Below are 72,089 nucleotides of genomic sequence, written 5' to 3' on the forward strand. Positions count from 1 at the left end.
CACAAGGATGGCTCTGGCTAGGGGAGGACTTTACACAGCCTAGTCTCACTTAAATGCCATTTACCCCCAAGTCATGACGTCACCTTTTCCAAGAAGGAAGGACAAACAGCAAGTACAGAGAAAGAAAACAGGAGGTTCCAGGACAGAGCCCTGTGGGCCATGTACGCTTAGTGCACAGAAGAGAAGAAACCTACACTGACAGTGAGCAGGGGATGACAATCCGAGATGAAAACATGTAGGATGAAGGGGAGCTAACAGTCATCAAATGTTAACAATAACGCAGGGGTGGCAGAGGACACACTGGAATGGGAAGCCACAGAAGGACTGCTGTTGAGTCATTTCAGTCACGTCTGACTCTCTGTGACCCCAATGGGGTTTTCTTGGCAGAGATACTAGAGTGATTTGCCATTTCCTTCTCTAGCTGATTTTACAGATGAGGAAACTGAGGCAAACAGAGTGAAGTGACTTGCCCAGGGTCACACAGCTAGGAAATGTCTGAGGCCAGATTTGAACCCAGGACAAGGAGTCTTCCTGACTCCAGGCCTGGCATTCTACCCACTGTGCCACCTAAGAGAAGGATAAGGACCATGGAAAGAAAAGGTGGGGGTGATGAGGTACGGGAATTAAGGGAAACAGGGGCAGCTAGGTGGCTCAGTAGACAGAACACTGGGCCTGGAGTCAGAGAGACCAGAATTCAAATCTGACCTCAGACAATTAGTAGCTGTGTGACCCTGGACAAGTCACTTAATCCCTCCCTACATAAAACTGGAGAATGAAATGGCAAACTGCTTCAGTATCTTTGTCAAGAAAACCCTATGGAGAGCTGATCCACAAAGAGTCGGGCATGACTGAACGTCTAAACAATAAAGGGAAAGCGCTTGTGCCTCAGCTGACTCTGACTAAACCACAGGAATAAGGAGAGTGAGAAGCCATAAGATGGAGGAAGAACCAGCTGAAGGGGGTCCCTACTCTCCAGTGGGGGAGAGCAGGGCTAATGATGTCAGCTTCCATGCCTTGTCACTTGAAACATCAGTGAAGGCCACCTGGCATTCTGACCCAGTGAGTGACCAGCTCCCCCAAAACTAAACTGAGTTCACCCTCAGTGCCAGCTCCAAACGGCACACCCAGAAGATACTGCACATGTGAAATCTCTCTGATGTGGGGATCTAAGGACTTGCGCTGCCTCTCACTCCCTAAGGTTTGGAATCTTCATAGTCCTATGGATTTGAGAAACAGCAACTCCAATAGGATTTCAGAAAATCACTTTGTACTGAAGTATGAAGTCAAGGAAGACTTCCTGGAAGAGTCTGGATTTGAGGTGGGGCTTGATAGCTGGTAGGGCTTAGGGAGGTGTGGGAAGGATGGGTGGATAGGGAAAGGAGGGGAGAGCAGGTTATTCCAGGTGGGTGGAACTGAATGAATAAAAGCCTGAAACACGGTGTGAGGAAACAGTCCTTGGAGCCAGATTTTGAAGGAGCTCGAATGCCAGGCCATGCATTTCAGACTTTATTCTGTAGGCAATCAGGAGCTACCAAAAGTTTTGGAGCAAAGAAATGACATAAGGAAAGCAGTATTTTAGAGAGAGGAATCTGAGAAGACCACTCAGGATAAATTGGAAGAGGTAGAGACTAGAAGCAAGGAAATCTATTTTTTAAAGAGACTTGAAATTAACTTTTTTTTGAGAACTTTTAAAGCATTTTGAAACACCCCTTGGAAGTATTTGGAGATTGGCTACTGATCTGACCAAAAAGGAAGGCGGTGTAACATCCTTGTGAAATGTCTAAGTGCCAACCTATAAGTAAGAGCTGAGTAGATATTAAGATCTAGAAAGATGGAACCTTTCACTACTGACTGCAACACGTTCATTAGCTGCCTGTTTTTCCCTTGCTCTTTACTTAGCTGTCTTTTTAAAAAGCCTTCAGGCAAGGGCATTAGAGCTTTGATTTCGCTTACATACTGACATTACACAGACCCCTCAGCACCTCAAATCTCGACAATCATCAAACTGTAGATATGTCCCATGCTCACAGAGATCACATACCATCCCCAAATCACCTATCTGCAAATGCTTTTCTTACAAAATATGAATATTTAGGGACATCTAGGTGGCGCAGTGCCTAGAGCACCAGCCCTGGAGTCAGGAGAACCCGAGTTCAAATCCAGCTTCAGACATTTACTAGCTGTGTGACCCTGGGCAAGTCACTTAACTCTGCTTCAAAAAAACCCAACAAAAACATATTAATACTTGAATACATCACAAATATAAATGTAGAGTTGCAAGGACCCCCCAGGAGATCCATGGCTAAATTTGCCAGGGTCTCTCAGTGAACTTGAATGGGAAAACAATTTATATCTTTATTTTTACTAACGTCTAAGTAGAATTTAGTATTTCCTTCAACGATTTAAAAGCATGACTTTGGGAAGGGGGCCCCAGGTTTCACCAGACAGCCTTAGGGGTCTATGATAGAGAAAAGGCAAAGAGCAAAAAGAAAATTCTGGCAGCTTCATGGGGCAAAGCCCACTAACTTGAAAGGTCTCAATAAATATTCGCCAGCAGACTGACATGCGGTTCTCTTTCGTTTCTCAGGAGCTGCTTTCTAGCATGCTGTGCAAGCTGTTGGCTTGATTTGTATTTGGTTTTATTTTACATCTGGCCATCTAGTCCAACCCTCTGATTCCACAGATGAAGTAACTGAGGCCCAGAAAGGGTCAATGCACTGCCCAAGGTCACGCAGGTTTTCTGCCCCGAGCACCAGTGTTCTTTCCACTGGACCAAAGTGGCCACCAATGGAATACACAGTCTATCCAATTGTTCTTTCTATATTACAAGCCCACCTCCTTTGCCATTCATACACCTCTGGGCCAACATCTTTTAGACAGCTTTTCGTATATAAATCTTTGGTAGTGCATTTCTCCTACCCTTTGGGTGGCCTGCAGCTTAAATTCTTCAGAGAACATGTTATTCCATAATTTGCTGCCATATAGCATCACCAAAAAAAAATTCTGGTTTTAAAAAAAATAAGCCTTTGTTTCAGACAGAAGTTTTGAGTCATTAAAAGCATTGTGAAATTTCCCAAATGGAATCCAGCCCACTCTCTTCCTCCTACTTAATTCTGGGCCCAGCTCGCTGTCCATTGGCAGTGTCTATCCAAGGCACACAATGCATATATGTATATATGACACATGACACACACAGATATGTGCACAACACGTTCTATGTTGTGCTGCATGATGTATCACATGTGCCTATGTTATGTGCAATCTATTATGTATAAATATACATACTGCTCTATTAACTCTTCATTTGTCCATCCAACTGTACAGCAAAGTGTGGATTGCAGGCTTTCTTCAACCAATTGGTTTTCCCAGTGTTGAAAGGTAAACTGAACCTTTAAAAAAGGATATAAAAATATTTTATTGATGCTTTTGTAAGTAGTATGTCACTTCTCAATATTCCTCCCCTCCACCCCATGGAACTTTCCATTATAACAAAGAAATATAGTTTAGCTAAATGAATTCATTGGTTGCATCTTATAATATATGTCTCATTCTGTACTTACAGTTCACCACCCCTCGGCCAAAATGAGGAAAGAATGTTTCACCCCAAGTCCTCTGAAGTTGAAATTGGTCTCTGCCATAATCAGAGTTCTTATGTCTTTCAATATTTTCCTTTACATTACTGAAGAAAATGCATAAATTGTTTTCTGGGTTCTGCTTACTTTGCATCAAAGTTCATACAAGTCATCCAAGTTTCTCTGAATTCTTTATATTTGCTATTTCTAATGGCACAATAATATTCTACTATGTTCATACACTATAAATTATTAAGTGATTATGGATTTCATTTAGGAAGTTCTGCAATGTTCTGAGGCTTGATGCAAATTAACATTTCTTTTTGCACTTTGTGCTAGACATATCAGAGAGTTGTAGAACAAAGTTAACTTTGATGCTGCATCTTTCAAGGAATCTCATGTGAATTTAACCTATGCATGGTGTATATGTGTGTATTTGTGTGTGTGTGTGTGTATCTTCTTGGAGGATAGCCTTTAAGACAGCATTTTATGATACTGAAAAACTTTTTTTTAATAGTCAACAAAGAAAAATCACAGTGGAAGCTCTGATTCTTTGCATCTTTCAACTGGGTGACTGCTAAGATGTAGTACATTGTAGAATATATTTGCAAAAGTCTGCTTGTTTTCTTCTCAAACCTTCATTGAGGATGCCAGTGATTACATGCATAGATTTCTCCTAAAGATTTAGTAGAAATGGGAAATTGCAGGTATATGGGTTGGTATGTATTATTTTCTCAATCGTCTGTTTCTGGTAGTAACCTGTAGTAACCTGTAGTAACCTGTAGTAAATCTGGCAGTAAAATCTGTCATCTGTCCTTGGCATTTACTATGCTCTCCTCTCTTTCAGCCATCTTCAATCCCTCTGTGGCCTCCAAACCATGTTACCTCCAGGATGGAATTTCTCTATCTATACCAGGCCTAGTCTCCTCTCATCCATATTTTCTTTGATGTTATTCTGACTTTCCCATACAGAACATCAGGGATTGTGATATCCAAATGTGAGGACCATGCTGGTTTTGAAGGGGAAAAGAATTCTAGCAATCTGAGCCTATCTTTTTCATTATTCCTATGCTTGCTATACTCCAGTTTTACCCACGAAAGCTCTCAGGATGCTGGATCCAATGAGTAGTCATCAATAGGCTGACTTGGAAGAGTGTTCTAGTGGTGTGCCCCGGGCACTGTTTCTGGCCTTCGACTATTCAGCAGTTTATTAGTTATTTGGATGAAGGCACAGATGGAATGCTTAGCAAATTTTGTTAACACATTGGAGGAAAAAGTCAGGATACAAATAAATCTCAACAGGCTAGCATGATGGGTCAAATCGATGAAGATGAAATTTAATAGGTGTAAGTGCAAAATCCTACTCTTGGGTTCAAAGAATCAACTACAAAAATACAGGATGAAGATGGCGTGGCTAGACAACATCGCATGTGAAAACCTTAGGAGGGCATTAGGGGCTATAAATTCCACATGAGTCAAAAGCGAATGAGTTTTGGCTTCAATAAGAGGGGAGGTAGCGATTATCCTGTTGCCCGCTATCTTGATCAGATTACATATGAAGTATGATATTCAGTTTTGGATTTCCCATTTTAGGAAGCATATTGATAAACCAGAGAGCATCCAGAAGGGGGCAAATCAAAAGGCGAGAAGCCTAGGGGTTATGCCCAACAAGGACAGGATGAAGGAACAGGGCATGTGGATGCTGGAGGAGATTTAAAAAGCCTTAACAGTCTTTAAGTGCATCAAGGGTCGCCATGTGGAAAACATATTACATTTGATCTGCTTGGGCTCTGAGGTCAGAAGCAGGAGTAATGGGAGGAAGCGGCAGAGGGGTAGATTTAGATTAGCTGCAAGGAAAAACTCCCTGAAACCTACCAAGCAGAATGGGCCATCTCTGGGGGTGGCAGGTTCCCCCTTAGGAGAGGCTGGGTGTCTGCTTGTCAGAGATGGGACCCAGGGGACTCTTGTTCAGGCACAGACTCAATGCAGGCCCCTTCCAACTCTCAGATGCCGTGGGCATGCTGATGCTACACTGACAACAACATCATGGAATTTCAGCTAGAGACCACGTAGTCCAACCTTCTCAACTTCCAGCTCGGCCAGGGGAAGTGATTTGTTCAAAGTTAGACAGTAAGTCAATGCCCTGTCCTAGTTACAAATACAAACACGGCCAACATTTATTAAGCAACTACGCTACACAGTGTGCTATGTCCTGAGAGATCTAGAAATCTTAGTGAAGACTCAATCCCTGTTCTTAAGAACTTTCAAATCCAAGAGGGGGACAAAGTACCAACACAACCAAATATGATACCTGATACTTCAAAATCGAGTTAGAAAATCAAAAGTCAACATGAGGTCCAAGTGAGGAGGTACTTAACAACTAGGGGCTCAGGGAAGGTTTACAGAAGAAATTCCCGATTAGTTACAATTATATCGATTCCATCCTGCCAATCATTTCCTCGGCCAGCGTCGGGGCTATGACCTTCATACTCCAGACAGGAATATGGAAAGGATCTACTTACATGAGAAACCCTTAAGAAACCTGTTCTCCCTGAGATAATCTTGGCTCAACTATCACGCTCCAGCTGTGAGTTCCCTGATTTATGGCGACAAAACTGCACAAAGATCCCTTTCACTACCAATGCAACTCAAAGCATTGTCTTGCACTGGATATTAAATGTGGATGTGCTCATATGACAGGTTGGATGATATTAACAGCTGACATTTATATAGCATTTTAAGATCTGCGAAGCACCTGGCACAGTGCCTGTCCCCAAGGAGACACTTAATAAACACTTGCTAATTAACTGAATGACTGTAGAACCTAGGAGTGAGGCAAGCATTACAGAGATTATTATCTCCATTTTACATATGAGGAAACTGAGGCCCAGAGCAGATAAGTGACTTGGCCAGGATCACATGGCCAGGCAGTGTCTGAGGTAGTATTCAGACTCATGTCTTCCAGAATCTAACCACAACACTTTATCAACTCTGCCTCTACTATCTTAGTCCTGTGGAGACTTGATCTTTGCCACAAAACCTGTTTGCCTGGCTCATTTCTTTCAGAGACAAGGGAGGAAATTTTGCGTTATTCTGGTGACTTTGTGCTCCTAAGAAAAGGGATGAGAGTAGTGGTAAAGAGAACTAGCTCCTAAGTGAGGAAATCTCTTCACCAATGCAGCTCAGTACCACCTCTGCGATTTATAGTCTTCAGAGAGCTGCCTAGAGCCCAGTGAAGTAATCTGACTTGCCCAGGATCACACAGCCAGTAACTGTCAGAGGCAGGACTTGTGTGTGTTGAAGGCCAGCTCTATGACCACCACTATGCCAAATTGCCTTCTTTGGGCTGCTAGTATATGTCACATTATTATTCCATAGACAGGCAACAAGTCCCTTAGAGATATACATGCTATGTTACTTTACACTATTATAGCATTTACTTGTATACGAAATATTTTCTAGTTATCTTGTCTGTGTCAAACTGGGTAGAGATTGGGGTCCCCATTTTTTAACAGGTGAAGAAATAGGCTCGGAGGGAGGAGCTGAATTGCCAAATTCACACAGCTAGTAAGTGGTAGCAGCCAGAACTAGAATTCGGGCCTTCTGCCTCTCTAGCCCAGGGTTCTTTCCATTATACAAAAATGCAGGAAATTTAACATTAATGCATTGAAAATTTGAGATAGAAAAGACTGCCAAGTCTAAAGAACACATACATCACAAGTACCAAACCTGAACCAAAAGGGAGCATTTTGACATTAGAATTCTAGTTATGATTACTAAAGTACAACTTCCTGCTTTAGGAAAAACAAAAAGAAAACAAAACCCAAGACTTCCAAGGGTGTCATACATTCTTGCAAAAACAAAACTGGAGATGACCGAAATGCTGAGATTTTAAAATTAGTGTGAAAATTCAATGCTGAATTTCACTCAAAAGGTTAAAACTTAAGGCTAAATGTCTTCTTAGCTGGTTAAAGACTGGTTCAACTATAAACATAAAAACCCATCAGAGGCATTTTTCCCAAAGCCAAACACAGATGGATTTTCCCATTCCTCCTTTTGAACCTTTATTTCTGGTAGGCATGTTTGTGAGCTAACAGGTGGTGAAGTGAATGCTACCCTCACTGCACATGTGTGGATCTGATAATTTAATGGTATTTTCCCATTTCTGGAAGAATTCCTCAAAACTGAAATGATGCAACTTTCTTAGAAAAGTTATGACAACTGAGGCCTGAAATCAGGCTTTCTAGGCCCAGAATAATATTGTCTAGAGCTGGAAGAGACCTCAGAGATCAGTCTCAAGGGTTCAGAAGTAATCAACAACTGTGGTCAGAGAAGGCTTTGCTTTATAATAACAGTTGGCATTTATTTAATGTTTTAAGGTCTGCAGAGTGCTTTCCATAAAGCGTTTTAATTTAATCCTCTTGTGTGGATCCCGTAAGTTAGGGAGATGCTGCACGCATAGGTCTCCCCATTTTACAGATGAGGAAACTGGAGCTGAGAGAGATTAAGGGATTGCTTGGGTTAGGTAGCCAGTAAGGGTCTGAGTGGGATTCAAACTCTGACAGAGAGGAGATAGATTCCAGATGCAGAGTGATACATACATTTTGGACATGGCTAACACAAGGATTTGTTTTGCTTGACTAAGCATATTTGTTACTAAGCCTTTGCTTTTTTAAAAAATTTTTAATGGGGGGGGAGCTGGGAGAAGAGGGAGGAAAAAAAACCAGAGGACTGAAAAAAAGAATATAATTTTTTTAAAAAATTAAGATTCCCAGACAGCACAATGAACCATACTTACTCCCTCACAACAAAGAGTTACGATGATTTCTAGGGCAAAATATTTAGACCATGTCAGATGTGGTCACTTCTGATTGGGGGGGGGTGGTAATGCTTAACTGTTTTTCTTTACCATAAAGAGGTTTAGTCTGGAGGGGCATGTGTGAAATTACTGTGAGGTACAGTCAACCAATCTCAGTAAGACAGAAATAAAGAAAAGATCTCAAAGAGTAAATGAAAAAGGAGGGTGCCAATTAACATGTTGAATTTGAAATGCGTACATGAAGTCCAAGAAGATATGTGCAGCGAGCAGGTGGTGATACAGGCTTGGCACTGCGGAGAAAGATTTGGGCTGCTTCTATCGATTTGAGGGTCATGTGCAGAGATTATAATTGAATCCATGGAAACTGATGAGATCACCCAGAGAACGAAGCAAAGAGGTTTCAAGAGGACAAAACCATGGGGGATAGCTCTGGTATGAAGGCAGCCATGGAGAACAATAAGCAAAGGAAGAGATGGTCAGACAAGCCAGGCCCAAGAGCAGAGCATATCCAGGACAAGGGACTGCCTGAGAGCATCCAATGCTTCGGGGAATGGCCTAAGTTCATGGATTTGGGAAGAGGTCTTTGGGAACCTCGAATTGAATGTGCATTAAATTCAATGGAATGGCAGAAATTGGTGGAAAAGGAGGGGAAGGATGAAGGACAGTCTTTTATTTTTTTTTTGCATAGTTACAGGCTAATTATATTTACATGAACCTCAGTTTATTTTTAGCACCAGCAGGCTCCACCCACTACCTTCTCTCTCTACTAGGCTGCCTCCTTGAGACATTCTCCAGCTGCTGGCCATAGCAGCAGCCTAACTTCCCAAAGGGCAGGGTGGGGACCTAGCCACAGTACCCTCCCCACTTCTTTGTCCTGCCTATTTCAGGCATGGAGTCCTGCAGTACATCTACTACCCCTTCAGGCAGAATCAGAAATGAAATAAAAATATTAAGAACGAAGGGGGAACGGAGCCATGTCAATACTGTACTAGTTTAAGGTACAGTGTAAGTTCCAAGAAAAACCTTATCCTTATTCTGCCACCTTTAACAACATACAAAGCCGAAGAGATGTGCCACGCAGTGTGTCGGGGCAAAGCTTTCTGTGAAGGGGGTGATGGGACATGAAAAAACCAGAGGATCAGAAGGATGGCTAAAGTGAAAACAAACAAACCGCAAGTTCTTAGTCAATGTTAGAGGAAAATTTTCTTCTTTGGATTGTCTGCATGCACGAATAGTTTTATGTATGTATATATATATGTGTGTGTGTGTGTGTACACACACACACACATATATACACATATGTATGTATATATGATACATACAGATATTTACATATATATACACATATGTGCATGTATATATATTCTGAGTTTTATATATATTATATGTATATTTATTCTGAGTTAAGGGTAAGTGATGGTTCTAGATGATTCCTCTGGCCCCAGAAATTCGTTTTTGTTTAGTTCAATTCCACAAGCATTATTAACGGCCTTTGATGTGATTATTGATAAGCACTGTGTTAAGGAGTTGGTGATATAAAACCAAATAAAAACAGTCCCTGCTCTCAATAAGCATATATTTTACTGCGGAAAAGGAGAATAAACACAAGGTACACAGAGAAGTCAAATCAAAGTCCATAGAAAGTCCAAACAAATGCAGGGGACTCGCTACAAACTGGAATTGGGGTTCTGAGAAAGCTTCATGTTAGGAGGGGGCCATGAACTGAGCCTCCAACAGAGGCTGGAATCCCAGAAGGTGAAGAGGGGAGCATTTCAAGCACAGGGATGACAATAAGTCCCATTTTGCCAGAATGGAGAAGGGAGAGGAATAATATGAAATAAATCTGGAATGATGGGTAGGAGACAGATTGTGAAGAGCTTTAAGCACAGAACAAAGAGGAGTGTGTAATTTTTCCTCCAGAGGCAATTCTTGCATCTTTGAGAAGCTCTGATTCCAGGAGGTTTTTAGTTGCATTTGGACTGCAGATTTGGGAATTTAAAAGTTTGGGGTTTGTTTTTGAATGTGCAGAGCTGCCAGAAAGAAACTGCTGTGTGGGTGGCAGACTCATCCTCTGCTTCCAGTATAACCAGAGTCATTACAATATTTAATAGGGACTACTACCTAGGTAATCAGTAGTCACCATCTCCTCCTAGCCTCCTCCAAGCTTCCTATAGTTAGTTCCACAGTGTATCATTTTCTCCAGGGAGACCGAACTTCCTGGGGTGCTTTTGAATAACAGCAGATGATTATTTTCTTAATCATGTACTTCCCTATTGTTTTTTAATAATAATTCCTTTATCTAAATTAATAACAATTCACATTTCCATAGTACCTTAAAGGCTTACCAAAGACTTCCCCTATAGCACGCCTGGGTTGTAAAGTGTGCAAGTCTTATTATCCCCATGTCACAGATGAGGAAAGTAAGGCTCAAAGAGGGGAAAGTGACTTGCCCAGGGGTAACACAGCTATGAAGTGTCTGAGGCAGGATTCTGCCCCAGATTTCACTGCTCTAAGCCCAGTGCTCTTTATATCAAGCAGCAGCAAATGAAATCTAGAGTAACATCTGTAAATACACCCATTTTCAAATGGAGATCCAGGATCATGTATACATAAAATATCACATTATGAATAAAACTGAGAAAGCTGGAAAAGACCTCAGATCTAGCCACCAAAAGCAAAATCTGAAGCCAGATCGTCCACCCCTATCATCAATACTCTTTCCATGGTACTACACCAGTACTGATGTTCCTAAGTTGCTTAAATTACCACTGCCGCTGAACCCCAAAATTCACACCAGTAAGCAGGATGAAAGGGAGGCAGGTTTAGTAATCAGCTTTTTAGGATGGGCCAGAAGCCCCTCTAGCTTCCACCTGTTCACACCAACAATGTTCCATGAAATCAGCATTTCAGAGTCCAGTTGGTGGAAGGTATTTAGAAATCTGGGAAGTGAAGAGGCTGACATTCCAATGAGGAGGGAAATAACTCTTAGCTGTATCATAATTTAGAATGGTCTTTGGTATTCACTGGCTTAGATATTTGATATTTTAAGATATTGTGAGCAGTGGTCCGGTGCAGTATAATGCACAGAATTACAGCTTTGGAGTCAAAGAAGACTGGGTTCACTTCTGGCCCATAAGCATTACATGACCATTAGGAAATGACTGAACTCAGGGAGTTGCTGATCTGCAGCAATGGAATGAGTTTCCATGCCAGGAGCTTCCCAAAATAAGGAAAATCCAGTTCTGGATTCTTTATAGTTCCACATATTTCCAGGATGTTCCAAGGTCTTAGTGCAGTGGTAAGCTTTAATAGTTTATGACTATTATACATATCTGCAGATGGACATGCTGAAATACATGGTAATACTGTACACATATGCAATAAAATACTGAAAATGATGCCAATTATTCTAATCCCCATTGGAATGATAAAAAATTACAATCTAAATGAGCCCTCAAGTTAAAATTTTCAGAAAGAAGTCATTTCCCCTTTGTGAACTACCGAGGCAGCGCACACCCATAGTGGAAAGGCCCCTTCCTTTCCTGGAATGCTTGGGTAAGATCTGTACCTTCCATTCTTCTACACGTGCATTATTAAGTCATTTGGAAATTTCAATGATCATACTGAAAACAATGCTCCAGATGCCCAGGGCCACTTACTTGCCAGGCAGCTCTTTCCACCATCCTCACAGAACCAACGGCGATGAAGAATTAGACTTTCACAGAAACGCAGGTCACGACCAGCTGAACTAGAAAAGCTTTTAGGCAAGCTGGGAATGAAAACAACTGCTCCCTGGGTCCGAAACATTACTTGCTATCAACCTGGAGTTGTAGTTAGGAGGTTCCCAACCAGGACTTTCAAATCATGACCTTCAAACTTCTTTCTGATCACAGCATGGGTGGAGTAATACCATCAGCCTAAAGGCAATCCATATTTGAGCCCTCACCTGCTGTCTGCACTGCTGGTATCCATATTAGGACCTGTTCCAGTTGTCCCAAATGCCTGCTGGACTTTGGGGTCAGAGGCTTTGGGATCTCATATCACAATCATTGGGATTTCAGAGCTGGAAGGGACCCAATCCCCTCATTTTATACACAAAGAAACTGAGGGCCAGAGAAGGAAAGGCATTTGCCTAAGGTCACACAGGCAGAAAAGGAGAATTGGGATTTGAAGGCAGGTCCTTTGACTCCGAGTTCAGGGCTCTTTTTCCATTATACCAGCTGCTAAATACGATGAAATTTAAAGCAATTCAACGAAGTTCAAACTAAATGAAAAGTAGAAGAGAAAACTATATCCCTAGCATGTAGCACAATGTCCCTGCATATCGCAGGCATTCGATAGATGTTAAATTACTGGAATAAAGTGCAATACAGAAATTTTTAAAAAGCAAATCATGTGACAACTTGGGAATTTTGTTTTCCTCAACGCCACAGAATCTGAGTTAGAAAGGACCTCAGAGGCATCTAGCCCAAGCTGTACCTGAAGAAAAATTCCCTCTACAAATCCCTGCCAAGAAGTCATCCAGCCTTCTTCAAACACTCCGAGGGAGAAAAATCCACTACTTTCTGATCACATTCCACTCTGAATACCGCTGATTGTTAGGAAGTTCTTCCTTACATCAAGACTAAACTTTCCTCTTTACAATCTAATGATCCTAGTCTTCCCTCCCAGTTTTGCTAAGCAGAAAAAAATCTATTCCCTCTTCCATATGAACACCCTTCAAAAACTTTAAGCATAACCCCTCTGAGTCTAATTTTTTTTCCAGGCTAAACACTCCCAGTTCCTTCATCGGATCCTCTTATGGCAAGAAATCAAAGACCTTTACTATCTTGGTCGCTCTCCTCTGAACACTCTCCTGGGAATGTGGCAATAATACTCTAGACATGGTCTGACCAGGACAGAATACAGTAGAACTCTCACTTCCCTCTTCTTAGATATTATACTTGTCTTAATGCTGCCAAAGATATTTTGTTTCTTTGGCTCCCCATATCACACTGCCAACTCATTTTGATATTGCACTTATATTGTCTGAAAATTCTCAGATCATTCTTCAGGTCCAATGTTTTTTAGTCATGCCTCCTACCCCCATGCCAACCCCCCTTCCTCCCCACTTCCCCCCAATACCATCTTTTACCTGTGAAGTTGATTTTTTGAACTGCTTTGTAGAACTTTACATTGAGAACTGTTAAATTTCGTCTCGTTCCATCCAGCCTAACATTCTAGTGTGTCGAGATATTTTTGGATCTTAACTCTTCCATTGAACCCCTCCCTGATCCCTCCCCCTCTCAGTTATGTACCATCTGTAAGTTTGATAAGCACATGCCATCTATGGCGATCTGATGAAAAAGTTAAAGCAGTGTCCTTGGGGGTATTCTCCTGAAAGATCATCCCACAGTAAGTTAACAACCTCAGTTGTGAACTGTTTTTTTTTAAATACTTTGATAGTTGTATTGCAATATAATTGGCTTCCTTTGTAATCCTACATATTTTATTTAACAAATTTAAAAACACAATTCTGAAAAGGTCTGAGAAGAGGCCAACAAACTTTACCAAACTGCCAAACGGATTCATGACACAAAAAAGGAGAAGAACCCTGGCGCTACAAGTTGACATAGATCCATAAATAACTACTCTTGGGTCTGGTTATTTAACCAGTGAATACGCCTAACTGTAGCATTATCTAGCCCACATCGCTCCACTTTGTATACATCGATAACACGAGACTTTGTCAAATCCTTAGCTAAAAACTAGTTATATTAAATTTACAGCATTCCCCTCATCTACCAGCCTAATAACCCTGTCAAAAAAGGAAGCGAGGTTAGTCTGGCATGACCTGTTCTTGATCAAAGTAGGAAATGAACAGTTTGATACATTAGAAAAGCAGATTAAAAATACAAGTACCCGTATATCTCTTTCCCCAGAAGGTCAATCTAAAAGTCACTTTAAAAAACTTAGTATTATTCTGAGCTGCGTTCGGAGGCTATGGCTACCAGCAAATAGTCATATGAAAGTATTCTCAGAAGGTTTCTTGGCTGTACTTGAGCTTCTCATGTATATTATTCAAGGCTGGAACAGTCATGTAAAAAAGTGTGATCAGATAAGTCTGAGCAGCAAAAAGTCACAAGGCTAGGCTTATATGAAATCAGAACTCTAGCAATGTTACACTTTGGAGTATAGTCTCCCTAAATTTGTCTCTAAAAATAAAAAAATAATTTTGTCTCATTAAAATTCTCCCATTTTATGAACTAAAGAGTGGAGGGTGGGGTGTCACTGCCTGGAAACCTGGAAAACCCATACACACATGACCACATCATTAATCAACCCTAAGGATGAAATGGATTTTTAGATCTAATAACGACAAGAAAAATTCACATTTCTCTAGAGCTAAGTTCATAGTTCTACAGTTTAAAAAGCGTTTTCCTCACAACAACCCTATGAGGGAGGTATAGGAATTGTTACAATCTCCATTTTACAGATGAGAAAAGTGGGGTTCAGTTACTTACCCTGCCCGGCCCACAGCTAGTAATATCAAACCCAGCATTTGAACCCAGGTTGGGTTATGTTGGCTCCATATCCTGTTCTTTCCAGGGTATTTCACTGCTAAATTAAGAAAAAGGGTTTGCTCCTTCACTCATTTTCTTATAGCTTCCTGAGAGAAGCTTAACTGGCGTTCAGGAACAAGGAGCTGTTATACAAAGTGTCTGCTGCTGCTTCTGACTTTGGTCAGCAGCTATAGATCTGATTTTAAGCTCTGGTTAAGCATGCAGGGAAATAGCTAAGATGGTTTCTATAAAGATCAAAACCCCACTCCAAATCGTACCCAGAAATAGACAGGGTGCTGCTCTATGCAATCTGCTGACTAAGGACGTTGCAAAGCTCTGGAGTAATATGGTCTATGATTATAGCCCCGGGTATTTCACAGGTGGGCCAGGGTACTTTTTTAGTACTGAAGTCAGAGGCTTTTCAAATGCAGTTTTAAACCAGTTCACTGCAATCTGAGCAGCTTGCTTTAGGACTACTGACAGGGTAGAGGTCCCCTACAAGTGAAAAATACATTTCTAGTTGCTTCTAAGGTACAAAAGTACACTTAGAAGTGACTAAACTAATGTAATTCACACTTTCCCGATATTACCGTTAGGCTAAGGGGTGAGCACTGTGGTGGGCAACCATTTAGAATCCCTAGAAACCTAGGCAACAGCCTGCCTAGGACGCAGGGGCTCCCTTTGTTAGATCAGGGTTCTTAGAGTCTGGCCACTCTAGATAACCTTGGCCCATAGTTACCAGCCCCCAGAGTGAAGCGGGGATGACTGGTGTGCGCATTCTAGTGCGGAAAGTCCCAGCGATCGATGAATCAGGTATTATTTTAAACTTGGATAGAGGGGTTTAGATTCTTAGCATATTAAAGTTTCTTTGGCTTATAGCTGGCCGGGTGTTTGGGGCACAGACTTGGTTTTTAGGTTTTAAACAGAGCCCTCTCTTGTCTTAGGTGGTAGGGCTATTTATAACCCCCACATACTAGCACATCTTAAACAGGGCAAACCTCACGTAATTGAATGCTGTACATGTGCGACAGAGATAGAGAGACCATAGAAACCAGATTTTTTTGGTGGGGGGATAAGTCCTCATATTTCAAAAAAAAAAAAAGGTTTGCTTTACTTTTAACAAGGATCTAACTAAGAGATTTTATCCATCACGCTTTAAGTAGGTCTCCGTTTTTGGTCTTGAAAATAATGTTCCCCCTGGATTTTTAATCTAAGCAGAGTGATTATAAAGAATTAAATTTCAATTTAGCGCCTTGTCCTGGGCTTGCGCTTTTCCTTCCTTCCCTGCTTTTCTCCTTTCCTTCCTTCCCTCCCTCCCTCCCTCCCAGTTCTTCCAACTGCCTTGTATCCACCCCCCACACCCCAATACATAGACACACACAGACACACACGCACACACACATATCCCTGCCACCCCGTCCCCCCCGTGGGAGCCAAGAGCTCAGCAGTTACAGGCGGGTGGGGGGGAGGGGGAGGGAACCCAGAGGCTGAGGCTTGGGATTCTTCGAGTATGGGAGAGAGAGACAGAGGGTTCTGAGCTGGAAGGGACCCTACAGAGCTGCTAGACGTCCCCTTTCATTTCAGGGTGGCTCGAAGCCATAGTGGACATTTGGCTCATATCTGGGGAGTGGGAGTGGAGTGGGGGGGTCCGTACGAATGTATGCGGGTACGCGCGCGCGTGTGTGGTGTGTGTGTGTGTGCGTGGGTGTGTATGTGAAGCTCACAACTCACGTCGCAAGCCGCTGGGGGCCAGCGCAGAAGACTTGAGGGCTGAAGACTCCAGGCCAGGCCGGGCCAGGCGCGGAAGGGTACAAGGCGCTTTCTTCGCACTTGGCCCTGAGCTGCGGGGTGCAGGGGGCGGGCGAGCGGAAGGCGGAGGCGGTTCGGAGGCGATTGCCGCCAGGATGGACTGAACGACGGCGGCCGCACCGACGGATGATGCACTGCCTCCCCGCCAGCTCGCCGGCCGGCCTGCCTGCCGGGAGGGGGCGGGGCGCGCCGAGGCCCGCCCCTGCTGCGCAGGCCCCGCCCCCGCCCCGCCTCGTTTCGCACCCGGCAGCGGGGCGGCCTTAACTACATCTCTCTAGGTGGAGGCGGGAGGCAGCCACTTGCGGAGGTTGTCTCAGAGCTGTGAGCAGCCTTCTCCTCTCTTCTGTCTCCTCTCCCTCCCCTGTCTCTCGATCTCTCCTCTCTGGTGTGTTTGTGTCTCTCCTCTCTTGTCTCACTGCCTTCTCTTCCTGTCCGCCCGTCCGTGCCTCGCAGACCCGTGTTCCCGGTTTCAGAGCCGTGCCGCCGCCGCCGCCTCCGCTGCTGCCGAAGGCGGAAGATTCATCATGGTGAAAATCTCCTTCAATACGCCCTTCGTGCAGAAGCCGGGCCCCAAGAAGGACGTCGAGGCCCTGGTGGCGGAGAGGGTAAGGCCGACGGGAAGCCGGCGGGGGGCACGGGGCGGACCGGGGCTGAAAAGGGGCACTTGTCGAAGGACAAAATGGAGACTTCCTCAGAGCGCCCACCCCCCAGTTCCGCCTGCTGGCGGGCACTCGATAGCTCCCGCCTTTGGCCCCCCAGGGTGGCGCCTGCCAGGCGGGGATGGGGAGGTGGGACAGGAGAGCTCCTGGTGGGACCCGACGCCGTTGCCCCCTCCCCTTCGCAGGACCTCGGGGTGGTTTGATCGCTTGGCCTCAGGTGGCAATGGGGGGGGGAGGGAGAATAGACCCCTCCCCCCCCCCAGAGATCTCGACCTGCGCCCTGGACGATCGGGTGGGCAGAAGGATGGAAGGACAGGAGGGTCTGAGGGATGGAGGTGACAAGAGGGGTGGAGTAGCAGGGGGCCGGGCCGGGATGCTAACTGGCCTTTCTATCCTTGAGAGATGTCCGGATCCGAGATCTTACTCCCCAGGTCTGGGCGCTGGGTGCGGGGGACTTGAGGGGCATCCCGTATACCTTTGACTTAAAGAGTTTGTGAGTCTTTTTTTCTTCCATACAGAAAGAATCCCCTCCCAGAGGAGAGGCTCTCAGACCATCCAGTAGAGGAGCTGTTAGAGTTAAAAGTTTGTCTTTATATAAATTTGGGGTGTTTACTGTTCCCTCTTCCTGCGGGGAGCCTTGCATGTTTTCCCTGTGGCGTTTCTAAAAGAAAACACTCTTCTTCCGCAAAGAGGAACTTGAGTTTCCCCGCTTCCCCCACCCCTCCCCCCCACCAAAGAGCCATCCTTCAATCCCCAATTCAGATCTAAAAACAGGTCTTATTTTCAGCTTTCATGCTGAACTATGCCAGGAGCCAGAAGATTTTCCCCCAATATTAAGATATTATTAATAATCCACTTTGTTTTTCCTGTAAACACTCAAAAGGCACCTAATTTCCAAAATGCATATACTCTTTTCCCCTCCTTATTTCTTAGTAAAACTTATATTTGACCTGAGTAGGTGTTCTCTCAGGAAACTTGTACTCACGAGTCCTTCTACGTTCTAATTTCCATATTCAGCAGCATAGGTTAGGGAAGTAATCTCTCTTCTCTGTAGGTTAAGGTACTCTGAAATGTTGAGATGCTCTCTGCAGAATTCTCATCTGCAACCAGCCAGGTCAGCACTATGTAGATTTCAGTGAAACTAGCACAAGGTCCTGAAAACATTCTAAAACGTTTTCAAAGAACGTCTTCCTGCATGCTTGGAAGTTTTTTGATTCAATTACAGCTCTAACGTGTAACTGTCACCAAATTTACTATTTGAGTGAAACTTGGCCAGATTTTGGGAGGCCTAATAGGAATCCAGTAGTTAAATATAGCCACCCAGTAATCCTCTTAAATTTTTCCTAGTCAGTGAAAGCTCTGACTTGTAGTTGGATTAGCTGAATATCCAAGTAGCTCTCCTAGCCCTGCAGGAGAATGAGAAACAAACAGAAGTAACCCTTTGTACAATGATTGTTTCTATATCAGGTGTACAATAATCTCCCAAGGGATTCTGACCTGGCCACTTTGGGAGACTGACTTAATACCTGGCAACATATATAGTGAGGTATTCAACCTCTGAGCAGCTTTACAATACAACTATTATCAAATAGTCCAGAGGTTGTGACTTGTAAAAGCAGCTCAGAGATAAATTAGCAGCCATTCAGGCCAAAGCACAACAAATTGAAATGTAGGCAAAAATTATTATTCCTAGGTTGCAGAAACCCAGGGAGGAACTGAGAAAACTGTAGAGATCTATAAATAGTAATAAAATCTGAATTGTTAGAAGGAGAACTGAAAGTGAAGGGAAGTTTTGTTTTTTGTCCGTTTCAGTAGCAATAAAGAAAGGTTCCCTTGAGAGTTTTGAGTTTCCTAACTTACTAGATGACCTTAGACATGTCACTTATCTTCCGTGGCCTTCAGAGAAGTTATCTATAAAACCATCCCTTTCTATGAAATTGGGTGAAGGTGGGAAACTAGATCTCTAAAGACCCTGGACTTGTGATTCTAAGCCATGCTCGGCAATACTTGTTTTATCAGGATTTATATATCTGAATTTTTCTTTGAAGTATAACTGTGTATGTAGGACAAGTAATCAGTCAAGATAGCAGGGTCTATTAAATTTCTTTTAGCTGTGAACATAAAAAAAATCCCAATTCCTTGATCTTTTTAGAGGGAAAAACATATTGTTTACCCTTTGTCAAAGGGCAAACATCTGATATGTGCCCTCTCTCCTCGTCCCCTCTAACCCTTTAATCCCTCAGATTTATTTTCATAAAGTTGTCAAGGTAGGTAATTCTCACAGATGCTATTTTGTCATGGCAAGGTCCTAAATGAAAGAAATCTTTCAGACTGGTCTATTGACTTCATAGCCTGAAAGATTGACCCACTGATTACCAGTAGCCAGATTTGCTGACTTCATAATTCTGTCCGTATGTCATAACGCTTCTATGGCCATATTGTGACATACAGAATGTGCAAGAAGAGCCTCGTGGTCCTCGTCCCTGGGAGCTTGCTCAGAGTTAATCAGTTACTCAGTTGCTATGGACCTTTGAGAGTCCAACTCCTAAGAAAATGATTGATTTCACTGAATTAGAAAGTCACTTATACAATTAGCTTTGTGCCTGGCCATCTTAAATATTCAGATTGGTAAAAAAGGGCTCTGCCAGACTTGCAAACCCCCCTCCCCCCCTCTCACCACTGTGGTCAGCAGGATAAACTAGCAATCACATGTCTATGTATTGGTAACTTATGTGACTGTGAAAATTCTTGAGATTCTCAGAAAGACACAAAGATAATTTTAAACAAAACCAAAGATTCTTTGTGATGGTGTGGGGAGGGGGCTGGGGAAGAGGGAGGATTAAACTTTTTTTCAAATAAGTATCAGTATGATAACTTGTATTCTGTTTTCCTTTTTTGAGGATTTTGGATAAGTGAGAATCCCTTCCTATGTAAAAATCCCTAAGGAAGAGATTCTTACTGGTTAATCCTGGTTAATCTGTCTACCTTCAATTTTCAGATCTGTAAAGCGATCTCTAGCCATCCCATGTTTGCTTTAGAGAATTGTTTTCCCCAAAAGCCTAATAGTTAAGTTTTTGGAAGGAAAATCAACAAATAGACCAAAGGATGAGTATTCTTTCATGAGAGCTCAGACAGGTTGGTTTTCCATTAAGCTAAAAAGAGAAATTAACTTCATCGAACAATTATTAAACAGTTACTACTGAACTAGATACTGGGGATAGAGCTCCCATCTTTCATCCTTCCTCTTCCAAAAAAAAAAGGTGAGGCAAGCCTTGTCTTCCAGGAACCTATGTTTTATTGAGTTGGAAAAACACTAAAGATGCATAGCAGTTTCTAGAAGGGTTGTGAGATCATAGATTTAGGGCTGGAAGGAATTTCAGAGGCCATCTAATTCAATTACCTCATTTTATAGATGAGGAACTGAGACCCAGAGAAGGTAAGTGACCTGCCAAATGTCACACAGTTAATATCTGAGGTGAGATTTGAACCCAGAGCTCCCTGGCTGCTGGTTTAACACTTTATCCACTACGTAGTGCTGCCAACTTTGCTAATAACTACCTATGGGTGGGGGGAACATCGAATAAGATAATTAACAAATCTGTAAAATGAGGGGGTTGGATTAGGTGGCCCCTCAGGCTCTCACCAGCTCTAAAGCTGTGAGTCTATCAGACCCAGAGTGATCTGATAGAAGAGCTAATCTGTGCTGATATGTTCAGATTATCGGGCTCAGATGTACTACAACCACCCATACTGAAAGGACTAGATCTTTCAAGGATCTTGGAGAAAGGGAGAGCTGCCATAGACCAGGAGAAGGGAAAATGTCCTGATTTTCAGTAAAAAGAAAAAAAGTAGAGTCTGCAAACTCCAGAAACTTGACTTTGATTCTTGGCAAAATTTTAGAATACATTATTGAGATAGTTAATGTACATCTAGAACAGGAAGTAGCAAACACAAAAGGCTGGCATGGGACTACAAGTCATGCCAGGCCAAGCCCATTGCCTTTTTTGACATGGTTATTGAGCAGATCACAGGAATGCTGTGTGTGTATAGATACATATATATGCAAATGTATATGGAACTTACATAGATTTGACTTGATTTTTTGTTTACCTTATCAGAACATCTGACAGTTTTCATGCTATTTTTGAGGACAAAGTAGAGACTGGGTAATAATTAATTAGGTACGTTCATAACTGGTTGAACATGGAAGGAGGGATCAGATTTATTTGGCTCAACATCAGAGGACAGAACAAGTAATGAAGGGTGAACACTGGAGATGGGCAGATTTAATTTTGATTGAGGAAGAACTTCCCAACAATTTGAGTTACTCAGTAATGGAATGGGACTGCCTTGGGTAGTTGTTGGCTCCCCTTTACTAAACATCTTCAAGAAAAGGCCAGATGACCTCTTGGTTAGGATTTTATAAGGGTAAATGTCAAGTCTGGTATGGCCAGGCTGGACCAGATGGTCTTTGAGGTTCTATAAATGGTTAAGAAGTTAAATAACAAAGGATTTCAGTAGCTATTAGGTAGGTCTCAAAAGGCAGGAGATGATGAATTGCCAAATGGACTGCTTAGACGGTAATTGCTATAGGAATTCAGAGAAGAGAGAGGCCCCTTCAGAGTTGGGGTAGGCAGGGAAGGAGTTGAGATCTGTATGGGACCTTAAAAAGGAAAGTTATGATTGATGCGGTTAAGGAGAAATGGGTAGTATGTTCCTGTAAGGTGCAGAATCTATAGATAAAAAGGAATAGATATAAGCTGTGTTTTAGGGTCAGTAAGTTTCTCCAGTTTGGTTTTATGCTGGAAAAGTATGGCGGGCAAGATTGAAAGAGGTTTCTTAAATATACGCTTAAAAAGCTATTGAAGGCTTTTAAGCAGAGGAACATAACACAAAGAGTAGAAAAGAGAATTGGCCTTTGGAGTCAGGAGACCTGGGTTCGGGTTCTGGCTCTGTCATTAATTAGCTGTGGAATTTGGGGCAAGGCATCATGGGGGCCTCGGGTTCCTCCTTTCTAAAAGAAAGAGGGCTAGATTGCATGTCCTTTAATGTCTCTCAGGACAAAGAACAATTCTGTGATTCTGTGACCAGGGAGAGGACTTAAGAGATAATCTTGGGGGGAAAGTTAGAGTGCCCTGGGAAGAAAAAAGTGCTAAATCACCTTGGAACAAAAGAATGGTTTATGTAAGGCATGGCACCTTGGGGCAACAGGATGGCCATTAGAAACACGGAAGTCAATACATGGCTTATATCGCACCAGCCTGCTCACTGAGCCCCTTTTGTGTGCAAACAAAAGCTATAGCTGCAAAGGGGTGTATGAAAAATAACTTACTCCCTTTGTTTGAAGAACCCAAAGCACTTTGCTGATGCTGACATGGAAGGACCTCATTTCTTCTCTGCAAAGCAGGTAGTGGCAAGGATTATCCTGAGGATGGTGTCCTGAACCCACCAGGCACCTTCTCTACAAGTTAAAATGTGCCTGAAGGCTTAAATCCTAAGCAGACTTATGGGTACAACGATGTAAGAGAAGGTGGTGATAAGGTACTTTGGAATTGGAAATGGTTAGAAAGATCTTCATGCTTGGAATGCTCATGCATTTTCGTGATGAGTTTGTGAATAACTAGAAATAGCTTTAGAAGCAACATTGGTTGGAGAACCCCTAGGGACATCAATAACATGTACTCAATACAAAAGTTTCTGCTGTCAGCTTTGCTGGCCCCATCTGTCTCTCCTCATAAAATGGTTTACACAGACTTGGGGTAGATTTTATGAAGTGTGCAATATGGCAGCAACACCATGAATGCAGTAGACGCTTTCCTCTTCTCCAAAAGACTCTTAAAATGCCTGGATGCTTTCCTGAAGGATTTTTCCCCTGTCACTTATTTGGAGACTTGTGAAATTCTATGATTTTTTTATTAACTCGTCAGTTATAACATTCTAGATGGTTAAATATGGTAGTTTTAGTTTGATTCCAGGACTGTGTGTCTTGACAATAACCTGATATCTACATTTTGCAAATCTCTGAGGAGAGAAGTTGAAAAAGATGAGTTTACTTAAAAAGGCATCACACTTTGTGTAGTGTGACTCTGGGGTAACTTAATATAAGTTTTCTATCCTTTAGAATTAAAGGTAAATCTTCTGTGGAGAAGCATCTAAATTTATTTTATTCCTTTATTTTCACAGGAGCTAGAAATTCTGACGCATGACAGTTCCTCTGGAAGATGCTTGCTGACCCTCCTGGGTCTTGCATTCATCTTAACAGGCGTTATTGTTGGTGGAGCTTGCATTTATAAATACTTCATGCCAAGGGTAAAGTCATTTTAATTTTTTCAAGTTTAGCTGGTTTAAGGTTTTTGTTGTTTTGTTTTGTTTCTTTAATCTTAATAGTGCTTACATTGAACAACACCTAAAAACCAAAACTTCCATACAGCTCTAAAAGGAGCAACTTGTGGTTTCTCCATAATCTAATGGTTCATTAAAACATTATAACATAATTCTGAAATTTAAGAATAGCATTGAGACTGACTGCCATAAAATTGATTTGTGCCAAATGTTAAGACATTGCCTCATGGGGCCTAAGAGCTAGCAGCAACATAGTGAATTGATAGGAATTACAAGTGTGAGGAGCAATTGTAAATTTTCACTATTTTAAATGTTTGAGTTTTTTTTTCCTTTCTATTTTTAGCACAGGGTATTCCGTGGAGAAATGTGCTACTTTGAAAATGACGATAACGGCATAGATGGTGGAACGGAGCCCTACTTCCTCCCTGTTTCTGAAGAAGCCGACATCCGGGAAGATGAAAACATAGCGATCATTGATGTACCTGTTCCAAAATTCTCTGATAGTGACCCGGCCGCCATCGTTCATGACTTCGATAGAGTAAGTTGAATATTCATCATTTACTCTGATACGAGCTGCTTTTTGCCTTATTTCATTTACATCTTTTCACTGAGTTCACATAGTAGTTTGTTTCTCACTGCTCCTAAAATGTTCTTTCGCAACAGACTGTGAGCTCAGGACTAAATTTCACAGAATAAATTTGGGCTTCAGTTTGTTAGGTATTTGAGCTTAAGTCCTTCCATGAAAAGAAAACATTTTCCAATAGCTACTAGACAGCTCCTGTGATCTCTCATGGGACACACTAATGACAAAGCTATTCCTCCTAGAAAAATTAAGGGATACCTGATTTTAAGTTCTATTTTTTACATCTGGAAAGCCAGATGAGAATTTTAACAGAAATCAAGGAGGGAGACACACACCTTCCATTGGTTTTAGTCTCCTTTCGAGACCTCTGCTATAACTGGAGAAAGATGCACTACAGTGTGTGAGAATTCAAAATAAGGGAAAGATTACTTTAAGGCTCATGTTAGTTCAGGTTTTGACCAGTACATGAAGGAAGTATAGAATTTAGCTTGGTAGAGTGGACATTACAGGCAGAGAGAATTATGTGAGCAAGCATCACAGAAGCAGAAATGAATTTTGGGAATAAAGGATGAAGTATATAAGTGAACTTAGGTTAAGCAAGAGGGTCCATATCTGATAGGGAGACACAAGATAGGTTAGAGCAGTTGATAGAGCACCTTGAATTACAGACAAGTTTGACCTGCTGTAGGCCTTTAAGCAGGGGAATGACATGAAAGGGACATAGGAAGGTTAAACTGGTAAGGATGTATTAGATGACTTGGAGGAAAGAGAATGGAAATGACAAGGCTAGTTAGGAAGCCAACTTTGGTTTTTCTAAAAGAACCTAGTTCATTGGTATGGGTGCTTCTCCACTGACAGATCAGATCTTGGCTCCTCCATTCCTTTCACACGGCAAAGGTCTTTTGGTTGCTGTGACTAAAACAGTATCTGTCACCTGGTGGCCAACCTTCTCTTACTAATGGACCTTTCAGAACTTAGTGATTCTCAGGACATTGTTGGGTCTCTTCTTGAAGCTTTTCCTTCTTCATAGAAGCTGCCAGACCCTGCATTTTGCTAGCATAGCCTTTAAGGACCCAGGGTCACCTTCGTGCCCCAGTGAATCATCAGAGTAGCATTTTGGTGGGGGAGTCAGGAAGCACTACTGTAGGTGGGAGGTAGTGATGAAGACTCCACATGGGAGTTTTTAAAAAATCAGAGAAAAGGTTTAAAGGAGGAATCAATAGTAATTAATGGTGATTAGAAGGATTGAGGGCAAGGGGGAGGGGACGATAAAGAAAAGGAAGGAGTCAAAGATGCTTCCGGGTTTTCAGACTGGGGGAATGTTGCCCCAGTGACCTGAAATTGTCCCTGACTCTTTTCTTCCCCTTAACATTTCCTAAATCACCCTAAGGAAGAAACAATCAAGCTTTTCAATTAAGGAATATGTCCTCCTGGTTTCACCAATAATTTGAATGTTGTATCTTGACCCACAGCTTAGTTGATTTAGGTTGTAGCTGTTTAGTTTTAATAACAGAAATTTCATTGTCAGCACTCTGATGCATCATTATATTGATCATGACTAACTTTTTCAATAGCTTCTGACTGCTTACCTAGACCTGCAGCTGGGCAACTGCTATGTAATCCCTCTCAATACTTCCATTGTTATGCCTCCAAGAAATCTTATGGACCTCTTTGCCAAACTCTCGGTATGTACTTTGTGGATAGAAGTTTTGGTGTAAGTATAGTTTCGAATTGATTTGTCACCATTTTATTTTGGAAACGTGGTAAGAGATCCCGAGAAAACAGACCAGAGACATGATTTCTAACATGGCTTCTTGAGATCATTTTTAAACTTCTCTCTAAAACAGTGGTTTCCATTAGAATTTCATTGAGCTACATGAGTCACACGAAATAGGTTCTTCTTATTTATAGATGATCAAAGCTGAGAAGGACCTTCTTCGAAATCATCAAGTCAACTCTCTAATCTCATGTATGAAGGGAAGTGAGAACCCCAGAGAGCATAAACTGACTTGCCCAAGATTCCATAGATAAGCAAGCAGCCTAAGAATCAAGGTCTGTTATCTCCCCAGGTCAGCGGTCTTTGTGGTCAGCATTGGTCTCTACTTGCTGTTTCCTCAGCAAGCTTTGTCATTGTCACAGCTGCCACCACCACCCCAACTTTCTCTTTTGCTCTACGATTCAGTTCTCCTAAGCTGTTTGTTCGTTTCGGCAAATATTTATATTATCAGAAATAGATATTGTGGCACTCGTGTTCTTCAGGGCATATTTTGGAAATTTTATTACCTGTGTGAGTACCACCTAAAATGCTTTCCCAGCAATGATCACTGTACTAGAAAGCCTCTAGGCTTATTTTTAGTAGAAATTTTAAAATGAGACTCAGAAAGGACTTACATTTTATCATATAAGTTCTTGGATTATGGAATCTCTAGCATAAACTCATTCTATGAAATCTGTGATTTTGTGAATTCTTTCTACCATAGAGTAATAGCAAAGTATAGTAGAAAGACCACTGGACTAAAATCCAGAAACCTGCTTTCTGAAATCCCTCCTCTACCACTCAGTAGTGTTGTGGCCTTGGGCAGTCATAGGCTCTCTGAGCTTCACTTTCCTCATCTGTAAGAATCAGGCTAATACTCCTTGCCCCATGTACCCCATAGGATCGTTATGACAGAATGTATGGAAAGCACTTGGTTAATAGCTTTTATTTTTAGAGCAGCTTTATGACTGAAGATTAAACTTCAGTTAATTCATGAATTGGGTTTTCATTTAGCCTATTGCCAAAGCTAACTGTTTAAGGCCTGCTGCCTTGGTTTTATTCCACAGGGAATAAAAACATGCTTAAATTTCACAAGTTTTCTTAGCAGGGAGCCAGACTCTGCACTTTTCTCTTACACTAACAGTTCTCATCTAGACAGAGGGGCTTAAAAGATGTTTGGCAATAGAAATGAACAGTTCATGAATTGGCTATGTAATTATTGTTCTTGTGTTGCGGTCATAAGCTAAATAGAGACTGGTCCTCCTGTGCAAACAGACATTGCTTCAGTTGTGGAGAGGAAATAAATCAGAGGAGATGGTAATAACTCTGGACAGACACAACCAACCATACCTTTAGTCTTGGGTAGCTAAGCTTACATGGTACATAAGCAGCACAAGTCAAGTGTGCTGACGGCATCTGGGGTTTTGGTAAAAATCAATTAATGTAACTTAAATGTCTTTATGTTCCCAATACTTTTTCTGTATTTGGTATGCTATGAAGTTCACATGAACTGTATTGTGTGTTTCACTGTACATTACCATTCCAAGAATACAAGTGTTTGGTAGCCAATCCAAAAAGATTCCAGCCAGATCTTTCTAGTCACAGCTGTGCCCAAAATTATTGTTGGGGTGAGTTTTCTTGCCTTCATAAATGAGAACAGCATCTCCGAAACCCTTACGCTATTTCTTCAGGTCTTCATAGATCAGAGTTGTATCTCCCTACTGCTTAAAGATTTCAGCAGGTTTGTCATTAATTCCAGGGCCTTTCCCATTTACTATGTCTTTGACTGCGACACCGGCTTCAAAGGTTGAAGCCAAGGTAAGCCATAGACTTTGCCCTTTCAGTAGCAGGTGGCCTTTCCTGGCTTGCCTTCTTGGTGTGGATGAGGGTGTGGCCTAATCTGCCTGTTTTTATTCAGTCTGGTCAAAGCAGCTGTAAGAAGTGAGGGAACATAGGACCGAGTATTTGACCCTCAGGCTCTCTTTCTCTTGATTCTAATTCTCTTGGATCTTTCATTTCCGTATATTAAGACCAGTATCAGAAATTAGTGGCTTGACTAATCCCAGGAATGAGTAAATATTGATGATTGTGCCCTCAAAGTGTATATATACACACACATAACTAGATAGCAGCTGACTGATGAGAGTTGAAAAGAAGTTTGCAAAGACCGTCATGTCTTTTGAAAGACTGACGGGGTATTGATAGCAATCAAATAGGAAAGCCGGGTCTACAGAAATCAGAAGTGAGGCTCTTTTAGAGACAAGAAGGTAGAGAGATCATGGGCCTGAGGCAAAGTAACAAACGTCAACAGGAGCAATACCATGAGTCGCCACGAATTGGTTTCTGAGTGTAGGCAGGTCCGTCCACCAGGCTTGGCAGAGCTTCCTTTGGAGATAGCAGTCATTATAAAAGTGAAGGGTCAAAAGATCTATTACTTGATGAGCCTACATAACACTTAAGAATAATTGTAAAGCATCAGAAGTGGAAGGGATCTTTGAGATCATCTACTCCAAGGCTCTCATTTTCGAGGCAAACTAAGCCACATGAGGAAAGAGAGATCTGGAATTAAAACAGATCTCCCAGCTCACAGGCCAGTATTCTTTCCATTGTATCAGCATGTCACAGAGGGAAACATAATTCTCTGTCTCCAAAGCTACAAGGCCCAGATTTAGCTATGACAGGAAGCATACTGTGTCTGTTCTGCAGAAGGCAATAACTCACTGTTCTGATTGGCTCTAGGCACACGGGCCCCATGGAGATAGTACATAGTTTTCCATAATTATCCTTAAGCTTGACCTACCAGCCTGAGATTTTTTTTTTTGCTTTTTGCTTCATGGGACTGGGGCTGTGGCCTAAACCTCTCTCCATCCCCTCCCCTTTTCAACTCTCCCCATCTCCAGACTTCAGAGAATTTATAATGTGCTCCTCCTTGTTCTTGCCTCGAAATGGTTGTGCCCTTTGGTAGAGTCGAGTCCATTTAAAGGGGAGCTTGAAAGAACCATGTGAAAGGCCTGAAAATAATGAAATGCAAACTTATGCAAAGTGGTGTGTTCACCCCTTAATTCCTCCCAATGTTTGGGGACAGTTCTGCTGTTTGAGAGACCGTGTTTAGCCATGCATGTCCTATGATCCCCTGGGGGACTTCATGCTTCAATGTATAACATAGCCATGCCCCCATATTTACTGAACAACACAGACTTCAAGAGGAACAAGCCAGTAAGGCTGACATCAAATACTTGAGGGAAGGACATGTTCAGGTCTTAGAGGGAAGGGAATCAGTCAGCCCATAAAGGTCTTTCCAGTTGATAATGAAAATGTATTTGATGGAGGCTGCCCCTAAAGCTGGGCTGGGGAACCTGTGGCCTCGAGGCCATATGTGGCCTTCTGGATCCTCGGTGCAGCCTTTTGACTGAGTCCAAGTTTTACAGAACAAATCCTTTTATTAAGGGGATTTGTTCTGTGCCATTTGGATTCAGTCAGAGGGTTCCCCACCCCTGCTCTAGAGAATGGAAGCCAGACTTTGATTGTTTTGGTCCCTTCTGGTTCTAAGAGATGACTAACTCCCCTAATCACGTACAGCAAGCCTTGGCTAACCCGTCCCTCTCCTGGAAAGGGTATATAATGCAGGGCACCATACCTGGTGGCAAAAGATATTACTGCAGCATTATCTAGCTCCCCTCTGACTGCTGGAAGACTGCTTGAATAGCCCCATCATTCAGTAGGCCAGAATGTAGCCCAGCTTAGAGATGTTACAGCAGTCAGTGATCGGTGCTTTCTTGAGGCTTCCAAAAAGCAATGCCAACAACTTCAGGTGTGAAATGCAACAATGAAAATGATAACATAGAAACACATAGCTGCATTCCAAAGGAGAGCATGCCCAAATTGAAAGTAGGATAAAACCTCATTAGTTTGGACACCCTCCACTAATTTAGAATCTGCTTCCTTCACTTGGGCTTAAGGTTACTTCTGTGCTATCAATAATAAAAGGCTTCACTAAGCAAATAAATGTCCTTTCAGGGAGTGAGGCTAATTGACTTAAGAGAATAAAACTACTTTTAAGGAAAGCTTTTAATTGTCTACTAGCAAAACATTCAGAGCAGCACTTTGTGGTTGCAAAAAAAACCCAAAGCCCTAGAAACAAAGTGGATGCCCGTCCTTTTGGAAATGCCTGAACAAACTATTATATAAAGTATAATGAAATATTATCACGCTGTAAGAAACAATGAATATGAGGAACTCAGAGAAACTTGGGAAGACTTGTATATGAACTGATGCAGAACCAGGAGAACGATGTCTGTAAGGATTCAAAAATGTAAATGGCAACCCTAAAAGGCAGCTGTACTTGGATTGACTACGGTGACCCATCTCCACTCCAGAGGACTGATGAGGAGACAGACTTTTTTGATAGAGAGGTGGTGAGCTATGGGTGTGTAACTGTGTGTACTGGGAGACACAGTGACTGTATCTGTTGGTTTTGTTTAGCTTTGTCTTTGTTACAAGGGATGGGGGAGGGAGGGGGAGGCCGGTGGCAGTGCAGAAAGGGAGATATGCAATATATCCGGAAATAACTGTGGTGTAAAAACAGAAGGCATCAAAAAACAATAGCTTGTGTTCCTGACATTTGTTTGGAACCCTTAACACAGTTTCTCCTTAGGAACAGGGTTATAAATGGCAGCCAACTACCCAGGTCATTCACAATAGCCCATTTAATCCATAATGTACCTGAATCCTCTGGTTCTAAAACCACCATTTATAACCTTGTTTTCTAAGGGGAAAAGAATTCCAAGTTAAAACTGTGGATGGCAGGAATATATTCCCCATCCCCTTTAACCCTGACGTCCCCCTTCTCTCAAAGTACAACGCAAATAACCATTCTCTTCTCTCATTCCTTACATACCATGAACCTCCTGTAGCATTGTCACTGCCAGCCTGACAAGATGCAAACCTTGGCTCTTTAACCTAGTCCTAGTCTGCCCCAAGGGACACGTGCTGCCCATCTCCAATCAGACCAGCTTATGTGGTGACAGCCATTACCAAATTGACCAACCCGTGTCTAGCACTACCTGCTATTTCAAGTTAAACAGCTCCTCACACCCAGCAGTATTTGTACCCATATGAGACAAGGTATCCTCAGGTGGTATGAACTGGAAATGGGTCTGTCTGGCTTGGCTAAATGTAAATTGTGTTCATAAGTCAGGGACTGCCTGTACTGATAATATTTTGCCAGAAAAATTGTGCTAGCTATGTGGAATCCCCCCAAAGAATGGCGACACTGTATAATCAAAGTAGCCGTGTTCTCCAAGTATTTTCAGAATGTGGTTCCATTTTGAGGGGCTGATTGATTCATGTTTTAGATATGATCTAACTTATATTAATGGGGTCCTGGTGTACTTAAAAAGTTTGGTGTAATAATGGATTTGATCTGACGTTTTTTTATTAATGGGGTCCTATTGTAATTAAAAGAGTTTTATGTTATAATGCTTTACTCTATATTAACCTTGTGAGCTGATTTCCATTATGGGCACAGTATAAATGATGGTGCCTTTAAGGAATTCGTCATTTTGACTTTGTTTGTTTGTTTTCTTCTCTTAGACTGGATCTTACCTCCCTCAAACTTACTTGGTTCGTGAAGAGTTGGTAGCCGCTGAAGAAATAGAGGACGTTTCTGATCTTGGCATCTTTATTTACCAGATTTGTGGAGGGAAGAAAACCTTCAGACTGCAACGCCGGGAGCCAATAACTGGTAGGGATCTATTTTGGTGGCATGGCCTTCCTTTTGCTGCCATTCGCATGTTGTCGATTTAACCAGCCTTTCTTCCTCCATTCACGTTTGGGCTGTGCATGTCATAGCAATTTTCCTATAGTTCTATAAAGAACTTACAGTGACTCGATTGAAACTAGTCACCGCTGTAGTTTGCTTAAGGGCTTAGAAAGTGAAAGCATTGCTACCACATCAATAGCCACTCTTCCCCTCCCTCCAGATCATTGGGTTTCCTATTTATGGGAAATACTTTTTTGAGTGTGGTTTGGGCTTTTTCGGTTTGTTTTATTTTTAAATAGTTCCACTGCAGTGCAGTTTCATGGGCCATTCAGTTGGCATGAAAAAAGAAGGACTCAGTTTCCAGTGGTGGTGAAGACTACAGAGCATTCTGTAGGAATATGTGGTGGGTGGGTGGGTGGTCTTAGAGCAATTGCTAGCAACTTGGAATCAAGAAACTCCTGTGTTTAGGAAAATGGAAGGGAGGAGGAGGAGGGACTGTTGCTAGAGGAAGCTGCTGCTACATTGGTAATACTTATGGTGTACATGCCAGAATTTTACCAGAGGCATTTAACAGCTTAATTAATTATTGCTTTTTGAATTTGCATGCAGTTTTAACTAAAAAGGGGGCTTTATGTAATTCCAAGGTATAGTGGAAAATTTACCATACTGTGTAGCTATTTAGCAAAGTGATATTTTAACACTCATTCTCCCACCTTCCCCTCCCCAGAATTAAGAATTGTTGCTTAAGTATCCAGGAATAACTACATTCTTGGACACAACCCTAAACACAGTCTCCTTTTTGGTAATTTGATCAGCGATCTTTTACTTGTTGAAGAGACTTCCATTTGGAATTCAGGCCCTGAATTATGTCTTCTGCCCCTTCCCTTCCTCCATATGTTGAAATCATGGTCATCTTTCAAATCCCAATGTCAATCCCCTTTCCTTTTGTTAACCTCCCTAACCCCAAATCATCTTTTTTTTCTTCTCTAGCACCTTCTGGTATGTCTGTATCACTTGCTGCCTTGTATTATATCGTGCCTTGTTTTTAGGCTGTTATTCCTTCCTTGAGGGTAAAACCTCTATCTTATATTGCTTCAGATCTCTCCCAGTGCCTTCATGTTGAATCACAGAATCTGAGTTTTAAGGGACAGGGGTCATCTCATCTAACCTGTATCTGAAGAGAATTTGCCTTTCCAACATCCCTGAGACAAATGATCAATCCAGTATTTGCTTGAAGAACTCAAATTAGAAAGGAATCCCCTATCTCTGAAGACAGCCCATTCTACTTTGGGATAGCTTTGATCGTTAGGAAGTTTCTTCTGCATTGAGCACCTTCTGCTAGTTCAGTTCTCTGGGGCCAAGCAGTACAAGTCTAATCCTGTTTCATAGTCATGGGAAATAGCTATCTCGTTGTCCATCCATCTTTTCCCCTGTCTCTTCTAGGTGGCTTTTTTGACTGCTGTGTCAACACTGTTGACGTATGTTAAGTTTGCAGTCCAAATAAAACCCTTAAAAATTTCACATGCCTAGTCACATCTTGTACGTATTATACTTGCTTGGTTGATTTATCTACTCTCTTTCTTCCCAGTAGATTCAACCCACTGTTCTATACTATCTATATCCTGACCATCATCTAACATTAACTAAATCAGATTTTTCCCGTCTCCTGATTTTTTAAGTGTACTACTTGTAGCTTCAAACAAGTAATAATTGATTAAAAATGTTAAACCACGTAGAGCCAGAGAGTGCTCCCTAGAGCACTCTGCTAGAGACCTCTCCCTGCAAAGTGACATCAACCCGTTAATGACTACTTACTGGGTTTGGCTACAATATAGACACAAAGACAAGATGTCACTGAAATCCAGGCACACTGTTATCTCGAGGATTCTTTAAGTTGGCCTCTTCTTGATGAAGTTGTGCTAGCTCTTCACGATCATTGCACACTTTATAATGCTTCTGAATCATCCTCTTGAAATTTTCTAGAATTTTGCCAGGAATTGACATCAAGCTCACTGGCCTACAGTTTGAAGATTCTACTCTTAACCCTTTTTGGAAAATTGAGACATCGTCCCTTGAGTTCGGAAGCACAAAATAGGGTCTCCATACCAGCTGATTGAATGACTTTTGTGAGCCAAGGGGCAATACTGGTCCTCATAGAAAGAGAAGTGCCAGGAGAAATGGGTGAAATACACCTGATTTAATTTTGACATCTAATCATGTAGCCCATGTGGGTTGAAAATAGCTTTGTTTCTAGTTTGGGCTTTAACTAAAACTTTCTCTTTTTGTTCTTTTCCATATGTGACTCAAATCTTTACTGTACAGTACTAAAGTGTAACATTATCAAATGATGTTAGTCAGTTTCAGTTTAGTTCTGCTCCTTAAGCGTGTTGGAAGATGCTATCAAAGGAGCACAGTAGAAGAGTTTTCCATTCTTCCCAGCTAAGAGTTTTGGTTTTGGAAGACAGGTGCAATATGTCTTAAAGAACAAATTAGATGAGTTCATTGAAATTGTCTCAGATTGCAATTGGTTTTATGTCCATGAGATTTAGTTTGAATGTTTACAATCAGAATTTTTAGAGCTGGAGGGACCTTGGAGATCTAAGGGAAGGTCATGTGGTGTATTGGAAAGAACCGGAGTCAGGAGAATTGGGTGCTATTCCTGGCTGAGTTTCGTGACTTTGGGCAAGTTACTTCACATTGTTTTTAAAATGAGTGGGTTGGACTAAGGTCCCTTTCAGCTCTAAGTTTCTGTTACTCCATACAGATGAAGTGGGAAATACTTGTATTTTGCTTCCAGCTATAACAAATTATTTGAATTTATAAAAAGAAATGATTGCTGCTTTGCAACAGTTTTGAGTTACTCTGTTGAATTCTTTTTCTAGAGAAAATATTTTGAATGTATAGATTTCCTAATTAAATGTTCAACTTTATTTTCACATAGGCTTCCAGAAGCGTTCTGCTGAACGATGCCTGAAGATTAGACATTTTCCCAATGAATTTGTTGTCGAGACAAGAATTTGTCGACAGTAAAAGCCTCCAAGTGAAAGAATTCACATAATCATAAAGTGGGGCTTCACAATGTGACTTCGAAATTAAATTGTGCTGTGATAATCAAAAGCCTTCTTTGTTATGCTTTTTTGTGTGTCTTGCTTATATTTTTAAAAAAAAAAAGATTCCCCACTGCAAGTTCTTGGTATACTTAGTATAATTAGCATCCGTAGTTGTTTGAAATTAACATAGAAAATAAGCAAACTTAATCATTGACTAATATAGACTTTAGCTTTTTCTAGTAACCACATAAAATAAATGTTAGGTAGCATCTTGGTAAGAATAAACTCTGATCTTTTTCTTAAGAAAGGAAATCCCAACCAGTATAAAGTTATGTTATTTGGTTTTTGCCCATGCTATATAATTCTCAGAGTGCTTCCTCTGGCTTTTAATTAAAAAAAATGTTAAATACAGATAAGATTTTGTCAGGCATGTAAAACTACCTAAGGTTGCGTACCTTAATTTGGGGGGGTTCCATTTTGCGCAATTTATTGTATTTTACAATTGTCTGTATTTGGTAACTTCCCTGAATTCTTCAAAAGTTAAATCTTTTACCTGTCAAGTGTTCTTCAGCTCACCGGTTATATTCATTTACAGATACTTTGAAGAAGTTTTTATCCAGTCTATTTGCTTCTAAAATTTTTTAACAACAACTTGTTCTTAATTCCAGGAAGGCCCATTTTATGAACACGATTGTATTCATAAAGTTCCAACTCCTCTGGCCTATATGTAAACTTTTTAGATTAGCAGAATTTCTTATGAGCAAGTCATTATCACTGCGGTCTGTTTTTAATAAACTGATTCTTCTTCACTGAGATCTGTAGCGTAAATCCAGCAAAGAATTGTATGTGTACTACACACTGTAAAGGCATTTATGTGGGTACATAAATTTGATACCCTTCCAATAAATGTTTCTCCAAAAGAAGTGTTACTTTTATTTCATCACAGATGTTACATTTGGGGCACAACAAACAATTCAGTATTTTGTATCTAGCTAAGATGAGAATTCTAACATTTGTACTTTTATGTAACCTGTTCATCTTTATGGAACATTGTCTCCCAAACCTTTTGCCTACTACTCCTTCCCCCTGCCCCAGCCCTCAAGCTTTCAAATTCCAGACTCCCCTTGAGTCTTCATTTGTTCTCCCTCTACAAATAGTCCATGGTTTGTGTGCTCTCTATCTTTAGAGTATCTGCAGGCTTCAAGTCCTCCAACCTTTCTCTCCACATAAGGAAAATAAATGTCTATGTAGCTACAGTAGGTCAATAAGAGTAAGTTTGCCAGTTGAAGCCCAGCCAAGGCAGCTGCTCTTCTCAGAGCCTCATGTGGGGTGAGCCCTGCTGGTCATTCGCCATAGGGTATAGACTTTCCTCCCAAGTTGGCCTCATACCAAGGTGGCTAATACTGTAATCTATTTCTGTTGTGCCTAGGATCACGTTGCCTTGTTACTGTTCTGACCCCTCATAGTATCTATGTTCCTGTTTTGATAGGGGTGTCTTCCTTCTGATCCTTTATAATTTCTTTGTACTACAACTGTTCTGAGAGCACTAATCCTCATGAACAGATTCTCATCACTCATATTTGAAGCCTAAATCAGATGATATTCACCCCACTTAGAATGGCACCATCCCATCCCTTTATATCTGAGATTTTAACTTTTCACTGGTTATTTAAATGAAGAGGGGGTATACGAGTATCTGTAACAAACCTACCAAAAATAGCTTTATCTTTTCTTTGAATGGAGCCTATGACTTTCAAAAACTAGTAGTCTTGACCATTATATTCCTAATTTTCTTTAGTATGAATCTCATTCCCCACATTTTATGGCCAAGATAATTACATTACTTCGGTGTTTCTTTGCTATGTTTATATTGCATTTCTTCTCGATAGTTTGAAAGTGTCTTAAAATGCAGCCTAACCCTAGCCTCAAAACTGTTTCATCAGCAGCACAATAAACATTTTTTTGGTGAGGCAATCAGGGTTAAGTGACTTGCTCAGGGTCACACAGGGTGTGTGTAAACATAAAATGTGTGTAAAAATAAACAGCTCAGCAAAACTAACCAAGTCACTTGCTCAGGGTCACACAACTAGTAAGTGTCAAGTGTCTGAGGCCACATTTGAACTCAGAACCTCCTGACTCCAGGGCTGGTTATCTGTTTACTGCGTCACCCAGCTGCCCCTGTCACAATAAACATTTCTCAAGGATCCTTAGGGTATATGATTCCTTGTATAACCTTTGGAGGTTATAGAGTTTGTCTCCACAAAAACTCTAGCTATAGATGCTTACAAGCTAAGGCAGTCAAAACTGACCAACACTAGACTGGAGCCATTTCACCACTGAAGTCAAATTTACTGTTTCCAGATTTTGTGTTAAATGATTTAAGTGGGATATATATTTATGAATAGAATTTACCACAAGATAAAAAGATGTATTTGAACAAATGAGAAAACGGCAAAAACCAGGTAGTAGGCACTTATAATGATCCCCTCATTTGTACTTGGAGAAATCTTTCTGTAGAAGAAAATGAGGGGGACGCACTTGGTTAACATTTACATCGCTTTTATCTTTTTCCTGTGGATTTTTCAGCCTAGGTTATATCCTCTGTAGTGTGAGTTTGAGAGCTGGTTCTTATCCTTTTAACTCCAAATACTGGTAGTAAGAATTTTAAATTTTATTTTCCCTGAGGTTTATAGATTTCCATGCAAATCCAGATATTATTTTTAAAAGTTATTTATAAATTGTATAATTGAGACAAGGACAGTATTTTACCCCGATCTTTGTACACTTTCAGAAGAATAGCCCCATTTAATAAATCAACTGTGCCAATCATATGAGAGGATAAGCATTCTTCCCTTTTTTGTTTTCTTCACTGAGAAATCTGAACCAAGTTCAGTATCCATTAAAGACAACTACAGCTACCTATTTAATAGGTATTTTCCCACAGGAAGTGTTTTAAATGGCAGGAAGGGAAAATGTGAGACTAGCGTAGGGTGGGAAATGGTCATTAATCTGATTAATCTGAGGTCTTTCATTGGCTCTTACATTTTGTTCCCTCTCTCTGGTCAAGTGAACGTCCTCTGCCTTACAGGGATGTTACAAGGAAGCCCTTAGTCAACATTAAAGCCCTATGCTTTATTAGTTTTATTGATCTCTTTTTTTTTAATATCACCTTTACCCCCAGATATATCCCTTTCCTTCCTTACGCAAGAGATCCATCCCTTTGGAAAAAGAAGAAAAAAATAAACATCTCAGCAAAACTAACCAACAGATCCAATGGACGCTGATAGCTTACATAATGTTCCACACTCTTTAAGAAAGAGAGGGAAGTACATTTTTCTCCTCTTCTCCTAGGACTGAACTTAATCATTATAATTACACAGCACTCTTTTTTTAATTCTTCCTATTTACAGTGCCATCATTGTATTTGTGGTATTCCTGGTCCTGTCTATTTCACTTTACATCAGTTCGAACAAATCTTATATAAATCTCTCTACTTCAGCTTTGACTTGGTATTTATTGTTACTGTTGCCTACAAAATAACATTAAATCAGCTTTTAAAAAATCATTTAAAAATCAATTTGTACCCCTAAGTACAGGTTTTAAACAGTCCAGATTTTTTTTCTTTTATTGCTAGGCAAGAGAATCATATCTGAAAGAGACCTCTAAGAAATTATTTATTTTGTGCTCTCTATGTGAATACATGAGATAATAAGGCTGATGGTTTTTCTTTAACACTCATGCACCAGAACTTAACTAAATGAATGTCACTACCTTCAAAATAATCACCCTGAAAAGCTATCCATTTGTTCCCAAAAAGCTGCTATTGTTCAGAGTAATTTCAGAACTCTTGGAGATTAACTTTGGTGCCTAGTCTTTTGAATATTCTGAGGCACTAAATCTTTGACTTCTGACTGATTCTAAAAGGAACACCCACCCTTGAAGACCATGCAGAACCTGTTCTTTTGAATTAGTTGAGTAATCTATTTGGATAATTCAGCTTTTGCCTCAAAATGAGGTATAATTGTCAAGTAGCACTAGTATTCTGAGGTATAGCATAAACTGCCTAAGAATTGGGAAACCCAATGTGCTCCTTTGTGACCTAGACAAATCTAACATAAAATATATTTTTAAAGTAAGTTAAGGACCTGAGTAGAATTTTAGAAAAGTTCAATATGATAGCTCTCTGGCAATTATTCAATGAGAATAGAAAAGAGAATATACTTGTTAGCATGGTGCCTTTTATAAAAATGACCATGTACTAAGGCATAATAAAAACCTATAAGCAAATGCAGAAAAGCAAAAATATTAAACATATGCTTTACTAACTACAAATCAATAAAATTATATTCGATAAAGGGCCTTTGAAAAACCATTAAAAGAAATTTGAGACTAACTTAATTCCAAAGAATTTTGTTTAAAAAAAAAAGAAAAAGCCAAATACTCAAAAAGTATATACTTTGGAAGAAAAAGAATTCACAACAATAAAGGGGAAATAAAGAATATTATTAGAAACCATTCTGCCAAATTAAATACCAATAAAACAGATTGCAAATGAAAAGATAAATATTTTTAAAAAATATGAAATGCCCAGAATAACAAACAATAAGTAGAGAATTTAAATAACCCAATCTCAGAAAAAAATAATTGGACAAGCAAGTCATAAATGAACTCTCAAAGGGAAAAAGAAAAAAATGAAATGAGATGGATTTACAAGTGAATGATATACAATATTAAAAGAACAATTAGTGAGGATATTATACAAATTGTTTGCAAAAATAGAGAAAGTATCCTACTGGACTCCTTCAATGAAACAAATGTGGTCCAGATACCTAAACCAGGGAGAGATAAAGCAGAGAAAGAAACCTAAAGACCAATATCTTTTATGAATGTTGAAAAATACATTAGCAAAGAGGCTATGAAATAAGAGGAAAAAGATTATATATTGTGACCAGGTTGGAGATTTATACCAGGAATATAGAACTGGTTTAATACTAGGAAAACTATCAATGTAATAGATCAAATTAATAATAAAACAATACAAATCACATGATTTTTATCAATAGATATAGAAAAAACTTTTAACAAAACACAACACCCATTTTTTTTAAAAAAAGGAAAAATATAGGAATAAATGAACCTTTTCTTAATATGGTAAACAGTGTCTATCTAAAACCAAGAGCTATAATGGAGGAATACTAGGAGATTCTGCTCTAGCCTTAATTTCCAGCACAAGCTAGGATGTCTACTATTGCCACTAGGATTTGAAATAGTTTTAGAAATCGTAGGCATAACAATAAGATGAGAGTGAGAAATTGAGAGAATAGCACAAGCAAAGAAGAAACAAAATTATCTTTTTGCAGATTGATACAACACTAAGAGAACTCTAGAGAGACAACTAAAATATATTAAAACATTAACTTCAGCAAAGTAGTATGAAATAAAATAAATGTGCAAAATCATCAGTTTTCTGTATATTATCAACAAAACTACCAACAAGAGGATTTAGAAAAAAAAATTGCATTCAAAATATCCCTTGAATGCATAAAATACTTGGGAGTCAACTTACCAAGATACATGTGAATTATATTAACACAACCACAAAACACTTTACAGGAATAAAGGTAGACATAAAAATTGGCAAGATATTAATTGCTTATGGTTAGGTCACAATAAAAAAGTACCTAAAGTTATTTACAGATTCAGTGCCATACCAAACTACCAACAGGTCACTTGACAGACCTCTACAAAATAAAAATAAAATTATTATTATTTATGGCAATATGAAAGATGATGAATTTCAAGGGATAGATTCTAAGAAATCTGAAATAAATCTGAATTGATGAAGAATGAAGTGAGCAGAACCAGGAGAACTGTATTTATACAGTGACAATATTAAAGAAAATAACTGAAAGATGGAAGGACTTTGATCAATATGGTGACTAATTATGATCCCAAAAGATGGGCAGTGAAGCACACTTCCCACTTCTTTGTAGAGAGGTGATAGACTAGAGCTGCTGAACGAGACATATTTTCAGACGTGACCAATGTATGAATTTGTTTTGCTTGACTATACTTATTTGTTAAAAAGGAAGTCTTTTTTGGGGGGGAGGAGGGTGGGAAGAGTTATTGGGGGAGTATAATGGTACAAAAAAACCCATTAATACAACATTAAAAAAATACACAGAAGAGAGCAGAAGGAAGTTCCAAAAAGGACACAGACAAGCAAAGCACTGTTGTTACTATTATGTTAACTTTAATATATACTTAAAAAAACAAGCGGCACAGAATAGAGAGTTATGGTTTCATATACAATCCTTTCTCTGTTCTTTGTATATGGAATGTTCATGTTTGTTGATGTTTCATTCATAATAAAAAAGAAAATTTTTAAGTAAAATGAAAATATACAAAATAATAAACTGGCTCTGAAGATAATTTCAATGGAGGGCTTCCAAACATGCTTTGAACAATGGCAACATCTATTTGTGTTTGCTAGGATTGCAGATTTAGAGCTAGGAAGGACCTTAAAGGTCTAGTCCAACCCCTCATTTTAGAGATACAGACATTAAGGGGCAGCTAGGTGATGCTACAATGGATAATGCACCAACCCTGGAGTCAGGAAGACCTGAGTTCAAATCTGGTCTCAGACACTTATTGTGTGACCCTGGGCAAGAAGAAAGAAAGAAAAGGGAGAAAAGGAAGGAAGGAGGGAAGGAGGGCAGGAGGGAAGGAAGGGAGGAAGGAAAGGAGGGAGGAAGGAAGGAAGGAAAAAGGGAGGGAAGGAGGGAAGAAGGAAGGAAGGAAGGAAAAAAAAAGAAAGACCCAGGTCTAGGTTCAAATCTTGTCTCTGACTCATGATGGCTGTGTGACCCTGGGCAAGTCACTTAACCTCTTAATGCTCTAGGCAGCTAGCTCTCTAAGATGATAAAATGAAGGGAAAGTGAAGAGCTGCATTGGTAGGAGCTTATTCATATGGGAGATTCCTTCATCAATAAAACCACAGGACTAGTCCCTATCCATACGAGCAAATATTCTATTTTATAAACTCAGAATTTAGCTCATTGAATTTGCAAAAAACAAGAGTACCTAAAGAAGTCACTGGAGACGATGGCTTCCCTCTCCTCTTTTGTCAAGGTTGAGTCCTGGGTAACTTTTAGAGAGTACCTGTAGCACAGGTACCTAGTAAAGGCCAGTTCCTCCTGACCAGCATCATAAAACAAATACCTACTGCAGTTCTGGCTTCTCTTCTATACAAATTGCCATGTAGGCCATTCCTGTGTGTGTACCCCATGTCTCTCTCCCCATCGACCTGTGTACCTTTCCCCTCTTGAGTTAGAATTAGACTTTCAGTTGGCTTTAAGTACAAGAGAAGCCATTTCCTAATCTGAGCCCCTTGAGGAAGCCATCCCACCATTATTAAATTTGTGTAGTTGTACCAGTCTGTCTGTCTGTGTCTCTCTGCCCATCTGTCACACTCTGTCTGCCTGTCTACATCTCTGCCCATCTGTCGCTATCTGTCTGCCCGTCTATTGGGCTCTGTCTACGCCTGACCACATTCCTGTGGCCAAAAAAAATCATCACCTGGTGGCCAACCTTCTGGTGATGAACATCTCCAAATTTAGCGAGGTTGATACTCAGATGACAGCCTGTTTCCAGGCACTGCAAGTCTTCCCAGCTTGGTCCAGCCTGTCAGAGCTGGAGTTCCACTGTTATAGCCTTCAAGAACTCAGGTCACGTCCATTCCATACAAAGACATCAGAGAAGGAATTCAGCATAGGATATGCTGCAACACAGTTAGACATTTAGACGTGTGCCAAAGAATGAGAGCAGGCTGTTTATGGGGCATATTTTGTAGAACATTATCCAAAGCCTATTGGAATTATGATACAACATTCTTTTCCACTTTTGTTATTAAGCCTCATGCCTTGATTTATTCATTTATTTTTGGTCTGGTCTAGACCTATGATTTCAATGGTGTAGAAAACTCCTAAAGTGGAAACACCCATCAATGAAGATTGGAGCCTGTCTGTAATTTGGAGAATTGTCTGGAGTTACTTGCCCACTGTCCCAAAGCTAGTTTGTCACAAGCAGAACTCAAAAGCGGGTCTTCGTGTCTCTATGGCCACTCTGTCTGCAACTCTATCCCAATGCTTTTGTAATAAAAATGAAAATGATTTAAATATTTGCCCTCTACAAAGCCTTTTCCTTTTAAAACAATTACCTAGGAAGTTAGAAATTCATCATCCTTTTCTCTTTTAAATTGCCATGGAATGCTGCAAAGGGTTACCGATTTGGAACTTGAAGGGATTTTTGGAAGTCTCGCTTTTCCCCTATTCTAGTGCTTGGATTACACTAACCCTGTAATCCTTATCAGTTTTTAAGAGTTTCTTTCTAGATTAAAGGTAAAGTCAACTATTGGTCATCTGTGGTAATGGAGGATCAGTGGGATGGTGTGGCTAATGAAATCCAAAAATCTCCAATTAAATATTTTATTATAACTGCTAATAAGTAGCAAAATAATCTGATTTCCTTCACATGTGTCTACATGACGCTCAAAATGTTTGGATGTAAAACAAAAACTCCAGTCAATTATTTATATATTTTGTGTGCCTGACTCCAAACATCTAGGTATTTGGAGAGAAAGGGGGTGCTTTTAGACTGACTATTTTATAATGCTCATGGGAATGTCTGGTGGGGGCAGAAAAATAGCATGGGAAGATGAGCAGTAAATTTGGAATCCTCAAAATTAGATTCATATCCCAGTCCCAAGTCTTCCACTTACTAGTTGACCTTGAAAAAGACACTTTCCTTCTCTGGGACTCGATTGCCTTCTCTGTAAAAGGAGAGTTAGATCAGGCTAGGTGGTCTCTAAGAATGCTTCCAGGTTCCGTTTTGTAGGCCTAGCCCTTCTCATTTTGCTCATGCCTGCCATCTGGTGGAAGTGCTGATGACTGGGGGAAACTACCCAAAGACTAGCAGCAAAGCCGAAGACAAAGCAGGGGAAGTCAATCTAGGAATGAGTTCATCACCAACGCCAAAGAATCAAAAGTCAGATTATTTGTAAAACATCTTTTTATACCATCTAGAGTTTCAAATCCGGAAGGGAACTCAAGAGTCTCGTCTAGCCCCCTCATTTTACAGAGAAGAAAACTGAGGGACGGGGAACGTGACTTGCCCAAAGGCAGTGAGTCAGTATCAGAGTAAGGACAGAAACATAGGTCTTCTGATTTCTGGTTCTTTTTCTTTCTGTTCTGCAATGCTGGGTGAATGATCCCATATGCCTCCATTTCTGCTAAATTATAAAGCAAGTGTTAGAACAAGAGCTTTTATTTTAAAATATGAATGAGTGGTAGGTTGGCAAATATAGAAACAATAATATGAGAAGAAAAGATTAAAAAAAAACCCAAACTGAAATAGTTCTGTGATCTAATCAATGTGGGTATTCCATCCAACAATGTAGATCATAGCCCAGCCACACCTACCCATCCCAGGAGACTCTTTTTTTAGAGTCAACAAACAATGAATACAGTAGAAGCTTGTATTTTCTACATTTTTCCGTCAGCTATGTGTTCTACTGTATAATATTGCTTGCAAAAGCTTACCTGTCCCCTTCTAATACCCTCACCAAAGAAGTCCTCAAAGAGTCAGTTAATTATTCTCATTAAAATTCTATAGATGGAAAAGTAAGCAAATAAATCCCCAACCGTTGATGTTTTCTCAGTCAACTTTCCTTGGCATTAATAAAGTCCAAGATTTTTTCCTCTTCCTTGCTATCTTCCCCTTCTTCTTTCAATGTCTTAAAAGTGATCTCTTAATGCCTCATAATCATGTTACTTCTATCACAGACCTCCTCAGTATATACTTGGCCTAGTCAGCTGTTTTCCCCATCTTTCTAGTCCTATTTCTACTTCTTTTTACGAGCACATTCAGGACCAGGATGTTAAAGTCCAAGCATGGTAGCTACACTGTTGTAGTTAATAAAAAGAGTTTGCCATAGAAATCTTTGGAGATCCTTTTTATCTTGTCTGGTTGTTGTCTTCCTTCCAGATTCAACCTTAAATGCCCCAGAATAACTTTTCTTAGTTGGGTCTTTTGCTAAGCTTTCTCTAAACTGGTTTTACTCTTCACTGCTTCTCTCTGTTTTATGAGGTGATACTGCTCATAATCTTCCACTATCCTTCTCCATAAGATTTTACATACAAGTTTATGTTTTAAGCCAGTGTTGCCCTTGGCTGCCATATCTCCGGCTTGGCAAGTAAGTCAAATGTTTGCTGGCGAAGGCAGCCTTTAGGCTCTCTTGGACTCCTTGTTACCACAGTTGATTTCCATCAGTTGAACTTCTGTATGAGATTATTATAATCAATGTCATTGTCCCAAATTTTTAAAATCTTGAACGATTGTATTGTCTAGAAATGCTTGTCAATTATGCGCTGTTTCCAAGACCCCCTTTGAACTTCTTTTCAATGTATTTAACATGCATTTGTTGGTGCTGTCATTGTTATCTTTAATTATATAATTGCATCTGTATGAATATCATTCTTTTTGCTTCTTTCTTCATTCTGCATCTCTTCATAGGTCTTTGCATATTTTTTTGAATTTTTAGATGCATTGTTTCTTATGCCAAAATAATATTCCATTACATTTTCATACCAAAATGTGTCCTGTTATTCCCTAATCATCTGGCTTGTTTCCAGTGTTTTGCTAATACAAATTGCATTGCTAGGAATTTTTAACAGGTCTGCTTTTCCCTGCCGGTAGTCACCTTAGGGTATAATCTCAGTTGTGGTACCACTGGGCAAAGGTTTACAAATATTCTTGTAATTCATATAATTCTATACCACTTTCAAAAAAGGTTGAACCAACTCACATCTTCACCAGTAGCGTGTTACTGTGCCTGTTTTATTATAGCCACACCAGCAATGAATCTTGTCATATTTCATTATCTTTGACAATTTGATGGGTATAGGCAATGAAGTAAAATCCTGATTTTCAAAATGTGCATGTTTCTAATTATTAGAGATTTTATCTTTTATTTTTTTTATTCTGTATTTGACAAACACCGAATGAAATGTGCATTTCCACATACATTGTAGAACAGAAGGCAGGGACTGTATGTGACACTGCCAATCGCTATTAAGTAGAGTTTTAAAAAAAAGCATATATAAATTCAACATGTAACTTTCAAAGCTATCCTGCTTGTCTGTGTTTCCATTATCTCCTCTCCTCTATCTCTAACACCCTCTCCTTCCCAATTACTATTTTAAATGTTTTCATGTGTTTGATAATTTGTACATCTTTTGAGAACTGCCTTCTATTGGAAAATGGCTTTTAATCTTATAAATTTGTGTCAGTTCCTTATAGACTTTAGATGTCAGACTTTTACTGGAAATATTTGAGGCAAAAATTTTATCTGATATGCTACTTTCTTTACTTCCTTCTGCATCTCTTTTCATTGTGCAAAAGCACTTTTTATTCTTATATAATCAAATTCATCTATTTTGCCTCCTTTATAATATCTGTTAAGTCATAACTAGTTAAGAATGTATTTCCTCTCTACAGTTTAAGAAAAGACATAGCAGAGTACCCTATCATTCTCTAATTTTCTTCATAATGCATTTTTAAAATATTTAGATCACTGATACATTTGGAATTTACTGCAGTGAATGGTGCAAAATATTGCTGTTCTGCTTTCAATTGTTTTTCAAATCTTGATCCAGTTTTCTTACGAATTTTTGTTGAATAACGAATACTCTCCTGGGTGTTTTATAATTCTGGATTTAATGAACAATAGAATGTACATGTATAGAGATGTTTAATAAATACCAATAATAGATCACCATTTAATAAGGTCTACTCTGTGCTAAGCATTGGGGATACCGAAAGAGACCAAAAACAGTCCCTGCTCTTGAGGAGTTTATAACATATATATGGATAGATAGATAGTTACACATGTCCACTTCACACAGTACTTTGCCTTATTTTGCTGACTCACCCATATATATGTATATGTATATATATGTGTGTGTGTGTACTGTATGTGGTTCTCACTCAATATTATGTAATCTAATTCTCTATGTTTTTCTAGTCTCAGAAAGTTTAGACACTTACGACTTCATAGAATAATTTGAGATCCTGGAAGTACAAATCCTCCTGTAAAAATATTCCTTTAATATTCTTGACACTTTGTTCTTAACACATAAATTTATTATTTTTTATCTAGTTTTGTGGGATTTTGCTCAGTATAGCATTAAATCCATAGATTTCTTTGGTTAATTGTCATCTTGACTATATTAATTTGACATAATCATGAACGTTGGAGTTCTCTCCAGTTGTTTACTTTTTCGTTTCTATAAAAATGTTTTATAGTTGTCTTTATATAAGCCCTGTGGCTTTGTAGAGTAATTTCCAGCCATTTAATATATCTCTAATCGTTATTTGGAATACTTTTTGTACCATTTGTTCTCTTGGGGAGATGATATATGGAAATGTTCATCTTTCATCTTGCACCTTTGCTAAAGTAATCTATTACATAACTTAGAAAATTTGTTTTGCTGCTTTCTCCAAAACAAACCATCATATATCATCTACAAATAGATATTGAACAAAACAACTTGAAACAGACATGGTTCTGGCCTTGTAGGCACTTACCAGTTGCAAATAACAGGGACATGAAAGAACATTGCAAGAGTGTTCAGATGCAGAGAGTACTGAGTGTTCTCAGGAAAAAAAGACTGACTCCTCTGGCCATTTTGCACAGCACTTTGCCTTATTTTGCCAACAGACTCTTTCTTTTTCATGTAGCATTACCATCAAAGGGATCTTAAAATGAATTTTCACTTGAGAAAGAGAGGCAAATATCATTAATGCAGTGGCTTGGTGTTGTTTCCAAATACCTGTAAGTCAATATAGCATCTTTACTGCCCAGAAGTTGGACACCAAGTTTTAGGTGGTTGAGAAACTCACTTAGAACCACTGTAGGGGATGGATGCAGAAGTAAGCCTATACATAGGAGGGAGTTTTTCAGAGACGATATTCTTTTTAAAAATTAAAATGTATAATAATCAGAGAAATATCTTCTGGTAAGCAAGTAGTCTCTCCTGCAGTGCCTCTGCTTCCCCCAATTTAATTGGCACTTTGGGCTCTTTTCAACAATTAAATTCAACCTTTCAGGACCCAATTTACTTCCTTATTATAGAATTTCCCTTTCATACTCCTTGGTAAAGAAGACGGCTGTAGCCTCTGGGCTGCTGGGGCTTTGCACCTAGCAAACAGGGTAAGCGTGTCATTCCTAAATTGTCACTTCTCCCCCCTTTAGAGATCACCAGCTGGCTGATCCCCTTTCGGATTGGTCCGAAAAAAGAAACCCAAGCTGAAGAAAGACAGTTTGCTCAGTTACAGGAGACAAAAGGGGAAACAGGCTTTGTTAGAGCCCACAGGTCATTCGGTGACTAGAGACATGGCTACTTTGTAGGGAAGTGCTTTCCAATTTGGGTCCTGAGAATACTTGTACATTTCTGCTTTCGATCCCTACCTTCATTAATAAAAACTGCAGAGGTTGGGGGCGGGGGTGCCACGTCTGACAGGAATGAAGAGGACCATCATTTGAGAGATATCTTTGCTTGAGCCTTACTTCCCTACTGAACTACATGTTACATGAAGGCCGGAATCCAGTATTGTCTACACTTTGGCTTCTTAATCAACACCTAGCCTAGGCTAGTGCTTTGCACACAGTGCTGGATATTGCTGAATAAATGAATGGCACAGATTACTCAGGAAGCTATTCCACCCAGGGAGGTTGGAGGGAAAATGTATGTAGAGGGAGGAGGAAATGGACTCTGTGGCATAGGCGCAGGACTTGGCAGCACAAGACAGGAGGTAGAGTGCGCTAGACTTAGAGTCTGAAAGGTCAAATCCCATCTGGGTCACTTCCTAACTATAGAAGCAAGGGCAAGTCACTTGCCCTTGTTAAGCCTCAGTTTTCTCATCTGGAAAATGGGGAGAAGAATGTCTGTAGTACCCTACCTCACAGGGTTATTGTGAGACTCACATGTGATAATATATGGAAGACACTTTTAAACGCTCAAGGCCCTGCATCAATGTTAGTCCTTATTATGTTGTTTTTATGACATCCTAGCAACAATCTTTTGCCCTGGGACTCAGAGATGATTTTTAAAGGTTCTAATCAACATCCAACAGGCATTTATTGAGTACCTACTATGTGCCAGGCACCTGTGCTAGGCACTGAAAATGCAAATAAAAAAATAGTCCCTTCCTTCAAGAGCTTATACTCCAGTGGGGTGGGGTAGGGAGAATATAACACCTAAACAGGAGGCGCGATCAAGGAAGGGAGGTTTGGTCTAGGTAGTCACAGGGATTGAGTGGAGCCATTGGGAAGTAGATCGGCACTCCCTTGGATGAATGAAAATGCGCCTCAACTTGCTTATTAGCAATGGTAATTAGTGGGTTGAGGTGCATTTTCACTCACCCAGTCAGGACAGCTCATCCCCAGAGTAACACTAAGAGTGGGGGGAGAGGATGCCTTTGGAGGTCCTAGTCTAGATGGCTGCTATTTTTAACAGGGAGAAGAGGGTCAGTGACAGTGTAGATTGCAAGATACTCACACTTCAGGGGCAGTTAGGTGGTACGGCAGTGGGTAGAGCACCAATCCTGGAGTCAGGAGGACCTGAGCTCAAATCCGACCTCAGACACTTACTAGTTGTGTGACCCTGGGCAAGTCACTTAACTCTGATTGCCTCTAAAAAACGATACCTACACTGGGTAGGGTCAGGTATTCTGATAGATGGCAATGACAGGGTGGGATGTAAAGTATGGTTTGGGGCCAGCTAGATAGAGACTACCGATACTCTTTGCCTTCTAAAACTATAACACATCTCCTGTTAGGGAGGTTAGATCAAAGCCTACGCTAACATCAGAACAAAGATGAGTTTCCAGCTTTGGCACAGTAGAAATTGTACCAGATTTGGGGTCATGAGACTTGAGTGTAGTCAGTGAGAAATAAGCAGGGCAACTTTGTGAATGGCCCTGGGGAAAAATCGAGACCAGGGAGGCAAAGTTGCTTGCCTAAGGTCACAATGTAGTTTGACTAGATGATTCCACTGTTTTTGATCCATAAATAGGGTACCTTAATGAGGAAGACTATTTTGTTTCATTAATCATTGGAAAGCATTGGTCATAAATGTTCTTAAGAGTAGTGATTTCATAATTCTTGTGTAACAAGGGCCAGCCCAGGGCCATTCACAAAGTTGCCCTTCTTACTTCTCACTGACCACAGGAGTCTCAACACTTGAGCACATCATAGGTGACAAACTTGTTGCCTGCTTCTGGCCATATGATCACTTAGCACAGAAAGGACTCAAGCAGTTAACCCTAGACGGTCCCTTGTTCTTCTCTCTATCCCATGACAGTGGCAGAGGGTGGAGTGTTCTATCACTTAAAAAGAGATCCTTTCTGACTTACTCTCTTCCTTTGACTTCCATGTGGTGAGTAGATCTCTCTGTCACTAGACTTTCTATGAAGGGTTGAGGATGAGGAGTGCTCTTCTTCAACTTGTAGCTACTCCCTCATGGATCATGGAATTAACAAATCAAGCTTGTGCCTGGGCTGCCTGCCTTCCTTGTTTCTCCTTTCCTAGGTAGGGAATCAAACACCGTTTTCAAGGCTTAAAGACCAACTTGTGAGTTAAAGAGGTCTGGAGATCCATTAGGTCCAGCTGATTGGCATCAAGGACAGTTTCCTCACCAGAGAAAATTATTCAGTAAGATGACCATGAGTTGTTTGGACAGTGCAGAAGTGAGGTGAAATGTGGTCATGCCTACAGAATGCTCTCACAAACTGCTTTACGTTCTGATGAGGTTTAAGTATCAGTCTCCCAAGCTATTAAACAGTAGTTAGAAGTTAAGCTACTGAATCCTGTTTCAAGTTATTCTGTCAATGTGGGCTTTGAATCTTTTAGCAGTTCTTGACCTATAGGAAATAAATACCTGTCCCATATCTGATTCATATTGTATATTGAGTACCTTTCTACTCTCCACCCTACTTACCTTTGGGAAGACCCTAGACTCTAAACTTAAGCCTTAAGCAATTTTCCCCTAGGTTGGGGAATGTAAGTAGCCAAAGAATGTGAGGAAAAGGAGTTTGACCTCTCTTCTAAATGGCCATACTCCCCTACGAGTGAACTTGGCCCAAACTATGTGCATGAGTCTATAGTGGAGAAGAAAGTGGTTGCAATACCCTAGTCCTTAAGCCCCAGCAGTAGTTTCTTAATGTTAAATTTGTTTTCCTTTGTATTATGTATCAGAAACTAAAGCTGAAAATCCCAGCTAATCTTGCTAAACTGTTGTGTTAAATCTTTCATTTGGCTCCAATGCAAAATTCCACCAGGAGGTGGCTCTTGTAGCAAATACAAATAAGTTACATCAAATAAAGCCATCATTTGATAGTTTTAACTTTATCACGTTCAATATAATTCATCTCCAGAAGCATATGCTAGGCATTGGGAATAGAAAAATAAAAATGAATCAGTCCCTGCCTTCAAGTAGCTTACATTCTACATGAATTGAATGAAAAGTGTCAATTACCTTAGTCTGCACTATAAAACCTGCCAGGAAAATAGTTTCAAGTGCACATGTAAGCATTCAGGTCACTAGTGTTTTAGCAATACCAAAGGATCCTTTTCTATTCATAAATCCTGGGCTCTTTATTTTACATCATCATCATTATCAACCTCTTAGACCAGAGATAGGGAACCTATAGCCTTGAGGTCACATATGATCCTTCAAAGGGCCACATTTGAGGGCCACATGTGGTGTTGAGGCTGCAGGTTTCCCACCCCTGTTAGACTAACTGAAGTCAAGAGAGGCATCAGTATCCTCACTGAGAAACGAGGGGTGATAATAATAAAAGTGAAAGGCATTGGGGCAAAATAGATAGCGAGCCAGCCTCGGGGACAGGAAGTCAATGAGTTAAAATCCTGCTTCTGGCATATCCTGGCTGTGTGATCCTGAGCAAATATTTTAACCTCTCAATGCCCTATGCAACCCTCTAACCTGCTGATCTGCCTGGGCCAAGAAGTTACCACACACAATGGGACTCCTTACACTTGTGAAATCACAACTACAGACCAAGACAAAAATCATAATCATCATCCCTACTCCTTTTATCGAACCACGAAAGGCAGTTATTTTATCCATCTCTGCGATAGTTCATTGAACTTTAAATGTAAAACAATTATAATAACAGCACAGCTACTGTCTCAGGACTTTTCTTATGTGAACTCCATTAAAAAGATGAGAATAAGATGATGATACTTCATAAAACAGGCAACAAAAACAGCACTGCTATTTGAAATAGTTTTGAAAAGGAGACGGGAATACTTAGACTGGAATTTCAAAAAGGCCTTTTTAAGTTTGACATGATGAATCCAGTAACAGAACTATTATGCCTAAACAAAATAATTTTGAGTAGCTGATTTTCTTCTATAGCCATCATGAACAAATGTATTCTCCCATAGCATTTGACAGAAAGTGTAAAAATATTTTAGGACCAGCACTCAGTAGGCATTGCTATGGTAAGAACCAAAGGAGGAAAAGGGAAAGTATCAAGGAATACTCCTAAGGATGGATATCAAGCACCACTGAGGCAAAGACAATGTAAGAGAGCTATCAAAGAAGTGCAGAAAGGCATTAGATTGCACCAATATCTAGTTGATACATGTGGTAAAGTATGTGAATGCCAAATTAGCCAATTAAATGTGATAACAATAACCACGTGGAAAGGAATACAGAAAGCAAAAGCATTTAAAACACTGGATTCCATGAATCAACAAATGAAAACAAAAATCACAAGGTGAAGGTAACACATAGAGACAAAGCAGCACAAAGAACAAAGTAAACAATTCAACATCACTCAAAAAATCTACTATAGAGACTTGAGAATTTTTTTAAAAGAGGCAAGAGACAACCCTCAAAGAAGGAGGATGAAGGAAAAATTCTGGTTGTCTACATGGCTTCAAGATCTATGCTACAAAAACACCAATTGGACCGAGTAAAAAACAGAAAGCTCATGCAGTTAATATAATGAACAATGAAATGGTTCTGTCAAAGGAGGGAACAAACTGGTTTCTCTGGGAAAAAGTAGAAAGTGGTTGGAATGGATAAGATTTATAACATTGGCTCAAATTCTTCATTATTGCATGCAAATTACTAGCAACGTGCTTAGCCAGCTTTCCCTCAGACACAAAACCAATCCCATCTTTCTTAACAGAAGGCGGGAACATCAGCAACTCCTCCTAATAAAGGTCAGTCACATAATTCATACTTAACATTCAGTTCATGACACTTAAAAAGAATATCACAAACACTTCCAAGAAAACAATATATTGGCTGAGGAGCAAAAGGAGGATGGCCAAAGTCCCAACAGTGTAAAAATCAACTTTTAATTGACTCAGTAATAATTAGACAAGCTTTCATAAAATGCCATAACATGAATAGTACCTTTGGTGATTTTCATGATGCTTTCGACTCAATTCCTCACTCAGGGATTATTCAAGTCCTGCAAATATAAAAAAGACCTAAGTATAGGGATATAGAGTATCTGATGTCTACAAGGGAAACTCTATTGAAAACATACCACCAATGTGATCACATCAAAAAATTGATGGAAAACATGGCATTTTTTTCAGGGAAACAGTTTAAAATCATTATGGCTCTGTTTAGCTTTAAATCCATGGTCATCTCTCCCAAACAGAACTAAATATGGATTTTCAAATTAAAGAGGGAGTTGAATGAAAACAATTTTTATTTAGTAACTTTATGTATATGAATAACAGCAAGCTATTTAGCCCCATGGCAAAATGCATTGGGCAGCTTCCTCACTGATCAAATGATTTGTTTGTGGAAACAGAGGGATTTATGTTAGCAATTCAGGACCAGCTTATTGTCGCCAGAAATTACAGGCTTCTCCTTAAGGAACCCAGACTTAGTGAGACTATTCAAGGAAAGGGGAGAAACTTGACAACACATCGTTGCAGGCTGTAAAAATTTAGCATCTACCAGAAGCATTAAGTGACCAATCAATAAGCATTTATTTAGCACTTGCTGTATACATTACACTGGCAAAACAAGAATGCTTGGACTTTTCAGGAATATGTATCTATTCCACAAAGTGAGACACATTTGCCCATAGGACATTGGAGAACAGAACACCTGATTTGTTTTGGAACTCTGGGAAATTGCTATTTGTGAGGCGATTTGGCTTCTGATTTCATCACTCAGCTGAAACTTCTCTTTCTAATGTTACAGAAGATTTCTTCAATTGCCAAATCTTATGGCCTTTCCTCAACCTTCATCCTTTCTGACTTATCCTCAGCCTTTGACGCTAACAAGCACCTTCTCCTCCTGACACTCTTTCCTCTTTAGTTTTTCTTGATACCAGTCTCCCTTGGTTCTCCTGCCTGACCACTCCTCAGTCTCTTTTCTTGGTTCTTCATCAGTGTCATACCCACTAATCATAAGGGTTCCCCAAGGAACTGTCCTGGGATCTCTCCTCTTTTCTCTGTTCTCTCACCTGGTGATCTCATCAGCTCCCATGGGTTCAATTCTTATCTCTATGCAGATGACTCTCAGATCTATTCTCTCTCTTGACCTCCAGTCTGCCATCATCAAGCACTTATTAGACATTTTAATCTGGATGTCCCATGGGCATCTCAAACTCAGCATATCTAAAACTGAACTCATTATCTTTTACCCAACATTCACCCCTTTTCAGGCAGCTAGGTGGTATAGTGGATAAAGTGCCCAGCCTGGAATCAGGAGGACCTGAGTTCAAATCTGGCCTCAGATACTTACTAATTGTGTGACCCTGGACACTTAACCCTGTTTGCCTCAGTTTCCTCATCTATAAAATGAGCTGGAGAAGGAGATGGCAAACCACTCCAGTATCTTTGCTAAGGAAACTCCAAATGGGCTCACAAAGAGTCAGACACAACTGATCAACTAAACAAAAACAACAATCCTCTTCAGAAACTTATTATTAACATGGAGTTGACTACTCTCCTTCCAGCTGCCCAGGGTCACAACCTTAGTGTCATCTTCAACTTTAACTCTCTCTGACCCCACATATCCAATCTGCTGCCAATATTGTTTATTTCTCCACAACTTTTTCATGTGTCCCCTTCACTCTACTCACATGACCATCCCACTAGCTCATGCCATCTTATCACCTCTCACTTTCTAACAGCCTCCTAGATGGTTGCCTTGCCTCAGGTCTCTCCCTACTCCAATCCATCCTCCACTCAGCTGCAAAAGTGATTTTTTTCTGTAGTTCAGATCTGACGAGGCCACCCTCCTACTCAATAAACTCCAGTGAGTATTATCTCTGGGATCAAATGGAAACTCCTCTGGTATCTAAATCTCTGCACAATCTGGCTCTTTCCTATATCTCTTTCTTTCTTTTTTCCTTATTACCTGGTCCTTTCCTATGTTTTTTTTTTGTATGTTACTCCCTTGCATGCACTACATGGTCTAATTGTTGTTCCTCACAATGACCCTCCAGCTCCAGTCTTCATGCCTTAGTACTGGTTGTCCCCCATGTCTAGAATGCTCTCCCTCCTCACCCCAACTTCTTAGAATCACTGGCTTCCTTCGAGACTCAGTTCAAGCACCATCTTCTTCAGGAGGCCTTTCCTGGTCCTTCCCAGCTGTGAGTATCTTCCTCTCTAAGGTTACTTTCTATCTACTCTGTTTGATCTTGTATTTATACACATATTTTCTCCCTCCTTAGACTGTCAGCACCTTGAGAGCAGAGATCAGTTTAGGTTTTTTTGTTTGTTTTGCTTTTTTCTTTGTATCCTTGGGGTTTAGCATAATGCCTGTCGCATAGTAGTAAGCTCTTAATAAATGCTTGTTGGTTGATTGACCAAAGTCTAAGATACTTGGAGACCAAAGATATAAGCTCTTGGAGGGCAGGGACTGTTTCATATTTGTCTTTTTATCCTAGCAGAGGGTCTGGTACATAGTAGGTGCTTAATTAATGCTCATTGAATTGAATGGAGCACCCAGAGAAATGATCATTGGGTAGTTCCAAACTTCAGAGATGTGCTCCCTTTTGTGTAAGAAGTCAGAAGGGGGCACTCGAACCTTTGGAAGCCCTCTAGGGCTGTCACCACTATGCTAGACCTTTCTGCGGTGCAGAGACACAATGATGAAACCACATTATTACTGTTTTCAAATAATTATTGGGTGTTCCTGTTTAAGCAGTTACAGGAAACGCTTCCTCCCAAGATAGCAACCTGAGTTTCAGGCCTGGCTATTTCTATTGAAAAGAAAAAAAAAAACTGTTCCCTGCCTAGAACTCAAGTTTACAGTACAGGCAGATGTTGAGGTTTAGGACTGGGTTGCTCCCCAACCACTCTTCAATCGATTTTTACCGAGATGTAGAACCAGCTAACATTCACAGAGTACTTTCAACTTTACACATGTTTTGCCCACATTGGCTCATTTGGATTTCACAACAATCCTGCAGGGTGGCCGCTATCGTTATTATGATTTTCATTTTAAAGATGTAGAAAATGAGGCTCAGAAAGATGAAGCAACAATTCACCAAGGGGCCCAACTCAGCTAGTGGGTAGGAAGGTAAAATACAAAGTCGGGTGTCGGCTGACTCTGAATGGAGCACCAGCTCCATGCCACCATGCTGACTTGGTGGCTGTGTTCAAGAATCTTACTATCTAGTAGGGGGAAATAAAATGCATTTGTCACATGTGGGGACCTTGGGGAAGGAATTTTTTAATAAAAGGAATTTCAATTTTTTTGCTATTCCTAAGACGTATGCAGGGTGGAGGGAGGAGACGAAGGGAGGAGAAGAAGTATGAAGTCTGGTTTGACTTTGATGGCAGTTACCTAGCCTAGCCCTCTATCTTGTGACTGTGGAAAGTCACCAATGAGTTAAGGATGGTTCTGATATCTCTAGTCAGGATGACCAAGACAAACGTAGCATAACGGACTTGGAGCCCAAAGACCTGTGTTTGATCTGTGTGTCCTCACATGGGACAGCAGAAAAAGAATGGGACTTGGAGTCATAGATTTCAAGCTGGAAGGGACCTTAGAAGTCATCTGATGTAACCTCTTCATTTTACAGCTAAAGAAACTGAGGTCCAGAGAGGGGAAGGTACTAGCCCGAGGTCACACTGCTAGTTACTAGCAGAGCTGGGCTTTGAACCCATATCCAATGTTCTTTCTGCTCCATTGGATGACTAGATGACATCTTTCCTCCACCCCCAGGCCCCTAAATTTCCCCCTCTTCATGACTTCACCTTTCGTTGAAGGTGCCATGATTGTCTCAGTCACCCTGACTGGAGATATCAGAACTATTCCCAACTATTTAGCTCTTCGTCATTAGCTCTGCTAATTCCATTGACAAAATTGCTCCATCCTCTCCTAAGTCACATGACTGCTCCCACCTTTGCCTGGATTATTGTAGTAATGGTCTAAATAGGTTTTCGATCTATCTTTCTGGCCTTATTCTACATGATTCTGCTTTACTCAGTCTGCTTTCCAGACAAACTGGACTAACAGCTGTTACCTGACTTCATCGTGCCTTCTCCCACCTCTGAACCTTTACACATGCTATTCCTGATGCCAGGAATGGACCCTCCCTACTCCCTTTCTCTGCCCACTGATGTCCATCTCCACCTCCTCCATGATGCCTTCCATGGACCACCTAGCTAGAAGTGTATTCTTTCTCCTTGATTGTCTCAAGCCACTGACTTATGAACACATAGTCCCCTTTCTAACTTACATTATAGTTATTTGCTTCCTCCCCCTACTGGACTGTAACCTCCCTGAGGGCAGGGACTGTGCTATCCTTCATCCTTGTATCACCAGCACCGATCACAAAGGACAGAACCCTGCTCATAGTAACCACTTAATGAATTGAACTGAACCTAGTGCAATCCTCTCATTTTCTAGATGACATGATGGAGGCCTTGACAGAATGATGACATAGTCTGGGTCACACACTCAAATTAGTGGTAGAGTAGGCTCTAGGCCCCAAGCGCTCTTCATCCAAAGTCCTCTCCATTTTTAGATCACGTGGCTACTAAAAGTCACCTTCAAGAGAGTTGCAAGAGAGATCTTGGCCTACTATGATTTGGCCATTGCTGGATTCTAAATCACACTTGGCCTTTTGAGTCACAAAAACCTGATCTTTCAAGCTAGAGCCCTCAGTTCAAAGTAGCACTTCCTCTGTGGCTCTACCTCAACTTCTGGGCCCTGAACTGGAGGTCCCTGGTGAACTTTCCCTATGGCTACAGGGGTCTTGTCATTCTCCAAATGAGAAGATCCAACTGAAGGATCTATAAGCCTGGCTTGCTGGGTGTTTCAGTTCCTTCTGATTGTAGAAGATAGGAAGGCTTATGCAATATGAAGCCCATTATCACTAGAAACCATCAAGTGTATCTTCATGGGCCTTGCAGCACAAAACTCAGAAGCAAAATATTTCTCCAAGGTGGGGGAAGGGAGAGGGGGAGGGGGAAACCTGTTGCTCTCTCCACATTACCAACCACTGGCTCCAAAGCTGAATCGGGAGATTTGCTGACCATAAAGAAAACAATCCTCAGGGAGCTTTCCGTTCCTGTCCAAGACTTCCCCAGGGACTAAATGATCAAAGTTTACAAAAATAAACCCCATTTGCTGTTCACCTTCCCTCAACTAAGAGAAATAGCTTGAAATTAAGTAACCTTCAACCAACCACATCCTTACTGTTTTATCTAAATTTCTGTAAATTAAGCCCTTTCTGTCTCTCTGCTCTCTCATTTAGTGTTTTACTTATTTCTTAAGAGGCAGACGTTCTTTTCAGTTTCCAATAAGAGAAGCACCCATTTCTCTGCTAACTTAGGGTCCCTGAAGCAGCCCCTAACATCTCTCAGACCCTCTCCATGTCTCCTCTTGCAAGGCCAGTACCCCAAGCCAGACCTTTATCCCCTCTTAACTGGATTATTCCAGTAGCCTCCTAACAGGTCTCCTGCTGTTCCATCCATCTTCTATGAAGAAGCAAAAATCACCTTCTTAAAGCACAAGTCTGACCACTGGTAGTCCCTCCCCTGTTCTGGAACACTCCATGGTCCCCTACTGCCTCCAGGAGAAAATCCTCCAGAATGCCATCTTAATATGCTACTGAGTAGCGTTTTCCAATAAGATGAAGGTTAACATCATCATCTTCATCCTAATGATAACTACCTTAAAAATTGCTGCTTTGCTTAAATCTCCAATTAGAATTTGTGCTCTTCTGATTTGCCAGAGAAAAGAAAAGAAGGGCCATGAGAAAAGAGTAGGGGGGGATTAGGGCTTTACGGGCCTTTGAGATCACCTTGCTTTAGGAACATCCAAGTGTATGTAGCAAGTGATCAGGGCTTCAGAGTTTAAAAAGCATTCTTCAACTGGATAGGACTCAAGAGAGGCCAGAACAGTAGCCTGGTCATTGGATGTTGGCTTTGCTTCCATAGAGCAAAACAGCCAAAGGTCTCCTTTGTGGCCAAAGCAGGGGCCCATTCATCTTGAGGACCCAAATAGCTGTGACCTTGGCCAAGTCATCGTCCTTCTCTGGGCCTCAGTTTCCTGGTCTGTAAAATCAGGGAGTTGGGCTAGATGATCTCTAAGTGTCCTTCTATCTCCATGGTTCTTTCTTCTCCCTCCCCTACTCCCCCCTGTACCCCATCATCCCACTGCTATTCAGGCTGAAGTTTTGATAATTATCATAGTTCCTACTTCTAAAGGTCTTTAAGACTTATTAAATGTTTTCCTCACAACAACTTTGAGAGGCAGTGCAAGGTTTTTTCCCCTTGTCTAGACTTGTGATTTCATTGGTATTGGGAGATCTTTCAGTAGGAAAACCCCCTCCCTCACTGCAGATCAACAGTTTCTCTGTAGTTTGTAGTCTTAGAGGATTGCTAAGGGGTGCCAAGCAGTGAGGTGACTTGTGTGAGCAGGATTCGAACCCAGGTGTCTCTGGCTCCAAGGCCCACACTCTGACTACTACCCCATGCTGCCTCTCATCCCTGTTTTTTAGATGGGGAAACTGAGGCTCAGAGCCTCAGTCACAAAGCAGCTAAAGGTTCACATTCCCACAGCCCTGAGTGTTTCCTCGGTCAGAACTGCTCTGTTCTCAGATGAAAAGCTTTTCCTTTTTTCTGTTGTTTTTTGTTTTGTTTTGTTTTGTTTTAACCATCTGTTGATACTGCTCTGCTCGGAAATGCCTGGGACCAAAGCCCCAGGAAACAAGCACACAGTCCTCCAAAGGCATTAAAGTCACAGGAGGAGGCCGTGAAGCCAAGTTCATGGTCCACATGGACATACTGAGGTCAGGCGCCAGAAATGTCATTGACAGCAAGTGGCCTGAAATAAGAGCCAATGGCCTAGTATTGTACATTTGCTTTGCAAACTGGGGTAGGACTGAGTAAATATTTTCAGATGTCCATGTCACCAATGGGAACCTGCAGAGAGTGTCCCTCAGTACAAGACAGTGTCTTTGGGCATTTATAACTGGAGGAAAAGTCAGTGTAAGCCCAAAACCTGGTTCCTTGTACACAGTTGGCACTTAGCAGATGGTAGCTAAGTGAGAGAAATCATTGAGCTGTAAGGTACCTTTGAGATCGATCATCTCATTCAAGCATCCCATTTTATGGAGGAGGAAACTGAGGCACAGAAAAGTTAAGTGACTTGCTCAGGGTCACACAGAACAAAGCTAGATGAAAGGTTAACCAATTTGGGTCATGAACCCCTGGGGGTAGTGCAATCAATTCCTTTTAAGAATCATGATTTTAGAGGCATAAAATGAAATACATAGGACTACAAAGAAAACCAATCGTATTGAAATATAGTTATAATTTTTTTAAGCTAACAGACCCCAAGATAAAGAACCCCTGAGTTGGAACCAGGACTGTAGGATCCCAGGTTTATTTAGATTTAGAAGGAACCTTATTTGGCATCAAATTCCCCTCCCTCACTTTATACTGTAATTTAGACATGCAAAATGATTTGTCCATGACCACACAGCTGGGATTTGAACCCGAGTGCTGCATCTACAAATGTAGGGCTTTCCAACATGCACTGTCAGAATGCAGCTCTCTCTGGAGTTCAGGGCTTATTCCAGTGTTCTTTGTCACCTCTCTAGAGTAATAAAGACCCAAAGACAGATTAAAAAGACCATTAGAAGAATGTCTTGGTGAGAAATCCTACAGAAGACAGATGAAATTGTAGGCACTTTTAGGTATTTCCAACATAGATAGAGAAACTACCCATGCAGCCACTGTATTGAAAGGCTGCCTTCCTCCAGCTGCCCCCTCCCACTGCCAAGCTGCTTAGCTTGAGGGAAGGATATCCTTAGACTTTTGCCTAGGGCCCAGAATTTAATTCTTAACTTCTGAAGGGCTCCTTTGGGGGACTTTTGGGGAGGCTTAGGTCCGCTGGATGGCTTTTAGAGAAACCCATTTGTGTTACGTCCAACATTGCTGCCCTCATTCCCTCATCGCACATACATTTCCCTGTAGTAGCTACAATAGTCAGATGCAGGCCTGTTTGCCGGGTTGGAAAACAGAATTACTTTCTGCTTTTTTGAGTAGCTGTTTTATCAACGCAAGCAGCTTCATCTTGGCCCCTGATGTTAGATTTTGCAGAGCAGAGCCAGCCTTGAAAATGCGTGATGTAACTCTCTTTAGGACTAATATTTTTCCTCTTTTGATCCATCATTCCATTGCGGTTTCATAGTATCAAGAAACCTCAAAGCTCTAGCTTGGATAGAGACACCAAAGTCAAAGGCCCCAAACCTGTGCTTGATCCACAATCCCCAGAATCCATAGTCTTTTTCATGTCTGACATTGCTGCCATCTATCTAGGAGTGGATCACCTTTAAATCACTGCTTTCCTCTTTTTGTCGGCTGTGCTTGAGGATTGGCAATGAGGTCATGGAATCATGGAGTCAGGGATCCCGAGCAGAAGCAGGGGTATATTGGAGCCTGTCTTTTAACACGAATATTGACACCCCCAGAAATTATCAAATGTTACAAATCAAAGCCTAATTTGTTGTTTTGTTGATTGTCTGGACTTTAAAAAGTGACAGAGAAAGTGTCAATACTGACTTAAAAGTATGTTGGGTATACATTTTTTAGAGAACTAATTGTTAAGTCATTCAAGACAACTGGCTGGAAGCTTTTTTTGAAAATCACACTAAAATTTATACATCAAAACATACTGTATTGGAAGGACTTGCTATACTGTCAACTCCTCGAGGGAAGCAGGCCATGGTTGTTGTGTCATCCACACTTGGTGTCATCTACAATGCCTTACACATACTGGGTGACGTAAAAAGTCTTAGCACAGTTTTAAGCTACTAAAACTGACCTAAGAGTTTTGGGATACCCTGTATAAAAGGTGCTTAGTAAAATGTCTGTTGAATGATTGGATAAATGAACATTACAAACGCCAGAACTTGGGGAATCACAGTCAACAGGGATTTATCTATTTGGGAATGTCCGTGAGTCACAGAATCATAGAAGTTCAGGGTTGGAAGGACTAAACATGTTAGAGCTAGAATAGACATCAAGTGATCACCTGATCTAGCCTCTGGCTTTTATGTATGAGGCAAATGAGACCCAGAGAGGGTGATTTGCTCACAGAGGGAGAAGATGGTCTAAAGATTATTCATAGGTAGGATGGACACATTGTTACCTATAATAGAATAAGGGCCATTAACTTCTTATATTTCTTTCTGATATTTCCATATTTCATAGCTTGCCAAATAACTTTTAAAATTCTTGTCTAAATTCTCTGGGTCTCAGTTTCCTCATCTGTCAAATTGGGATAATAATTGCTGCTTTGATGACTTTACAGGGTTGTTTTGGGGATCAAATGAGACGATACAGATAAAAGAGCTTTATAAACTATAAAAGGAGTGTCCTGATGTGGTATAATTTCAAATATATTGAATCGTTCACCTACCCTAAAAGATTTCCCCCTTTCATTTGGGGTTCATGAAAACCCCATTATCTTTTCCAAAATAGTCCTAGTGATACACACACACACACACATACACGTACCCCTATTACCTGGGAGGGGTAACATTAATGGTAGTCTCTTAAGAACCTCAGGCAAGTGTTTTTCAGACTAATTAGCTGTTACCTTGGGAACAGACTAGGGTGCAGAAGACATGACAGGCATGTGCATAAATATTATGTATAATATACATTATTTACCTATATATCTCTACCTGTATATCTCTTTGATAGATACTTTAGCACTTAGCATAGTAAGTGTCACATACTAAGTACTTAATAAATGCATTTTGACTTGACTTGCAAATAGATGTAAAGTTGAGCCAAGAATTAAAAAGGAGCAGGCAAAATGGCTGGACTGTCTTTGGGAAACTGCAGACCCCCTTTAATGACCCCAACCTTCTCCTTGAAACAAACACGGTATTGTTGTATGGCTGTGAGTTATAGAACACTACGGTCTCTGAAGAATAAAAAATGAGCCTCACTCAGAGGGCACTCTAGGGCACATGGTGGGCAGGGGCAGGCTGTTACCATAAAAACAAGGCACCATGAAGAACAACCAGGGTAAAAGATGTCATTGAGGAGATGTACGATTGAAAAAGAAGCCAGGGTGGTCACGTAGCAAGAGTAAGGGATAACTGAACCACAGTGCATGTGGTGTTCTCACAACATCAGAAGAGAGTGAGGAAGGCCCTCAGAACGTTTGGGTGTACTCCCCTATAATGATGTTATTGGAGGATATAGACCTAAATAAAACAGAATGTGTAGGCATCAGATGGGTTGTTATTTGCATCATGGGAATAGCTTCATCAGTGGGATCACAGACACACTGGAGTATTTGATTATAAGGGGAGGGAAGGGCATGAAAGAAGCACTCCAGTAGAAGGTGGGTTCTAGTCAGCCAGCTGGGGGAGAGGCATGATGGTAGTGGGTGCTATGGAGTAGTAGAGAAGAAGCAATGAATAGAAGGAGGCACTAAAGGGGACATGGATGAAACCAAAGCCAACCTCTACTCTTCACCATTCTCTCTGTCACCTTCTCTAGGAGCACAGGCCTCCGTACTGCCTCTGGACCTCATCTAGTAGCAACATCACTCTCTGAAAGACAGCATATTAAAAGATCATTAAAAAGAAAAAAAGAAAACCATGTCTACTCAGTAATACAATATGGAGGACAACAATCATGTTCTTTATTCTTAAGGCTGTTGTTTAAAATGCAGGGTGGCCAGTGACAAACTAATCTGAACTCAAAAAAAGGCTTCACTTTCAGGAGGCTAAAGAACTGGAGAACAGCTGACACTGACCAATGGACATTTAGCTCCTGGTGATGGTCAGTGTTTACGGACTTCACGGTTAGTGGATCAACAATTGTTTCTTCAAGCTAGTCAAGTTCCTTTCTCCTTTGATTTAGATGCCAAGCAATTGTTTCTTGAATCACATCTGTCCCCCTCCCTTGTTCCTTCTTCAAAAGTTCTTCAAATCTGAGTTTAAACCAAAACTGGATTGTCAACACAAGCTCAAAGGCAGGAAACTGAGGTGGTGATGGTGGTGGTGGTGGTGGTGGTGGTGTGTGTGTGTGTGTATGTATAGTGTTACTAATTTAGAGAACTCTGGGTCAGTCACATCTCTCATTCCACTCTGGCCTGAGTGAAGGAAAGGAAGGAAACGAGCATTCCTGAAGGAAGGAAAAAGCATTTCTTAAGCACTATGTGCCAGGCATTGTGTTAAGTGTTTTACAAATGTTATGTCATTTAAGGCAGAGCCGAGATGGTGGAGTAAAAAGTATGGTGGTGTAAAGAGAGTATTCCAGCCAAACTCTCCCCTCTAGGCAACTTTAAAATAACGTTATATTGAATTTTAAAATGGCATAAACTACAAAAGATCAGGGTAAGACATTTTTCCAGCCCAGGACAAGTTAGGAGATCCAAAGGAGAGGTTTGAGGCACTGAGGTGGGGGCTGACTGGGAGTACAGTGTGGAAGCAATACCAGCTGTGGACCTTGGATGTGGCGGCAGCAGCAGGACCAGGAATTTCTCTGCCCAGAGATGATAAAGAGATTGAGCACCTGGTCAGAAAGAGACTCCAGAGGATCCCTAGTGCTGGGCATAGGACCAGGTGCCATTTAACAACTCCATTGCCTATTGCCCAGTTCCAGCTCACAGTTCCAGGGCAGAGAAGAAGACTTGTGGTCACAAGGGAGCAGGGACCAGGGTACAGTTCCAGGGAGGAGAGGAGGTGTGGTCATGTGAGAGCACAGGCCCTACCAGGGTAAGAACCAGAGCACAGACCAAGAGAGCAGTGACCACACCATTCCCTGGATCACACAACCTTGGTAACACCTAAAACTTACAGGCCTCCAGAACTAGATGCAAAGACAACAGGGCAAAAAAAAAAAACCCAAACAAAACCCCAAATCCTGAAGTTTGGTACAGTGGACCAGTCCCCTCCCCACCCCACCCTCCACCCCAGGCTGAGCAGAGCTCAACTCTAACATAAAGTTGAAAGTCAAGAAATATGCTGGGGGAAAATGAGTAAACAACAACAAAAAAGAACCTGACCATAGAAAGCTCCTATGGTGACAGGGAAGCTTAATGCAAATTCAGAAGAATACAATGACATGAAACATCTACAAACAAGCCCCAAGGAAAATTTCAGTTTGGATACAAGGACAGCAAGAACTGCATAGAAGAACTGAAAAAAAGAGATTTTTTTAAAAAATATTTTAAAAATCAAATCAGAATGGTAGAGAAAAATGGGGAAAGAAATGAGAGGATTGAAAGAAACTTATTAAAGGCAAATTAACAGATTGGTAAAAGAGGCACAGAAAAGTACTGAAGAAAATAACTCCTAAAAAACCAGAATTGTCCAAATGGTAAAAAGGAGTATAAAACCTCACTGAAGAAAATAATTCCTTGAAAATTAGAATCAGTCAAGTGGAAGCTAATGACTTCTTGAGACATCAAGAAACAATAGAAGTGAAAAGAATGAAAAAAATAGAAGGAAATGTGAAATATCTCATTGAAAAAACAACTGACTAAAAATAAATCAAGGAGAGATAATTTAAGAATTATTTGACTACCTGAAAGCCATACTTTTAAAAAGTGCCTAGACATTATATTTCAAGAAATTGTAAAGGAAAACCTCCCAGATAGCTTAGAATCAGAAGGCAAAATAGAAATTGAAAGAATCCACTGCTCAACTCCCAAAAGAGATCTCAAAATGAAAATTCCCAAGAATATTATAGCCCAGTTCTAGAGCTTCCAGGTCAAGGAAAAATTATCATAAGCAGCCAGAAAGAAACAATCAAATACCATGGAGCCACAGTCAGGATCACACAAGATTTAGCAGCTTCACTATAAAAGAGCAGAAGGCTTGGAATACAATATTACAGAAGGCAAAGGAACTGGGATTACAACCAAGGAAAACTCCCCAAACTGAATATAAAACTGAAAACTGAAAACTGAATATAAAAATCCTTCAGGGGGGAAAATGGACATTTAATAAAATAGAGGACGCCCAGTCATTCCTGATGAAAAGACCAGAGCTAAATAGAAAATTCAACATTCAAACGCAAGACTTGAGAGAGGCATAAAAAAGTAAACATGAATGAGAAATCATGAGGAACTTAATAAGGTTAGGCTGTTTACATTCCCAAATGGGAATGATGCATGTAACTCCCAAGAATTTTATCATCATTAGGGCAGTAAGAAGGAATTTACTTAGAGGGCATGGGTGTTGGGGTGTTCTCAAAAGAAAAACTGGAAAGCTAAAAAAGAGGGATTTAAAGGAAAAGGGGGAAGGGAAAAGAAGAATGGGGAAAATTATCTCACATAAAAGAGGAATGCAAGGAAGAGTTTTTACAATAAAGGGGAAAACAGAGGGAGGGTGGGCAATGCTTGAACCTCACTCTCATTTGTACTGGAGAGTATACATGTACACACACACACACATACTTAGTTGGATATAGAAATCAGTCTTACCCAACAGGGAAGGGGCTACTAAGAGAAAGGGTGTGTGTGATAAGAAGGGTGGGTAGATTAAGAGAGGCAGTGGTCAGAAGCAAAACAAACTTTTTTAGGAAGGTTGGGGTAAAAAAAAGAGAGAGGAAAGGATAAACGGGAGAAAATAGGATGGAGGGAAATATACAGTGAGCAATCATAACTGTAAACATGAATGGGATGAACTCATGCATAAAATAGAAATGGATAGGAAACCAGAAACCAACATTTTGTTATTTACAAGAAACATTTGAAACAGAAAGACATATACAGAGTTAAAATAAAGGGCTAGAGCATTATATGTTATGCTTCAGCTGAGGCAAAAAAAGGCAAAGGTAGCAATCATGATATCAGACAAAGCAAAATTAAAAATGTACCTAATTAGAAGAGATAAGCAGGGAAACTACATTTTGCTGAAAGGTACCATAGACAATGAAGTACTATCAATACTAAACATATATTACCAAATGGCATAGCATCCAAATTCTTAATGGAAAAGTTAAATGAGTTATAAAAGGAAACAGACAGGAAAACTATGCTAGTGGGAGACCTCAATTTATCTTTCTCAGATCTAGATAAATCTAACCAGAAAATAGATAAGTTAAGGCAAGGGATAGAATTTTAGAAAAGTTAGATATGATAGACCTCTGGAAAAAATTCAATGGAAATAGAAAGGAATTTATCTTTTCCTCAGATCGATATGTCACCTTCACAAAAATTGATCCTGCAATAAGGCCGAAAAACTTCACAATCAAATACAGAAAAGCATAAATATCAAATGTACCCTTTTCAGCTCACAATACAATAAAAATTATACTCAGTAAAGGCCTTTGGAAGTGTAGATTAAAAATTAATTGGAAACTAAATAACCTAATCCTAAAAATGAGTGAGTCAAAGAACAAATCATAGAAATAATAAATAATTTCATTAAAGAGAATGACAACAATGAGACAACATACCAAAATTTGTGGGATAAAGCCAAAGCAGCACTTAGAGGAAAATTATATATCTCTAAATGCTTACATCAATAAAAGAAAGAGTAGATCAATGAATTGGGTATGTAACTCAAAAAAAAAACTATTAAAAGAACAAATTTAATACCTCCAATTAAACACCAAAATAGAAATCCTGAAAATCAAAGGAGAGATAAATAAAACTGAAAGTTAAAAATAATTGAGTAAATAAGTAAAACTAGGACAGTGGTAAACTGACTTGGCCAGGGTTATACAGCTAGTAAGTGGCTGAGACTAGATTTGAACTCAGGTCTTCTGACTCCAGGCCCAGTATACTATCCACCATGCTACCTAGCTACCTTTAGACTGTAGGACAGAATAGTCTAGGTCACAGCTGTTTTGCCCCAGTGCAAACCAGTGGAAGGGAACCCTTTAAAGTTTATGAGAGCCCAGCTGGTCTAAGAAGCCATGTGAAAAGAACACTATACTCCAAACCCCCAGGGGAATCTGTGGTTATTGTCTCCAACAAAGGAAAATGTAACCCATTCATGCCCGCCCATCCTGTGCAACTTTTGTTTATGTCTTCCCATAATTTTGCCTCTGGTGGCCCACTCAACCTTTGAGGGTTTTCCTTGTTTTCTTCTGACATCATAAGGCTTCCAATGGAGAACGTGAGCTGTCTATTGGCTATACTCTGCCCATCTTTTTGATTGTACACTTTTCTGCTCTTCTTGCACAATTCCTCAATGCGTAGACCATAGAAAGGTCTGAGCTCATTAACCAACCCCACCCTTCCCACCTGATAACCTTTGTAATGTATTGTAAGCCCACCATGTGTCTCTCCATTACCCTTTGGGTGATTCTTAAATTCAATTCTTGGGAGACTGTGGTATTCCATAATTTGCAGCCATACAACAAACATTACTGGAAAGTTATTGGTGTTAAAAAAATGGGCCTTTGTTTCAGGGAAAAGCTGGGCAATATTCAAAGCGATGTACAACTTCCCAAAGGCAATTTGGCCCTTTTTCCTCCTTCTGTTTACTCTGTGCTCAGCTTATTGCCTGTCTGCATCATCTATCCAAGAGAGCTATAAGGAATAATATGGGTTGTCTCTCCAATAGCACATCATAGCCTGAACAATTGGAATTCTTCATCCATTTGATTTTTCCTGTGTGGATAGTAAAGCCTAACTTTTGAGTGATTGTGGATTTCATTTAGGAGCCTTTACAATGTTCCGGGACTCGATGTAGTCGGCACAGTTTTTCACAAACAGGATCACTATACATGGTTTCTCTTTTGCCTTCAGGTTATCTAAACCACAGTTTTTCACTTTTTATTACTTACAAAGTGGGACCTAAAGGCTACAGAGCAAAGGTCTATTTTCTCTTGTTGGAACAGCATGGTCTCAGGATACCATGAGGTTACCCTGAGCCTACAAGAGGCCCTCCTTGGAAATCTAAAGGAGAAAGCAGGATCAGTTACCAGCTCTGGGCGTGGTTGTGTCCCATGAGTCACAGTTTGCCATTCTAGGCAAGACTGATGAATTATGGGGATGCTACATTTGAGTTAAAGCATGTGTTCTATAGGTGAAATAAGAGGCTGCCTACAAAGTGGGATTTCAGAAGCATTTGGAAGACCACCTGTCTCAAAGCATCACTCACAGCTCCATACTGCAGACTCTAAGTACCCTTTGCTTTTTCAGGCATTCTCTTCCCCAAACAGCTGAAGAAGTGCTCAGAAATTGGTCTTCTCAGTTAAGTATTAGGTTACCAAATCTTGTTAACAGCCTCTCATCACTGCTCTTCTAAGCTGGCATGTACACTGTGTGGGGTGTGGAGGTAGGTGGCACTCTAGGACCCAGACTCCCATACCCAGTCCTCAGATCGGACTGGGTTCAATGAACAGCTCTCCACTTGCCCTAGAACTCCCCATTCCACTCACTCTCTCTCTCCTGTATACACTGAGTTCTCTCACTGTCTACCTTTTCCAAGCTCCCCTGATCCAGCCTCTCTTTGCTACCATTATCCATCTTCTCTGCCTTCCAACTCTCCTGCACTCATCACATATGCTGTCATAGCACAATGCTATGGCACCATGCCATAGAATCCATGAAAGATCCATAGATCCATGCTTCTTTCTCTCATCACTTCAAGACCCATTTCCAACCATTCCATAATCTACATCATCTCCCAAGAAGCTTCCGATTCTTTAAGAAGCATAGTAAAATCCCTGGGAATAATTGGTCTCTCCCTTGACCTCCTGTTTCCCAGACCTTGAACTTGTTTCTGACTTCTGGACCCACACTGTGTGGGTCTTAATCCTTGACATTGGCCTGACTTTTTCTTGACTTCCACTCCCGTGTGATCAGCCCTGCTGTCCAGACCTCAGCATGACACCTCCTCTGCTCCACTAAGGCAGGTCTCACTGTCCCTTCCAACTTGAGATAAACCATTATCTCCTCTATGAAGCCTTCTCCATGACTACCCAATGCTGATCATGCCCTTTCTGGACAATTCATAGAGGTATTTTCTCTACCAAACATTTGGTCCCATGGTTATACTTCATTTCATACTTTATCATCATTCTCAAGTTTTGATTTTCACATGTGCTAGTCTTGCCTGCCTAACCAGACTGTAAGTAATGAGAGGGCAGGTACTAAGTCACATACACAGAAAACAGTGGGCAGAGCAATACATGTCAAGTCAGAGGACCTAAATTCAAATGCCAGGTCAGCCACATAGTACCTGGTGTGACCTTTGGCAAGTTATTCAGCCTTTCTGGGTCTCAGTTCTGTACAATGATGGTGCTAGACTACAATGAACTCTAAATCCCTTTCCAGTTCTAAAGCTATGATTCCATATAATTCTTTTTGATATAATTTTTGCTGTAAACCTAATGATAATCTCAATAATTATAGAAACAACCAAAATGAGGAATAAAAATCCAAATAAAACCATAAAATCCCAACTGATAAAGGAAAAATATAAAGTTTTTAAAGTCATTGCAATAGTGACTTTTTTCCTTCCAATCTCTTTTCCACCTTTGAACTTACAATTTTGTTGCTGTTTTTTATTATGAACTAGAAACTCATCAACAAACATGAACATTTCCATATGCTATTATGACTTTTTATATAATATAGTCAATGTATATGGTGTTTTAATTCTTAATCTAGGGAGAATGTTTTGTACTAGCTATCATTACTATACACTTTAATAAATAACTTTTTTTAAAAAATAATTGAGGCTATTGGTTGATCAGCAATGGAAAGCACACCAACGTGGGCTCCTGAGCAACAGTTCTAAAACCCAGCCTCCTCAGAGTTACCCCTAGGACCCTGAAAGGGAATATTTAGCTACCTTCTGGGGATCCGGCCTGCCAATGTGGGCGGGAATTGGAAAGGTAGCCCCCAGAAGGAATGCTATGCACACTAGCCGAGTGATCCTGGACAAACCTGTTCATCTTTCAGTGTCCCCAGGAGATTCTGAAAGACTTTTGAAAGAAATCCAGTTGTTGGTGGGTGGAGTTTCTGCACTTTCCTTCCAAGACGTATTATATACTCCTGTGCTTCACATACTTTACAATTCTAGCCAAACTGGATTTTTCACTAGTCCTTAAGTATGATACTTCATCTTTTGTCTCTGTGCCTCTGCAATGGCTGCCCCTCAGTCCTGCAATGCACTCTCTCCTCACTTCCATCTTTTAGAATCTTGGCCTTCATTCAAGACTCAGCTTAAACTCCACCATTGAGAGGAGGCTTTTCCCAGTCTCAACAACTACTAATTACCATCGTCCCCTCTAAGGCTACTTTCTAGCTACTCTGTATTTCATACCTATTTGTTTAAACTACATGTTGTTTTCCCCACCAAAATATAAGCTCCTTGAGGGCAGGGATTTTTTTTTCTTTTAATTCCTAGTATCAAGCACAGTGCTTGGTTCATGGTAAGCATTTAATAAATGCTCATTGATCAAAACGTTACTAAAAGGAGTGATAGCTGGGAAAAATACATAAGACAGTGAGAAAGATACAGATAGATACAGAAAGAGACACAGAGAGAGACACAGAGACAGAGACACAAAGACACAGACACAGACACAGAGGGAAAAATATATATGTAAAAGAATGGAGAGAATAACATCTACTGTGCTCCTTTGGTCCCCATTGTTAAGAAATCTAGGTCAGGAG

The 72,089-nt window shown here is 40.5% G+C and overlaps 1 protein-coding gene across 1 annotated transcript; it reads left to right on the forward strand.

Annotated features, from left to right (window-relative positions):
* The first annotated feature begins 16,960 nt into the window (after positions 1 to 16,960).
* Positions 16,961 to 35,813, forward strand: ITM2A (integral membrane protein 2A). The gene is made up of 6 exons (XM_036740089.1): positions 16,961 to 17,347; positions 23,585 to 23,710; positions 24,087 to 24,281; positions 25,901 to 26,011; positions 31,675 to 31,825; positions 34,785 to 35,813. Exons 1-6 carry the CDS (start codon positions 17,267 to 17,269, stop codon positions 34,871 to 34,873), a joined length of 753 nt encoding a protein of 250 aa, XP_036595984.1. The 5' UTR covers positions 16,961 to 17,266; the 3' UTR covers positions 34,874 to 35,813.
* Positions 35,814 to 72,089: the final 36,276 nt, after the last annotated feature.

Source organism: Trichosurus vulpecula, chromosome X (assembly GCF_011100635.1).
Source record: "Trichosurus vulpecula isolate mTriVul1 chromosome X, mTriVul1.pri, whole genome shotgun sequence".
Taxonomy (NCBI): Eukaryota; Metazoa; Chordata; class Mammalia; order Diprotodontia; family Phalangeridae; genus Trichosurus; species Trichosurus vulpecula.

Excerpts from the sequence above, each read along its gene's own strand:
- ITM2A (XM_036740089.1), top strand. The coding sequence starts at position 17,267 with ATGGTGAAAATCTCCTTCAATACGCCCTTCGTGCAGAAGCCGGGCCCC. Across the intron at positions 23,711-24,086 it reads ATAAATACTTCATGCCAAGG|CACAGGGTATTCCGTGGAGA; the intron begins GTAAAGTCATTT and ends TTCTATTTTTAG. Across the intron at positions 31,826-34,784 it reads ACGCCGGGAGCCAATAACTG|GCTTCCAGAAGCGTTCTGCT; the intron begins GTAGGGATCTAT and ends ATTTTCACATAG.